The sequence below is a fragment of the Callionymus lyra genome, chromosome 3 (assembly GCF_982586985.1).
Source record: "Callionymus lyra chromosome 3, fCalLyr1.hap1.1, whole genome shotgun sequence".
NCBI classification, from domain to species: domain Eukaryota; kingdom Metazoa; phylum Chordata; class Actinopteri; order Syngnathiformes; family Callionymidae; genus Callionymus; species Callionymus lyra.
In genome coordinates this window covers 3,591,501-3,663,589 of record NC_141820.1, presented here as the reverse complement: position 1 = coordinate 3,663,589, position 72,089 = coordinate 3,591,501, and the positions used below count along the sequence as shown (strand labels likewise).

Sequence of the window (72,089 nt, the reverse complement as noted above, 5' to 3'; positions counted from 1 at the left end):
AAAGTCATGATGGTCAACAACAGTGGAATCAGGGAGAGCATGCTGGAACACAACATCAACAGGTTATCGTGGTGTCCTGCCAAACATGAGGAAAAAGGGTGCGAACCCAGTCGACGGATACCTGCTTAGCTTTTGAGAAATGATCAGTCACAACAAGTACGTCCACGCTTTGATTGACAGATTTCTCAGCAGAACAAAAATCTATGCAAACCAATTCCAAAGCTGCAGATGTTTGAATGCATTCAAGGAGGACACGAAATGCAGGTTCTGGAGTTTTAGCAACAACACAGTGAAAACAGCCCTTTACGTGGTTAATGATGTCACTCTCCAGTCCACTCCAGTGACACAGTGTGTGTCTGACCCTGATGACCTCTGAGTCATGTAAACCACGCAACACCTGACCTTTTAATGAATTTGGGACGATTAACTGGAATATTTTTTGTGTTTAGTTTTCTATGACGTTTGACATAATGAAACGCCATGTTTAGAATGTTGTCCTGTTCTTGCAGTCTGGCTTTTTCACTCTTAGTTAATGAGTCAGACTGAGTGATGTCCACAAGATGAGGAAGAGGAGGTTCTGTGCCTTCTTTCTGGCTCATTCCACCGGACATTTGTGCTTCAAAAACGGCTGATAATTCTTCAGCTGTCATGGAATTTTGTTGGTCTAGTGCAGGGGTGGCCACACAACACAACTAACTAAACAAGAGTCACACAACACAAGTCACAGGACAAAAATCACGACAAGAGTCACACAACATGAGAGCCACATTTTTTTTACTGTGTTACCTCAAAGAGCCACATCATGGGTCACATGAACATCATCCCTTCCTCACACACAGACCTCTGCTTAGCCAGATTTATTGTAAATGTCACACACCAACATGATAATGACAGAATTTGACTTCTACAGTCAGGGCCAGTCATTTTCAAAAATGAACATTGTGTGCACTGTGTGTACTGTACTGTACTGTCTTACACACACAAACTCTCAGTTCAACCAAGTCCACAAACAAAATATAATAATTAAAATATATTTTCTCTCTTACTATGCATGTTGCTTATTAGGACTTCTGTCATTCCTTGCTTTGAACAAACCTCTTCAGATCTGGCTTGTATTATTGCGCGTTGGATGAAAATACCGTATTGAACTCAAGCGAAGCGAACGCGCACATTCAAAAAAACACAAACCCAAACTTCCATATGAACGTAATAGTGTTGGGATCGACAGTTCTTTTGACTGAACTGAATCACTAGAATCAGTTCATTAAAAGGATTTGTTCAGTTCGTTCGTTCACCAAATTACTAACTCAGTGCTTATGAAGCCCAGACTGCAATTTCTTCTACTTCCTGAACGCAGCCAAACAATCCGTTACTAGGTTTAATGATTCAGACCCGAGGTTAACATTCACTGCACTTGAGGGACAATGCAAAAAAAAAAAAGAAAAAAAAGTGCGTTCATGGAAAAGGACCAGTGCACAGACATTCGTGAGAAATTCAGCAAATAGAGAAGATCTTGAGGTGTGTTCACAGCCGAACATGAATCCCTGTTCACTGACCGAATCTGTGCCAACATAAAAACTAAATGTTCTGTAGCAAAGTCTTATCATAGAATCCCTCCTACCGGCACGGTCGCGGCGTTCAACTGAACTGAGAAAGGAATGAATCACTTCATGAAGTGATTTGGTTCAGTACGTTCACTCAAAAGATCGTTCGTTCAAACAAATCGTTCGTGAACGACACAACACTAGAACGTTAGAGCCGCATGAAACCAGGCAAAGAACCGCATGCGGCCCGGGAGCCACGGGTTGGGCAGGCCTGGTCTAGTGCTTCACCCTCATTCAAAGACTGCTCAATGAGCCTTTGACAGTTCGTAGTACACTTGAATGCACCATGCACTTTTTCATCTTCAAGGCCACACATCTTCTCCAACAATGAGACGTAGGTCTCTGTAACAGGTCTATGACCAATGCAAGACTGAACAAATGGTTCTCAAGGGCACCAGTGACCACATTCTTGTTGCCAGGTACATTGTTCGGATCAAAACTATAAGCTGCCAACTTGGACACCGATCTTTGTTCACATGCGTCCAACCAGGGCTTAGTCAAAATGTAGGTTAGGGGATTGTTATCTGTCCAAACTGTAAGATGTCTCACTTTTAGCCAGTGACTGAACTTATCACAAACCGCCAGAAACTCTAGCCGATGAGCAGGTTAATTCAGCTGTGAACGTGAGAGGCTCTTACTGGCAAAAGCCACTGGTCGTGCTACAGTGCCCCCTGGTGGCAACTGTGAGAGGACAGCACCTAACCCATCAAAAGAAGCTCTACAGCAGGAACAAGGGCTCTGTGAAGTCAGGGTGAGCCAGAGTGACACTGTGGACTGAGTCATGTTTAAGTGTTTGAATGCAGCCTTACACTCAGCAGAACAATCAACAGGAGTGAGTCTGATGAAACCTTTTCAATTTAGGTTTGCGTTTTCTGCCTCTGCTGTTACAGGAGACAGGATCAGAAACAAGATCAAAAAGTGGTTTGGCTTCAGCTGAACATCCCTCTATGAAATGGTGATAATACAGGACCATGCCAAGAAATGATCTCATCTTCTTTGCAGAAGAAGTGATTCCATCAGAGTCAAACAGATCAGGTTCTTCCACATCAACCACGGCCTGTATTTTATCAGGGTCTGTCTTTTACACCATTTGCACAAATAATGTGTCCTAAGAACCTTACAGATCTGCAAAGAAAGTTACATTTCCTAGGTGTAGCTTTAAGTTGTTAGCAGCAAGACGCGAAAAAAACATCTCCAACCGTTCAATTGCAACCTCCTCTGATGGAGCAAAAACCAGCAGGTCGTCCAGATAACACAAAAGAAAAGTTCTTATCACCAAATATGGACATCATCATCCGTATAAATGTTGCGGGGCTGTTGGTAAGACCCTGAGCATTCTATTATATTTGTGCAGACCTGTCTGGTGGGGCAGGGGGTCCGCATCTTTCACTGTTCTGGCATCAACCATCTGAAGTCATTGCAAATGCGTAGGTCACCATTAGGTTTAACAACAAGCACAAGAGGAGAAGAAAACTCACTCTGAGATTCACGAATAATCCCCTGTTCCTCCATCTTATTTAGATCCTCAGTTTCTCATATTGACTAGAGGGGTCACGGAGGTACTGCAGTCTGAGAGGCTTGTCGTCCACCAAACAGATTCTATGAACATATTCATTCAACACAATCCATTTTGTGTTTTGAGAAAGTACACTCATAACTTTGGACGAGACATACTACATTTTTTTTAACAATCAAGAGACACTTCACAGGTGAGATCTAAGTCCTCCAGATCCATGTCCTTCAACGTGTGGATGATCATCTCCTCAGACAGCAGTGGATGTTCTGTGTCAACATCACATTAGAATAAACGGGTTCTGGTTGAGGCAAGTCTTGGACTGAGGGGCGAGTGACACATCTGCAACCATAGCATTTATTTTTATAGTGAGTAGCTTCTCAGTAGGATTCAACATCTTCACAGGAACCCAGCCATCCCCCCACAAGGTAGTGACAACTCTTCCTTCCAGGATTTGTGCAGGTCTCACTTTGGACTGTGTTGCTCGATCACAACTGTTTTCCCCACAGTTGACTGAGCAGACGATGACACTTTAGCCCACACTAGATGTTCAGAACCTGGTTGCAGTGTGACACGACTCTTTGTCGTCCTGATCCTGGATTGCAGGTCTTCCTCTTTCCACTCGTCTGAATGTGACAAAATAACTGCATCATCACATGTTGAGGTTAATGATGGAACTATTGAACCCTTCATCTTTGAAATGAGCAATTTCATGATGTTTCCCTGATGTGTGAAGGCAGGTGGCATAAGAACTTGAGGTGAGTTACGTCTTGTGTGTTCTGGAGAGTGACAAAAGAAGCAGAGAAGGTTTTCTCGGCAGTGAGAATATGCAGAGTGTGAACCATCAGCACATACAGAACATGGCACAGCGTCAAGTCCTTCTACTCGGTGTTGTCTCTTGTAGTTGTTACGTGTCCTTCTGTTGTATTGGTTCTGACTCTGGTTCTGCAGCATCTTTTCCAACAACCCCAGCAACCTCTCCATTGTAGAAGAGTCTGGATCAACTGGCTGCTGTCTCTCAGGTGGTTCACAGGCTGCTGTAGGTTAACTTCAACTCTATCCATGTTCACCTCTTCACTATGTCTGGCTGGTGTCTTCAAACTAGTCTATGAAATTCATCCAACACGTCCTGCACTTCACGGCTGACCATTTATCCAAAGTATGGACCGGAATGTGAGCCAGATCTGGGTGATCAAACATTTGTCTTGTTCCCACAAGCAACCTGTGGCGACTGCAGCAGCTTTCTTGAGGCGGAGCCAGTAGTCCTACGGGTCTTCATCACATCTGGGAGAGTTGAATAAAAGTCTGCCAAAGGCACCGATGAATAGCGTTCAGAAGAAAAAAGTTTCCTCAAGAGACCAGACACAGCGTGAGGACGGCGTGCAACATCTATCTCTCCATTTCTATCCCAAACTTCACTCTTTAGCTCGAGCCCTTAAATGTGTGAGAATTTCTTCCACCCGACTCTCCAGTTGAACATCACGTTTCTTGAAATAATCTTCCATCAACTCGAGCCATTCTTCCAACTCAACTTTGTCTGAACATCCCCACGGAAAACAAGAGGAGCCTTGAGTTCTCTTGGTGTTTCGTGTCTAACATGAGAGAATCTAGAAATGTCCGTTGGGAAGTGACTTGAACCATCATGGGCTCCTGAGCTGTTGTGTGGAGCTGATGGAGGGGCTGTCGTCCTTGGATGGGATACCATAGTCTCAGCTCACTGTCCTCCAGATGTTGAACTACATCAGTCATTTGGTCAGTCATGTTGGCATTAGATGAAGGTTGATAGTAGTCCATGTATAGTGGAAGTAGTCGACTCCTTGATTGACAAACACACACACATTGTTTGAGCTTGTATTACCTGCAACACCTTCACACTCACACCTGACACGGTTATGAATAATAACTTTGTAAACCTGTTCATATTGAATTGAATGTTAAAAACACAAATTGAATCAGTGTCTTGATTAAATTGAAGATATTTTTACTCTGGATAAGAATTAAACACAACAATTGAGAGAAAACACACAAAAACACTGAGATAAGTAAGTGAATAGAAAAAGAATCAATGATGTGTTATTATGATCAATATACATGTAACAACCTTTTATTTTCATTTGTCTTTGTTGTTTGTTTTGTGACTTATTTTTCCTTATGTTATCTTGTGTTTGTTTCTCATATAAACACAAATCAATCCTCTTGTTGACGACACTCGTCTCTTTCACAGGCTGAGCTGCTGTCGACTGTCAGAGAGAAGTTGTTCACTTCTGTCCTCAGTCCTCAGCTCTCCGTCCTCTAGTCTGACTCAACTGGACCTGAGTGAGAACCGTGACCTGCAGGATCCAGGAGTGGAGCTGCTGTCTGCTGGACTGAAGAGTCCACACTGTCACCTGGAGACTCTCAGGTCAGAACATCATGTCTTCAGCTTCAGAACATGTGAAAGTCAGAGGTGAGACTCCAGAGAGTCAAAGTTGAGTCTTCAGTGAGTTCTTCAATGAAGCAGATGATTCTAAGTGACCTCAGTCTTCAGCAGGTTCTACTTGAACTTGATTTGTTCTTCTGCTGGGTCGTGCTGTTCAGTATGTTGACACATATTTACTGATCTCAGATCCATTCAAACACATTCGATTCTTAGACTTTTGAACTCTTGTGAGATAAACAGAGAGGAAGTGAACTTTCAAAATAAAACTAAAAACGTTTTAAAGAACATAAATAACATGAACTTAAATCCACTGCAAACTTCACAATAATACAAAGAATATTCAAAGTAGAAACAAGTTACGACAACAGTTAGTCTGAAGCTAAAATGAAAAACACCAGATGATTCAATGAACTCATGACTTGTATGAAAACATTAGATTTTCACTGATTATTATCAAACATTGAACCATCAACATAGTCCTGTCAATCAAGTCTGAAGCCATGTTCGAGTCACTAGATGAACCATCTATAGGAGATTCACTCAATAAAGACTCACAGCATGGATCAGTGACCAGAAGATGATTTGACTTTAGACTCACTAAAATAACTGAGTCGACGCTCGAGTCACAATGACTCGTCTGGGTCGACTCTTGAGTCACGAATCACTTAACCAGGTGCAGTAGTGAGTCACTCTTCACGAGTCCCAGTGTACTGGAGTCACAAATCACGAGTCACGAGTCTGATAGGTGCGACCAGAGTTGGACTCGAGTCCAAGTCGTTGACTCGAGTCCATCTCTGCCAAAAGTATTGTCTTCAAACATGGAAGATTGTTTCAAATATCAATGAAAGCTGACAGTAAATCCTGGTTTGACCCTCCTAGGCCTCCATAGTCAAACCTGCAACTACAGAGAAAACATTTGAAACCTGGAGATTTAAAGGAACGACATGTTTGAACAATGATGGAGGAAAACTTTGAAGACTTTGATGAATGTGAAAAAATATCATTAGAAAATAAGAAAATAAGAAACATCTTCACTTGAAACATGTTTATGAATCATGAATAAAAAGTGTCACCAGATGGAATCAAACTGATCCATATATTGATTGATGTCCAGAAACAACTTCAAAAATAGTCTCCAAACTTGAGAAATGTTTCAAAAGTTGAAACTAATTCAGTTCATGTGAAGCAAACATGGAGAAGAAATGAAGGTGAATGTGACGGAGGATGATTGACACTCCATCTGTGTCACAACATAGATCCACTGGATCCAAAGATGGAGAGAATTCACCTTGAATTTTCTAACTGTAAACATTCAAATGAAGACAACAATGTTGAGAGAGTGCAGGAGTGTGAGTGACAAACACACACACATTGTTTGAGCTTGTATTACCTGCAACACCTTCACACTCACACCTGACACGGTTATGAATAATAACTTTGTAAACCTGTTCATATTGAATTGAATGTTAAAAAACAAATAGAATAAATTGACTGAAGTGAATCTTCACGATTGAATCAGTGTCTTGATTAAATTGAAGATATTTTTACTCTGGAAAAGAATTAAACACAACAATTGAGAGAAAACACACAAAAACACTGAGATAAGTAAGTGAATAGAAAAAGAATCAATGATGTGTTATTATGATCAATATACATGTAACAACCTTTTATTTTCATTTGTCTTTGTTGTTTGTTTTGTGACTTATTTTTCCTTATGTTCTCTTGTGTTTGTTTCTCATATAAACACAAATCAATCCTCTTGTTGACGACACTCGTCTCTTTCACAGGCTGATCAACTGTGGACTGTCAGAGAGAAGTTGTTCACTTCTGTCCTCAGTCCTCAGCTCTCCGTCCTCTAGTCTGACTCAACTGGACCTGAGTCACAACTACGACCTGAAGGATCCAGGAGTGGAGCTGCTGTCTGCTGGACTGAAGAGTCCACACTGTCACCTGGAGACTCTCAGGTCAGAACATCATTTCAAACAAACACAAACACACACATGGATGTAAACAGTGAATGGATTCATGTTTCTTCATGAAACCTTTTTCACTCTGAGAGGATTTGAATGACTTTTCCTCGACTCATGAACTTGGTTCTAGAAGTTGATATTTCATGAACACAACAGGAAGGTGAAGAATATTTCAAGTCATCTTGACATATTTATCAACTCAGTCTGGAGACTAAACTCTAGTATTTCTATCATGACTCGACAGTAAAAGACGTTCAAATCATTGAATGTTGAAGAAAACCATCAACAATTAGAACAAACTCTCTTCTCTGGTTCTTGAAGCTTCCATGAGACGCAGGTTGATCTTTACAAACACACAACACAAGTCACACAACACAAGTCACACAACACAAGTCACACAACACGAGTCACACAACACAAGTCACACAACACAAGTCACACAACACAAGTCACAAAACACGAGTCACACAACACAAGTCACACAACACAAGTCACAAAACACGAGTCACACAACACAAGTCACACAACACAAGTCACACAACACAAGTCACACAACACAAGTCACAAAACACGAGTCACACAACACGAGTCACACAACACAAGTCACACAACACAAGTCACACAACACAAGTCACACAACACAAGTCACACAACACAAGTCACACAACACAAGTCACACAACACAAGTCACACAACACAAGTCACAAAACACGAGTCACACAACACGAGTCACACAACACAAGTCACACAACACAAGTCACACAACACAAGTCACACAACACAAGTCACACAACACAAGTCACACAACACGAGTCACACAACACGAGTCACACAACACAAGTCACACAACACGAGTCACACAACACAAGTCACACAACACAAGTCACACAACAAAAGTCACACAACACGAGTCACACAACACGAGTCACACAACACAAGTCACACAACACAAGTCACACAACACAAGTCACACAACACAAATCACACAACACGAGTCACACAACACGAGTCACACAACACAAGTCACACAACACGAGTCACACAACACGAGTCACACAACACGAGTCACACAACACGACTGACACAACACGAGTCACACAACACGAGTCACACAACACGACTGACACAACACGAGTCACACAACACGACTGACACAACACGAGTCACACAACACGAGTCACACAACACGACTGACACAACACGAGTCACACAACACAAGTCACACGACACGAGTCACACAATACAAGTCACACGACACGAGTCACACAACACGAGTCACACAACACGAGTCACACAACACGAGTCACACAACACAAGTCACACAACACGACTCACACAACATGACTGACACAACACGAGTCACACAACACGAGTCACACAACACGAGTCACACAACACAAGTCACACAACACGAGTCACACAACACGACTCACACAACACGACTCACACAACACGACTGACACAACACGAGTCACACAACACAAGTCACACAACACGAGTCACACAACACAAGTCACACAACACGAGTCACACAACACGACTCACACAACACGACTCACACAACACGAGTCACACAACACGAGTCACACAACACGAGTCAGACAACAAGAGTCACACGACACGACTCACACAACACAAGTCAGACAACACAAGTCACACAACACAAGTCACACAACACGACTCACACAACACGACTCACACAACACGACTCACACAACACGAGTCACACAACACGAGTCACACAACACGAGTCACACAACACAAGTCACACAACACGAGTCACACAACACGAGTCACACAACACGACTCACACAACACGAGTCACACAACACGAGTCACACAACACAAGTCACACAACACGAGTCACACAACACGAGTCACACAACACGAGTCACACAACAAGAGTCACACAACACGAGTCACACAACACGAGTCACACAACACGAGTCACACAACACGACTCACACAACACGAGTCACACAACACGAGTCACACAACACAAGTCACACAACACGAGTCACACAACACGACTGACACAACACGAGTCACACAACAAGAGTCACACAACACGAGTCACACAACACGAGTCACAAAACACAAGTCACACAACACGAGTCACACAACACGAGTCACACAACAAGAGTCACACAACACGAGTCACACAACACGAGTCACACAACACAAGTCACACAACACGAGTCACACAACACGAGTCACACAACACGACTCACACAACAAGAGTCACACGACACAAGTCACACAACACGACTCACACAACACGAGTCACACAACACGAGTCAGACAACACGAGTCACACAACACAAATCACACAACACGACTCACACAACACGAGTCACACAACACGAGTCAGACAACAAGAGTCACACAACACGAGTCACACAACACGAGTCACACAACACGAGTCACACAACACAACTCACACAACACGAGCCAGACAACAAGAGTCACACGACACGAGTTACACGACACGAGTTACACAACACAAGTCACACAACACAAGTCACACAGCACAAGTCACACAACACAAGTCACAAGACACAAGTTACACAACAAAACTCACACAACACAAGTCACACAACACAACTAACACAACAAAAGTCACGCAACAAAAGTCACACAACACGAGTCACAACACAAGTCACACAACAAAAGTCACCCAACAAAAGTCACACAACAAAAGTCACACAACACAACTAACACAACAAAAGTCACCCAACAAAAGTCACACAACATAAGTCACGACACAAGTCACACAACACGACTCACACAACACAAGTCACACAACACAAGTCACACAACACGAGTTACAACACAAGTCACACAACAAAAGTCACGCAACAAAAGTCACGCAACAAAAGTCACAAGTCACACGACACGAGTCACATGACACAAGTTACACAACACAAGTCACACAACACAAATCACACAAGTCACACAACAAAACTCACACAACACAGGTCACACAACACAAGTCACACAACACGGGTCACACAACGTGACTCACACAACACAAGTCACATAACATAACTCACACAACACAAGTCACACAACACAACTAACACAACAAGAGTCACACAACACAAATAACACAACAAGAGTCACACAACACAAGTCACATGACTCACACAACACAAGTCACACTACACAAGTCACACAACATGACTCACATAACACAAATAACACAACACAAGTCACAAAACACAATTAACACAACAAGAGTCAAAGAACACAAGTCACACAACACAACTAACACAACACAACTCACACAACTCACACGACACAAGTCACACAAGTCACGCAACACTACTCACACAACTCAGACAACACGACTCACACAAAACAAGTCAAACAACACGACTCACACAAGTCACAAAACACGAGTCACACAACACGAATCACACAACACAAATCACACAACACAAGTCACACAACACAAGTTACAAAACACGACTCACACAACAAAAGTCACAACACAACTCACATTACATGAGTCACGCAACAAAAGTCACACAACACGAGTTACAACACAAGTCACACAACAAAAGTCACGCAACAAAAGTCACAAGTCACACGACACGAGTCACATGACACAAATCACACAAGTCACACAACAAAACTCACACAACACAGGTCACACAACACAAGTCACACAACACGGGTCACACAACGTGACTCACACAACACAAGTCACATAACACAACGAACACAACACAAGTCACACAACACAACTAACACAACAAGAGTCACACAACACAAATAACACAACAAGAGTCACACAACACAAGTCACATGACTCACACAACACAAGTCACACTACACAAGTCACACAACATGACTCACATAACACAAATAACACAACACAAGTCACAAAACACGAGTCACACAACACGACTGACACAACACGAGTCACACAACACGAGTCACACAACACAAGTCACACAACACGAGTCACACAACACGAGTCACACAACACGACTCACACAACACGAGTCACACAACACGAGTCACACAACACGACTCACACAACACGAGTCACACAACACGAGTCAGACAACAAGAGTCACACGACACGACTCACACAACCATCACTCGCACAACACAAGTCAGACAACACAAGTCACACGACACAAGTCACACAACACGAGTCACACAACACGAGTCACACAACACGAGTCACACAACACGAGTCACACAACACGACTCACACAACACGACTCACACAACACGAGTCACACAACACGACTCACACAACACGAGTCACACAACACAAATCACACAACACAAGTCACACAACACAAGTTACAAAACACGACTCACACAACAAAAGTCACAACACAACTCACATTACATGAGTCACGCAACAAAAGTCACACAACACGAGACAACAAGACACAAGTCACATGACACAACTAACACAACACAAGTGTCACAACGCAAGTCACACGACACAAGTCACACAACACAACTAACACAACACAAGTCACACAACACAACTAACACAACACAAGTCACACCACACAAGTCACACGACACGAGTCACACAAAACAACTCACACAATACAAATCACACAACAAAAGTCACAACACAACTCAGACGACACAAGTTACACAACACAAGTTACACAACACAAGTTACACAACATATGTCATGCAACATGAGTCATGCAACAAAAGTCACACAACACGACTCACACAACATGACTGTCACAATACGAGTCACACAACAAAAGTCACAACACAACTCACATGCCACGACTAACACAACACAAGTTGCAGAACACTAGTTACACAACACGAGTCATACAACACAACTCACAAGACACAAGTAACACAACACAACTAACACAAGTCACACAAGTACACAACACAAGTCACACAACACAAGTCACACTACACAAGTCACACAACACGAGTCACACAACTAAAGTCATATAACACAACTAACACAAAAAGAGTCACACAACACAAGTCGCACAACACGACTCACAACACAAGTCACACGACACGAGTCACACAAGTCACACAACACAAGTCACACAACACGACTCACACAACACGAGTCGTACAACACAACTCACAAGACACAAGTAACACAACACAACTAACACAAGTCACACAAGTACACAACACATGTCACACAACACAAGTCACACTACACAAGTCACACAACACGAGTCACACAACATGACTCACACAACACAAGTCACACATCACAAGTCATATAACACAACTAACACAAAAAGAGTCACACAACACAAGTCACACGACACGAGTCACACAAGTCACACGACACGAGTCACACAACACAAGTCACACAACAGGACTCACACAACACAAGTCAAACAATATGAGTCACACAACGAGTCAAAGTCGAGTTACACAACACAAGTGTGAGTGGAGTTACACAACACCAGTGTGAGTGGAGTCACACAACACCAGTGTGAGTGGAGTCACACAACACCAGTGTGAGTGGAGTCACACAACACCTTACACAACACCAGTGTGAGTGGAGTTACACAACACCAGTGTGAGTGGAGTTACACAACACCAGTATTAGTGGAGTTACACACCAGTGTGAGTGGAGTTACACAACAACAGTGTGAGTCGAGTTACACAACACCAGTGTGAGTGGAGTTACACAACAGTGTGAGTGGAGTTACACACCAGTGTGAGTGGAGTTACACAACACCAGTGTGAGTGGAGTTACACAACATCAGTGTGAGTGGAGTTACACAACACCAGTGTGAGTGGAGTTACACAACACCAGTGTGAGTGGAGTTACACAACAGTGTGAGTGGAGTTACACAACATCAGTGTGAGTGGAGTTACACAACACCAGTGTGAGTGGAGTTACACAACAACAGTATGAGTGGAGTTACACAACAGTGTGAGTGGAGTTACACAACATCAGTGTGAGTGGAGTTACACAACACCAGTGTGAGTGGAGTTACACAACACCAGTGTGAGTGGAGTTACACAACAACAGTGTGAGTGGAGTTACACAACAGTGTGAGTGGAGTTACACAACAGTGTGAGTGGAGTTACACAACACCAGTGTGAGTGGAGTTACACAACACCAGTGTGAGTGGAGTTAAACAACAACAGTATGAGTGGAGTTACACAACAGTGTGAGTGGAGTTACACAACAGTGTGAGTGGAGTTACACAACAGTGTGAGTGGAGTTACACAACAGTGTGAGTGGAGTTACACACCAGTGTGAGTGGAGTTACACACCAGTATTAGTGGAGTTACACAACAGTGTGAGTGGAGTTACACAACAGTGTGAGTGGAGTTACACAACAGTGTGAGTGGAGTTACACAACACTAACACTAACACTGACATTAAACACAAACACACATCAATCCTCTCACAACAGTGAGTCATGTGATCATTTATACATCAAGTGTTGAACTGATGAAAACTTCATTATTTCATGTGTTGATCAAGTTGATCTTGATTGAAATCAAAGTCTTCAAATGTTCACACAATCATGTGATGATCTTATGAACGTCAAGAGTTCAGTGTTTCCTCCAATCAAGGCTTTCAAGGCAAAATAGAGAAAAAGTCTCTTGTTGACGTTTCCGTCTCTTTCACAGACTGAGCTTCTGTCGACTGTCAGAGAGAAGTTGTTCACTTCTGTCCTCAGTCCTCAGCTCTCCGTCCTCTAGTCTGACTCAACTGGACCTGAGTCACAACCGGAACCTGCAGGATCCAGGAGTGGAGCTGCTGTCTGCTGGACTGAAGAGTCCACACTGTCACCTGGAGACTCTCAGGTCAGAACATCATGTCTTCAGTTCTTCTGATTTAATGAAACTGTTTCTCCTTCATTACAGTCTGTCAGCGTGTAAGATCTCAGCAGGAGGTTGTTCTTCTCTGGCCTCAGCTCTGACATCTAACCCGTCCCATCTGAGAGAGCTGGACCTGAGCTTCAATCATCCAGGAGGACCAGGACTGGAGCTGCTGTCTGCTGGACTGGAGAGTCCAGACTGGAGGCTGGAGACTCTCAGGTATGGACGGAGCAGCAGAACTCACTGACTGAGCTCCAAAGATCTTCTGAACATGTGATCAGAAGCAGAGAGATGTGAGTGTGTGACGCTGCTCAGACTCTTCATCTGAACTGAGCACATGAATCCAACTCTCAGAGCTTCTCCATGTTCTCCTGCTGGACACCAGTGGAAGAACAAGGAGACAGTGGAGACTGAGCGAGTGTTTCTAGATCCATCTTTGTTGTGGTCCACACAGTCATGAAAGAACGTCCACTTAGCAGCATCTGAAGTCAAATGAATCTGATCTTCTCAATGTTTCTTCCTCCAGGCTGGATCACTGTGGACCACAGAGGTTAACATCTGGACTGAAGATGTGTAAGTTTGATTTGATTGATGGATGAGAACTCCTTGACTCTGTCAGCTTCTAGTGGAGCAGTTGTGATGTTGAGATGTTGTTACACTTGAATCTGCTGATGGAGCTTCATCAAGTCCAGGATGATGGTGGAGATGAACACAGAGATGTTTCAAGAACATGAAGAAACATCATGTTAGCTTCATGCTAGTTTAGCTGCTGACTTGATATGGACACACTGGTGTCAATCAAATGATGATTCTGGGATGTTCCTCCTGGTTCTTCTCTGGAGGTGGTCCCAGTCTCAGAAGACTGTTGACTTCACTTTGATGATGATCTCCACTAGATGTCAACAAACAGAGCAGCCCTCCCTGGCTTGCTGGGACACGGAGTCCATGATTGTCTTGAAGTGAAAGTTCTTCCACCATCATCACCTCTCGTGTCTTCTTCTCTCAGACTTCCGTCCACTCTCACTGGACCCGGACACAGCACACCGGCGCCTCCTACTGTCCAAGGACAACAGGACGGTGGAACTTGTGCCGCAGGATCAGGATTATCTGGACCATCCCGACAGATTCCACCGGTGTCTTCAGGTGATGACCAGAGAAGCTGTGACTGGACCATGTTCCTGGGAGCTGGAGTGGAGAGGAGGAGCTTCTATCGCACTGACTCTCAGAAGAGACGGAGGGAAAGAAGACGAGTCTGAGTTTGGACAGAACCGTTATTCCTGGAGTCTGAGCTGCTCTGATGATGAAGGATATAAATTCTATCACGATAAGAAAGAAACTGTCATCAAGAGTCAAGAAGTTTCTCACAGAGTAGGAATGATGATGAACTTTAGTGAACCTGGATATTTGCAGTTTTACAGTGTCTCCTCTGATGGAAAGAAACATCTCGACACCTTCTTCACCTCCACTGAACCTTTGTACCTGGGATTTGGACTCACAGAGGTTCCTGGTTCTGGTTCCTCAGTGTGTGTGTGTGACCTGAGTGTGTGAGTGTGTTCCTCCAACACACTTGTGTCGCTGCTGTCAATCATCATTAAAGTGCTGACAGTGATGATGGAAGAAATCTGCTCCTGAAACAAACGTGTTGATCTGAATGTTGTTGAAGAAACTCTTTCATCACTTGTTGAGTCGACTGAAGACTTGAAGTTCAGTGGAGCACGAGTCACTCATGATGTTCATCATGTTTAATAAAACATTTGCTTTAAAACTTTCAAGAGACTCAAGGTCACTTCACAATAAAAGGTTAGAAAGAAGGTCAGACAGGTAGATGTGAGGTCAGACGGGTAGATGTGAGGTCAGACGGGTAGATGTGAGGTCAGACAGGTAGATGTGAGGTCAGACAGGTAGATGTGAGGTCAGACAGGTAGATGTGAGGTCAGACGGGTAGATGTGAGGTCAGACGGGTAGATGTGAGGTCAGACAGGTAGATGTGATCATCAGAACCGTCAGAGAAAGTTCTAGAAGTTCTTTTTCATCTGGACTCGTGGCTCCAGAGACAGTCCTCCAGGGTCTGTCGTCTGGTCCAGCCTCCAGTCCTGTCTCCCATGTTCACGCTCTCTCCAGGTCCTTGTACTTCTTGCGGAACACGGACACCTGGTCCTTGAAGAGCACCGGGTCCAGGCGCAGCTGCGAGTGCACCAGAGGCATGTAGCCAAACCAGCTGAAGGTGTTGATGCACTCCTGCCGCTGACTGAAGTGCTCGGGGTCGACCCAAGGAACCGTCCTGGTGCCCTGGTGAGCCAAGAGAAGGTGGTGAGACTAAGAGCATCGGCAGGATCTCAGGAAGAGGAGCGCCCACCTGTGGACCCGGGAGCTCCTTGGACTGCTTCCTCTGGGCCACTTTGATTGGCGGCAGGTGCGTCGCAGCAGAGACCAGGAAGTTCATGAGGATGTCCTCGCAGTTGCACGAGCGGTCCACCAGAGTTCTCAGGGACTGGGGCAGGTAATGAGTGAACAGGTAGTGGTAGTACCTGCGAACATATGCAGAGTTTGAAACATGTTACCACAGTCCTATGAAACTGCTGTTCTCAGAGCGAACACTAGAGGTCGCTTCAGACTCACAGACTTCTTGTCCATCAGATCAGAAGTTCAACCTTTAACGTCTGAACATTTGTTTCTTTATTATTCAGTAAACCATAAAAACAATCGATACAAAACTACTTCCAAGCTTTTCAACTTAAAAATATATATTTTTATTATAGAAACTTTAGGATTAAAGAATTAATGTTTTACGATATTAAGGCTTAAACTTAAAATTCAATAGAAGAAAACGCTTCAAATAAAGGAAAAATGTTAAAATTCATTTTTTCTTGAACTAAATGTTTCGTTTTGAAAAAACTTTTGATGATATTGTTTTTCATCAAAATCCACTTTCTTTTATTCATTTATTTTATTGTGCAACTGATGTGTTTGATTGACTTTTTAATGTTAGTAAATCGTTTGTGTCATTCTTTTATTTTATTGGACAGACTTGTTGAGGCTCATGTTCTTCTGTTGAATTATCTGTGAAATCATGGTTTATTCTTGAGATTCTTCTCTTAATGATGACGTTTAAGTGTTTGAACAGTTTATAAAACGCTTGATGTGTCAGTCGTGGATCTTATTCCTGCCGTGATGAGCTTCATTCATGTCGCAGTATGACGTGATGATGGAACCCTGGATTCAGGAGATGTTCACCCTCGACATGGTGAAGAGAGAACCACACGTTGAGCTGGAGCGACTTTACTTTCAGCCTGTTTTGAACTCTGTGGCTCTGATGGAGGTCCAGCTGACAGCAGCACATGCCGAGCGTCTGTAACGGAGACTATTGAGACTTGTCTGGACGAACAACAGCTCCACGTCGGCCTCAGATGGAAGAAGTCCTTCAGGTGGTCACCTGTGGTAGAAAGCAGCTCCAGTCAGCACGATGGAGTAGTCGTTGGTCCACTTGGACGTGTAGCCCCAGGCGTGTTTCAGGGGGTCCCAGAAGTGGCTCCTGGGCGGGTAACCCACGATCCTCTCGGGGAAGCTCCTCCACACCAGGAAGGCGAAGTTGACCTGAATGACAAGACTCAATCCTGAAGCTCCTCCTTCTCACCATCGTGTCCACAAACCTCACTGGTCAGCAGAACCGTGTCCTCGTCCAGGCTCAGCACAGATTCTGTTTCTCCTCAGAAAGTACAGTCTACTCTGAACTTTCTTATACACATGGTCTGTGTCAGTTTACTGTCCAGCAACACACCGAGGTACAACTTGTCGCCTTTCATTGACACTGGACATGGCTTTGTCCTGGACCTCCCAAAGTCCAGCTCCTTGGTCTTTGAGGAGTTCAGCTGCAAGTGGTTCCTCTCACTCCAGTCCACAAAGTCATGTATCAGACTTCTGTACTCGTCTTCGCTGTTGTCCCTGATGCATCCAACAATGGCAGTGTCGTCAGCAACCTCTGGACGAGACTCAGCTCGGAGTTGTAGCAAATGTCTGAAGTGTAGATGGTAAAGAGGAGAGGGGCCAGTACTATCCCCTGAGGTGCTCATGTACTGGTCACCACAGTGAGTCTTCCAGCCTGACATACTGCAGTCCATCAGTGAGATAGTCTGAGATCCAGGTGACCAGACCAGGGTCCACATGCATCTTTGTCAGTTTGTCCTGCAGCAGAGTGGGCTGGGTGGTGATAAAGGCACTAGAAAAGTCCAGGAACAGGATCCTTACTGAGCCACTTCCTTTATCCATGTGGGAGTACGTCCGATGCAGGAGGTGAAGTATGGCCTCTTCTACACCAACTGGCCCGATAGGACAATTGCAGGGGGGCTTGTACGTGCTGGACATGTGGCCTGAGATGTTTGAAGACCAGCCACTCCATTGTCTTCATCAGCTGTGAAGTCAGTGCCACCGGTCTGTAATCATTCAGCTCGCTCGGCCGGATCTTTTTCAGGACTGGAACTATACAGGAAGTCTTCTACAGGGTTGGTACTTTCCCCAGCATCGCTTCACCTCCTGCTTTGCTGACCTCATGGCGTCTCTGTCCCAGCTCCTGAAAGCTGCCTTCTCTCTGTTAAGGACATCCTTGACCTCCTTTGTTACCCACGGTTTATTATTGGGGAAACAGCGGACAGTCTCAGCAGGGGCGACAACGTCTGAGCAGAAATTCAAATATATAATCTGTTATACACTGTTATACTACTCCCTAGATGTCCTCTAGGGACTTCAGCAGCACATCCCAGTCTGTGGTGTCAAAGCAGTCTCTGGTGGCGTCCTCCACAGCTGGTGTCCACTTTCTGATTGTCTTGGGTTACAGTCTCTGCACCAGAGGAGTGTATTGTGTCGAGGTGGACCACGTTATGATCGGACCTTCCAAGTGGAGGAAGAGGTTTGGTTCTGTACGCCTCCTTCAAGTTGGAATAAAGTAGGTACATTGTCCTGTCATTCCTGGTGGGAGAATCCACCGACTGGTGAAAAGTAGGCAGTGTAGAGTCCAGGTTAGCATGATTATAATCTCCAGAGATGATGGTAAAAGCGTCACAAAGTAACAGTATAAGTAGAATTAGCAGTAGTAGAAGCAGTAGTATGATTAGTAGTAATAGAACAAGTAGAATTAGTAGTAAAAGTACAAGTAGAATTATTAGTAAAAGTACAAGTAGAATTAGTAGCAAAAAAACAAGTGCTCAAGGGACAGTGCTGTCACCTTTCCTTTTTTCCCTCTACACGGCGGACTTTACCTATGACTCCAGCAGCTGTCACCTCCAGAAGTTTTCTGACGACTCGGCCATTGTGGGCTGCGTGTCTGGGGGGGGCGAGCTGGAGTACAGGTCAGTCATCAAGGACTTTGTTGACTGGTGTGAGAGCAACTACCTTTGCTTAAACACTGGTAAGAGAGATGGTGATTGACTTCAGGAAAAAGTCCACACCACATCAACCGGTGAGCATCCAGGACATTGAGCTGGTGGACAGCTTCAAATAGCTGGGTGTTCACCTCAACAATAAACTGAACTGGTCCACACATATCAACGCCGTGTATAAGAAGGGCTGAAGTCGCCTCCACCTCCTGGGGAGACTGAGTTCCTTCGGAGTGTGCAGACCACTATAAAGGACTTTCTATGACTCTGTGGTAGCCTCTGCTATCCACTACGCTGTGGTCTGCTGGGGAGCAGGCAGCACGGACCGGGACAGGAAGAGACTGAACAGGCTGGTCACGAGGGCCGGCTCTGTCCTGGGCCGCTCGCTGGACTCGGTGGAGGAGGTGGGAGAGAGGAGGACACTCTCCAGACTCTCCTCCATCAGGGACAACACTCTTCACCCACTGCACCTGACCGTGGAGGAGCAGCTCCTTCAGTGGCTCAGGCAACCCCAGTGTAGGACGGAGCGTTATAGAAGGTCCTTCATCCCAACTGGTGTCAGGATATTTAACTCTTTACTTTAAATATCCTGATGTTAATCCGTAGTGTGTTTTTCTTCTCGTGTGTTTTCAGTTTCTGTTTTTATTTTATTTTATTTTATTTTATTTTGTTAATAGTGTTAATTTTCTAATATTGTAAATAATTTGTATATTTTTAAGATCGTTTTATTTTATTATCTTTTTTATTAATTATTTTTTTCCTTGCACTTTATTTTCATTGTGCTGTTGTAAAAGTGTGTTTCCCCTCTGGGGATGAATAAACGTATTCTATTCTATTCTAGTAGTAGAAGTAGTAGAAGCAATAGTATAATTAGTAGTTAAAGTACAAGTATAATTAGTAGTAGTAGAAGTAGTAGAATCAATAGTATAATTATTAGTAAAATAACAAGTAGAATTAGTTGGAGTAGAAGTAGTAGAAGCAATAGTAGAATTATTAGTAAAAGAAAAAGTGGAATTAGTAGTAGTCAAAACGGTAATATAATAGGTAGTAAAAGTAGAAGTAGAAATATAGTAAAACTACAAGTAGAATTACTAGTAAAAGTACAAGTATAATTATTAGTAAAAGTACAAGTATAATTAGTAGTAAAAGTAGAAGAAGTATGATTATAACTAGTAAATTCAGTAGTTGAATTAGTTGTAAAAGTATAAATAGTATAAGTAAGTAGTAACAGCAGTAGTGTTATTATTAGTAGAAGTAGTATAAATTATAAGTAGTATGTATAAGTAGTAAAACCAATAGTAGAATGAGTAGTTAAAATACAAGTATTAAAATCAGTAGTATATGTATAAGTAGTATACATTGTAAGGAAATGACAACTTTACTGTAATCAATCATCTAGATTTAACACACATTTCAAATAGTCACTTCATTAACTGATAATCTTTTATATTTAATTCATATTAAATTATCATTGTCTTGCATTGCATTCACTTAAACTAAACTCAAACTACTCAGGTTCACATCCACGGTCAGGTCACACACACAGAAAGATTAAACAATCCCAGATTCCCAGCAAGTCTGTGTGAACCTGTTTGAGAACTCACACTGAAAGACACAACAGGCCAGCAAGTCGCTGGGAACAGACTCTCTCTAGAAGACAACAACCTTTGGTAAATTTCCACAATGACCACGTGCGGCGGCCATCTTAGAATCAAGTGTTTACATCTACTGACCAATCCTACATTCACAATTGACTAGAGGCGTTAACCTGAATATTCTACTATAAAGATCCACCATTTTGTGAGATCTTTGCGTTCTGGCATTCGAAGACGTCTGCGATAAATCTCTCTGCTTGCTAGCGCCGTGTTCACGTAAGTTTGTCTCTGACTTATGTGCAAAATTCACTAAATGAGCATTTTTCTTAAACTCATCCATGTGTCTGTCCTTCATTTTCCACCACCACTTACGAGGCTGGGGAGGGGTCGGTTCACCGGAACACAAAATCCCCACGAAATATAAGTAATAAAAGCAGTAGTAGAACTAGTATTCAGCATATTTCAACAACAGTTACCATAATAAAGTAGTAACAGAGATTCAAAGTACTTCACTGATACTAAAATAAAAACTCTGAATCGTCCACATGAAGAACTTTGTTCTCTAGAAAACAAGCTCTGCTAACTTGACTTGAGGAGCTTCTTTTGTCTGGTCCTGGTAGAACGAGGAACCTTCGTCCTCACAATCCTCCTCAGACACACTTGTCTCATCACCTTCACCCGGATGTGTTTAGAAATATGGATGTAAACAGTTCAGATGCTTCATCTTTGCTGTTCTTCAAGGTCAGAAAAGCAAACCAATAACTTTCGCCAAGGCTAAGAAATTAGTAACAAAAGCAGTGAAACGGTTTCCGCTTCCGTCTTCCGTGGCACAGAATTATGTCACAGAGGGACAACTGTGACAACAGTTATGGACAACTGTTAGCCACACTGTGAGAGTCTTATGAAATTTCTGTTCCTGCTCTACACACAACAATTAAAATAGGTAAAATAAACGTATACCACATCCAACGCAAGTAACGTCACTTGATCACTATTGTTCCTGTGGGCAGATTATCCGTACACCAGGCTATTATACAATAACTCCAAATCGTGGTTGGAGGCGATCCTTTAAAAATAATTGGGTAGCTAAGCCAAAATTTAAGGTTGGAGTTTTGAATGTTTAAATCCTCGTTGGGTAGAAGCTCGTACCACAGTCGTGATTTTCCATTTGTTTAGGCCTAAAAAATAAAGTTTGCAGTGGTGTGAACACTGAAACTAACAAACATGTATTGGAAGACGGTTAGTCTTTAATTAAAGTTTAGGTACCACAGTTTAAGTTTTAACACTTTTGATAATTACGCAGCTGTCAGCTGGGCTCACACAAGAGAAAGAAGGGGGCTTTAGCTTGACTCAGATAAGGTGAAATAGAGAAAGGAGGGGCTGTGGGTTGTGGGTTGATCATACACACACACATGCAGAATGGATCCCTAGGTCATTGGGGGGTCAGAGGTGCAGAGAGAGAGAGACAAAGATAGGAGCTTTGGGGAATATTCACTTTAGGAATCTCTGTTTAAAAGTTTTGGTCAGAGCCAATACACAAATATTTTAGGTTATAACCAAAATTTAGCAATTTATCAGCACCAATTATGTAGTAATGTTATATATGTTCTTTATAAAAAGCTTTATTTCCGAACATCCAAGTTCTGGTCGATTTAACTTTAAAATTGCCTCTAGGTAAAATTTAGCTGAAGTTGGAGCACCACCCTATGATTTTATAGTACAAGGGAAACTATTAAATGTTCTTGGATACTAATTCATTAATTGGCCTTATTAATTAATTATGAAACACTTGTTTTAATAAATCTCATTTACTGAAGATACTACTTGTTGTCATGATTATCTGTTCTTTACTGAGTAAGAGGCTCTTAAATTGATTATACAAAAATTGTAAAGGCAACTGATGTACTTATTCATAAGATTTATTGAAAGATACAAAGAGAAAAGAGAACAGTTAAGAACAATTTATTGGAATGATGATGCTTTGATATCATGGAAGGAACAATATTACTCCTCTCGTGCTCCTGATTGGTGGATGACATCTGATTCCTCAACCCCACATTGGCTGGAGATGGTCCACCCCTCTGTCCTTTGGATTTCTCTCCTCCTTCGAATTGACTTTGAAACTTCTTTTATTTGACGTTATAGAACGATCTAAGGCTCACATTAAATATTAACTTATCATACCTTCCCAGCTCTTTCTAAGGATCACAATGATATCAGACATTACATGTTAGGAAAGCACAGTATTGATATGTATGTTCAAACACCATATACACATCAAAGCACTTTTATATTGTGTGGAAACACACACTCACAAATACACATATACTCACATGCGTGTGGATATATAATAATCAAAATGTGGGAACCATTATTGAATCATTAGGTGTGTATGACATTTGATTAATGGTGACCTGTCATTGTGACCTGCTATGTAACTTGATGTTCTGATTCTGAGAGGGAATTCACTGGGGGGCAGATAGCGAGACAGACAAAACACATCTTGCTGACACACTGGAACACATCGTCCCAGGATCCTGTTTTATCAGCTAACTGACGTTTGTACCGCGATTGACACATGTAACCAACATCCTGGACAACGTGAGCCGTCAGACGAAGAACCACACCTCTATAATTAACTGTCTTGAATTTTATTGGCTTGTTTGAATATGTAATCACACATTGTTTTCTTTCAATAAAACGAAGCCGCACTGTGGGGCTTGTCAGAACTTTCCTCGGATCCGGCTGGGCAGTAGCAAGTGCAGTTTGCGGAAACTGTAGTACTGGAGTTCTCCCCTTTTGCAAAACGTTGATTCGAAAAGACAATTCTGTCTCTTCTAAGTTCTTCCTCCATCCATTTCATCTTTTACGTGAAGGCAGCGATTCGTGTTCCGGGACGGTTTATTGAAAGATACAAAAGAGAGTGTGTGTGTGATCAGCGACCCCCCGGAAATTGTTTCATAACAATATACCATGGGGGCTCGAGCTTTCAGCCGCTCCGCCCCACGCCTCTGGAACAGCCTTCCCCCGGACATCAGAAATATGGACTCACTTCTCACCTTCAAATCCCACCTTAAAACTCATTTATTTAGGCAGACATACTCACCAATGGACTGAAAATCTGCTGCAAGCTCTGTGCTTTTTAACTTGTTTTTCATTGTGTTTTTGCATTGTTTTCTGATTGTTAGGCGACCTTGAGTGCCCTGAAAGAAAATATATAAATAAATATAAATAAATATAAAATAAATGTATTATTATTATTATTATATATATATATATATATATAGTTCATGTGACTTCCTTCTGTGGCGTCTCTTTACCAGAACAGATTTTATTGAACAAGAAAAAGACATTTAATATTCTGAAAAGTCATCTGGTCATTCTGCTCTTCTGGTCATGATGTCTTTTGACCATGTGTAAAATGGCCTTTTCAGAGTAAACTGTCGGGTCCACCAGAATATTTAGGAGCCGAGTTATGTGCTTTACTCGCGGAACCAGAGGGCGAGAAAATCGCATCAAGTCATGTTATTTTGATGAACAATGTTTGGCTAAAACATGAATGTTTCTTATGATAAACAAGAGGGAAATGTTAAAGAATTGATGTTGCTTTTATAGTCGTATCACAATATACATGTAGTCATGCTTGCTGCTGCTCACACTGAGCATGAAGGAATGTGGCCAATTAGAGTTGAGTTTCTAGAGAAATGAGTTATGCCACGCTCACTGACTCATAGAGAAAACAGTTTTTTGCTGGCTGCGTCCAGAAAATCCCTGACACAGACCACACTTCAGAACCTCTGAGCTGTGTTGCCACATGGACACCTACCACTCTGTGTCGTCGGACCACCTCCTGCTCCGTCAGGTCCGACCTGTGGACCATCAGTTCAAGGAACCTCTGAGATGATCTGGTGTCCATCAACTCACCCGGTGAACTTCAGACAGTGAGCCTCGTCGTCCCAGACCCAGCTGTTGGCAGCTTGTTCGTTCTTCTTCTTCGCCTTCTTCTTCTTGCTGGACAAACTGCTGATCTGGGACGACCACGGACTGTTGGGTGAAGACGTGAACGATTGTTGAGCCATTAGAACCTCAGACTGACCAGTGAAAGAACTCTCAAAGGTCTGTTTGATTATAGTTGAAAATGGTTTGATTATAGTTGATAATTGTTTGATTATAGTTGAAAATTGTTTGATTATAGTTGAAAATAGTTGATTACAGTTGAAAATTGTTTTGATTATAGTTGATAATTGTTTGATTATAGTTGAAAATAGTTGATTACAGTTGAAAATTGTTTTGATTATAGTTGATAATTGTTTGATTATAGTTGAAAATAGTTGATTACAGTTGAAAATTGTTTTGATTATAGTTGAAAATTGTTTGATTATAGTTGAAAATAGTTTGATTAAAGTTGAAAATAGTTGATTACAGTTGAAAATTGTTTGATTATAGTTTAAATTGTTTGATTATAGTTGAAAATTGTTTGATTACAGTTGAAAATTGTTTGATTATAGTTTAAATTGTTTGATTATAGTTGAAAATTGTTTGATTATAGTTTAAATTGTTTGATTATAGTTGAAAATTGTTTGATTACAGTTGAAAATTGTTTGATTACTAAAGCGGATAAAACCGGAGTCCGTTTCCGTCGCTCCAACACGACGTCACGTCCGGGTCTTAATACTTTGCTTTATGGAGAAAAAAGGATCAATTCAGAGTGTACGGTCTTTTATTCACCGCTTCAAAACAAACAAACATACAAACTTTTACGATCGAAAGGACTCGCTCTTTGCCGGCAGCTCTACAGGTCAATAGCTCCGGGAAAGACGGTCCTGGGTTATGGGTCGTCTCTACATTTAAGGGAAAGTTTCCTGTCCAGGGGGTCGCCTATTCCGGGGCAGTGGTTCTTTTATGTTAACTCCTGTTTCGAGTCACCTGGAGAGTAACTTCCTTCCTTGCCTGTTGTGTGTTCAAGTTCCTTTGTCTTCCAGCCCCCCTCTTTTGGGTGTGTTCCGTGTTGCCCTTTTGTTTCACGTCCACAGGTGTGAACAGAGCAGACAGACAGTCCTTCATTAAATCGCTGAATAATCTCTAGTCTGTTTCAAGCTACCCTTGACACAGTGTATATCAGTATGAAAGTGAAATGTTGGTTGTGAATGTGTATTTAAACGTTTCAGCTCTTAGATGAGGCTAGTATTTTATACTCTATATTTTGATCATCTTTTTAGCATTAATTTAACTTATGGCGTATACGTATAGTGTAGAATAATTTCCAATCTAACAACTCCCCCTGTTGACGTGGCCTTTACAGGTCACGTCATAAACAAAAAGGTCCAATTTTCTAAGTAAATGGTTGTTCGGCAGCAATATTTTATCATTACTTTATTATTATATTATCTAATATTATCATTTTCCCAATAACATATTATTATCATGTACCTGCACACGCTATATGTATAACCGAAAATATAATCATCTGTCTGTTATGTTAAAACATTTTAAAACGGTGACACAAGGTTTGGCCTTATTTAGAAGTGGTCTTTCATCATTCTTTCATGTTTCTCAGCAGTCCAGTCCATCAGCACTATCGTTATCATCATCCTCTGCAGTTGGTCTGTTCGTTCTTCATCTTCCATAGTCGGTGTGACTGTTCTTCTTCGTCATCTAGTCCTCTTCGTCCATGTTCCGATTCCAGGCGTGCAGAGGAAAAACTGATCCCAGAAATCCGTCTTCTTCGATCTTCTCCGAGTCCATCTTCTTGAACCTACACACAAACAACCTTCATTCAGGAGTAGCTCTGACCAAAAAAAAGTTTTTTATTAATGTAATAGAATTGGGTAATTTCCCCATGTACTTATCCGCTTGTTTCTTCTGATGGGGAATGTGGTTGATGCTTCTGAGTGCGTTTACTCATCCAGGTCAGAAAATCCTGCGTCCACTGATTTTGACCCTGGTTGGAGAGAGTAATATACACGTCCGCTGACCTCTGCCTGTTATCTGGCAGTATGAGCGACCACAATGCATGTTCTTTTACCCCATTTGTTTTGTTGTTCGTGTTTATTTTGTATTTTTATTATTTCCATGTTGGTTCTTATTAACATTTTTTATATATATTTTTTTTATTTCTACTTTTAATATATATTTTATTTCTTCTTTAGTTTATTTTAAATCTAGATCAGTTTTAGTTTTAATCTAAATGAGCTAATTTTTTATTGTTAGTGTAGTTTAAGTTTTTAGGTTCATTCTTAGTTTTTGTTTGCTTATTTTTTCATTTTTCTTTTCTTTTTCGCTTTGATTTACCCGGGGCGTCCCCCATTTAGGACATAAAACCAGTAATCCCCAAATTAGGAACATCACTGTCATCAATACTGTTCACTGTTCATTCATTCCATTCATGCCATTCATACATCAACCTCCCCTAGAGGACACATAACATCTTTTTATGTTACCTGTCCTTTGGGCTACTGTTGTCTGATCATCTCAAAGATCACCTTGATCCAACTCCCCCTGTTTAACTACGCCGTCTCTGCTGTAGTCCTTCTTGTGGAACCTGTGAGAGTCTTAAGATGTTATTTTACCAGGTTTTCTTCAAATGGTGGTGTGACTGTTCTGCACTGGTGTTGGTGCCACCCCCTGCTGTGTCACATTCCAGGTATCTCCACCTGAATGCTAATTTAAACCTGGATCCTCCATGACCTTTGTTAGGTCATTTTTAAGGCTTCCTTTGTCTCCTTCAACTGTAAAAGGAGAACTAGACATATTCGTTAAATACAAGAAAAACATATAACTTTTCTTTCTGCAAAATTGAAACTGGGGTGTTATGTTGTCTGACCTCACCTGTGCTGAACTTTGGAAATCATTCCTTTACCATTGAATTAAAACCTACATCTATTTTATATGAAACCTTTTAAATCATTTTTCAAATGAATGTCACCACTATTTATTTATGTTGCTAAGACTTCCCTGTCAGAACCATGTCTTCTAAATGAGATTGTAAAGCATTGTACAGTAAGGATGCAATAGTAACCATTTTCACTTTCATTGATAAATTCAACTTCTGTAATTAACAAATTCCTGATAAAAACATATCTCATGGGCTTTGTAATGCAATGTTTTTTCAAAGCCAACTAGAATCCTCTGTGCATCACCGTCTTGCCCAAAAAAACATCTTTCCTTTTGACCAATTGTTTTTATCATTAATTACATTAGAGACCTTTCTTAACTGACCATTTCAGCAACTGATTCACACCTCCACTTCTACAACCTGATTCACACCTTCATTACTACTCAAAATTATTCTCCTTACCTACAACCTACAACTGGACACAGAAGTCACTTTCTCCATGAGCCTGACATCATCTCCTCTGTTGCACCACGGCTCATGTTGAATTGTTTACAACCTGTGGAATGTCGGCAGGGGTCCGTGTCCTTTGTTTTAACTGTCCTCACAACACAACTCGCTCCAGCCTCTGTGCAGCTGATTTAAAACATCTCCTGTCCTGTAATTACACAACTTAACACATTCAGTTAGTAATAGCCATGAAATTGAATTCCTTCGTCTTGATGATTATTTATCTGTTGTTTTTAGCTTTTCTTTGTGCTATCACTAGTTTGATGAGGGCTGAGGACTCATATCAGGTAGGGGCAGTAGATGCCGGCCCCTTCTACTCGGCTTGCGGAACTGTTGTCTTGCATGACTACTGAAAAATCTACATCCCCTTTTTATTTTAAGAGATTTGTAATGTGCTGGGATCTGTGGGTAGAAAGGACATTCATTTCTCCAGTGACCTGGTTGTCCACATGAAAAGCAGCAGTCGTTGCCTGGTGTGAAATACTGTTGGGCTGCAGCCATTTGCTGCCGCTGTTCAGCTTCCAAATCTTTGTGCATGCATGACATCAGTTCATTCACATCCACCTTTGTAGGGAACACCTTTCTCATGGCCTTAAATATTCGTTTTGCATGAGGAGAAAAAAGTGCCTGATATGGCTCCCTACAAGTTCCTGCTTTTTCCTCTATTTTTAACAAATTATCAAAACCCACACATGCCATAACAATTTGTCTCCAATCTCCAATAGCCAATACAATTCCTGTCATATTGTTGCAAAAAACATTAATCCACGGACCTGCTCCCCTTTCCAAAGGAGGAAGTTTTTCTTTCAGACATTGTACATCCATCATAGTTGCTGAGACGTAATCAGTATAATCCCTCTTTCTTCTACTCTTCATCACTAGAGGAAACTGTCCATGAGGTCCTGTTCCCAATCCATCTAGTCTCCCTTTCGCACCTTTTCTAGTTTTAACTTTATGTTTAGAGGGTGTCAGTGGCGTGCCTGGGTCAAGTCTATAATTACAATGATTGTCTTGTTCCTCATTCTTACTGCTGCTTCTTTCCTCACTGTCATTTTTCTTTTTCAATTTTTCTGATTTGTCATCTACCTCCTCACACAGCTGCTCTATAGTTCCAAGTGTACTTGTCATGGCTGCGCTCACATCTTTATCTACTTTTTCTTGTCTTATTGCTATTTCAAACATGTTAAGTGTTTTTTCTGCTGTGTCTAACAGATCTCTTGTGAGAATGTCTTGCCTATGTGTTATTATTGCTACATTATCGATTATCTCTTTTAAATGTATCATTTTTGTTTTATCTATTTCATTACCATCTTGATCCATCATCAGCTGCCCTCCTGTAACATTGAACACTGGAGCCTGGGTGTTCACTTTCTCTTTCATTACCATTTTTTGCAATCTATCAGACAACATTTGTGAGTTTACATTTTGGTTTCCACCTTCTAGGTAAGGTGGTGGTGAATCAGTTTTTTCAGTTACATTATTTTCATCAACAACTTCCTTTTTAACAGCTTTCACTGGTGCCATCACTTCAGTATTTAACTTTATCATTTTTACCATTTCCATAATCACAAAAAATCTGTCTCCATCAGTTTTAGTTTTTTCTAACAAAGCCAGTCTGAGTTTTTCACTAAACAACATGCTTGTTTTTCTCCTCCTAATGACTTCAAGTTCTAGATTAATATTTTTCACATTTTCACCAAGAATATCTTCTTCAGGCATACGCATGCCCCAATCAGGCAGATTTCCAACCTTTCTTTGCTTTTTAGCCCATTTATACCAGTTTTTTACAACATTTTTCCGATCCAACGGAGCAATTTTTTCCATATACCAACTTACAGAGCGAAACAATACAGCACCACATGATCCTATTCCACAAGACTGCCATTTTACCCGCAGTTCAGATAAATCCATTTCTTATTTTTATTTATTTTATTTTTTCCTTATTTTCTTTTTCTTTTATTTGTTTTTACACTGTTGTTTACACAATTGTTCGTCTCCCTCTCTATAAGAGAACTGTCACGCTTGAATACCTATATTATAATCGCAAACTTTATTATGACATGACAATCAAATAAAGTTAATTTTACCATTTTAAAAAAAACTGATGGAACTTACAAGAAAAAACTCTTTTTTAAACCAATAGAAACTGAAGAATTTCTTTCCACAAAACTTGAAAAACACGTATTAGCATTAACGTCGCATTTAGTCAAGAAAGTCGTTATTTTTTTTATCACAATATAGGTTCTCACTATGCAACCAACGTAACATAAGAAACAACAAGAGTATTTGAATTCGTAAAACTTGCGGCGCAAGAAATGATTTTTTCCCAAAAATATTATATACTATATATATATATATATATATATATATATATATATAATATATATAACACGCTTGAATACTTATTTTATAATTACCAAAAATTTGTATAAAAAAAACTTGAACAACATGAAATTCACAAGCAAAAAACGCTTTTTTCAACCAATAGAAGTCCACGGCAGTTGACCGTGAAACTTCTTTTATAAATATAGTAAGCCGTTTTTTCTTTCTTTTTTCTTTTTTTAGCCAATAGAAATTTAAGAAAGCTATAAATTTCTTTATTTAAAACTTGAAAAACACACATTAGCGTTAACGTTGCATTAATCAAGAAAGTTGTTTTTTGTTTTTTATCATAACATAAGTATTCATAAGGCAGCGTAACCTATAAAAAGCACTATTTTTTCCCATTCACACACCATTCGTACTCAAGGGGGTTAAGCATCTCTAAAAGGGTGAATTAAATGCCTTTAAAGCGTGCTAATAGAGACATATTTGTCACTCGATAGAACCCCCGGCCAATTATGTTCAATCTGTGATTACTTTAGGTGCCAAGAGTCGTAACGGAAAATAAAACCAAAACCACAACAACAAGTTATATGTTTGCTTGCCTTACAAGCGGAATCAACGCACAACCCATCCACTCATACGGCTTCTAAATCGATTAACTCAGCCAGACGAAACTAAATGCAGAAATTAAATAAAAGGTTTTCTGCTTACCATATTTTGGGCCCGTTCGTCTGACTGGCCTCAGTCGCCGTCTTTTCGTCCAAGAATCTCCAAACAAATCCGGGTCACTCGCACCAATTAAAACGATTAAAACTAGTCTGTTTCTGTTGCTCCAACACGACGTCACATCCGGTCTTAATACTTTGCTTTATGGAGAGAAAAGGTCAAAATGCAGAGTGTACGGGTCGTTTATTCGCATCTTCAAGTCAAACAAAGATACAAACTTTACGATCGAAAGGACTCGCTCTTTGCCGGCAGCTCTACAGGTCAATAGCTCCGGGAAAGACGGTCTCGTGTTATGGGGTTTCACTGTATTTAAGGGAAAGTTTCCTGTCGAGGGGGTCGTCTATTCCGGGGCAGTGGTTCTTTCAAGTTTCTTCAGTCTCGGGTCACCTGGAGAGTAACTTCCTTGCTTCCCTGTTGTGTGGGCGGATTCCTTTGTCTTCCAGCCCCCCTCTTTTGGGTGTGTTCCATTTTGCTCTTTTGTTTCACGCCCACAGGTGTGAACTGAGCAGACAGACAGATGCTTCATTAAGTCGCTGATTTATCTCTACCTGTTTCAAGCTAGCCTTGAGACAGTGTATATCAGTATGAAGTGAAATGTTGGTTGTGAATGTGTATTCAAACGTTTAAGCTCTTAGATGAGGCTAGTAATTTATACTCTATATTTTTATTATCTTTTTAGCATTCATTTAACTTATGGCGTATACGTATAGTGTATAATAATTTCCAATTTAACAATAACATACTCATTTTTGTCATTCATTATTCATTCCTTTTTAAATAAATCTATAAAACGTCACGTCGTGGTACGCCTCTCTATTCTGGTGTAATAACGGTCAATTTAAGAGCCTCTTACTCAGTAAAGAACAGATTATCACGACAAAAGTAGTAAACTTCAGTTAAATGAGATTGATTAAAACTAGTGTTTCATAGTTAATTAATTAGGCCAATTAATTAATTATTATTCACGTAAATGTAATAGTTTCCCTTGAACTATAACCAAGGGTGGTGCCCCCTTTCTTCAGGTAAATCTTACCTAGAGGCAATTTTAAAGTTAAATTTACCAGAACTTAGATGTTCTGAAAATAAACCTTTTTATAAGGCCTATAAATCACTACATTGAGCACCACCTCTGGATGAAGCCGCCACTCCCCCGACGGAGGCTTGCCCCGAGAGAGCAGGTCTGCGACCTGATTCCGGTCCCCGGGCAAATACATTGCTCTCAGGCTTGCCAGGCGTGGAGCCGCCCACAGCAGGATGTCCCGGGATGCTTGCAACAGCTGTGCAGACCTGGTGTCCCCCTGGTGGTTTATATGCAATACAGTCGACACATTGTCTGACCGCACAAGCACATGTCGCCCTCTCAGGAAGGGAAGAAAGTACTGCAGGGCCATATACACAGCTCGTAGCTCTAGAACATTGTCAAGTCAAGACTCAATTACACTCCAAACCAGCAGAGGGTGAACATGTGCAAAAGACTCTGGTGGGACCAACATCCTGGCCTGTGTTGCCAGTAGGACCGAATTCACCTGCGCACCCACCAGAACAGCATGGCCTAAATGTTTGGACTGAGCCAAGTCAGTCTCTCTCACCTGCTCCTGAAAACAGGACATGACCACAGCTCCTGATCACCAAGAAGATGCAACTGGTAGGAAAGAAACTACTTTTAGTGAGAATTATGTTTGCTCCTGATTGCTAATAATTGATTAAGATACTTTTGTTTAAGCTAATTTAAGCTTGCATTTTGTCTTTTGGTTTGCACTTAAAACACGTACTTAAATAATTTTGTAAACTTGGTTGGAAAAGCAAGTTATATGAACATTTTATTTAACAAAAAGTTGACCTTTATTGAAATGTATTAAAACTAATTCATGTTTCTGTTTTAAAGGTTTTCAACCTATTCTTTATTGACAATTATATTCCGAACTGGAATCTTCGAGTGAAATCATCAGAAGAAAATAAAAAACCAAAGAAAGAGAATTGAGTTGTCCTTTGCATCCTTCGACAAGGGGTCAAGCCCTTTTCAAGTTTAGGCATAGTTGTGGTCCGAACACACACAGAACTTGACAAACATTGATGTGTTCCGAGCAGTCTCGAGCAGACCACAGCCCCTGGGCTGTACGGTTTTGCCACACTGCACCCCACCCTGAGAGGGAGGCGTCTGTTGTGATGGCCTCTCGACGGAATGCAACCGAACCCATCTGCATGCCTTGGAGGAGAAAACGTCTCTCTCTCCACGGAGCCAGAGTAAGGAGGCAACGGTGTGACACCTAGAGTCTCCTGTGCCGGTGCCACCTGGCATCCAAATGAAAGTTGTTCAGCCACCTCTGAAGGGGACGTAGCGACAACAGCCCCCAAAGAGACCACGGTGGCGGCAGCCGTCAGTTTGCCTAGGAGTCGCAGAAACTCCACGTAATGCAACCACATGCCCCTGCAAAAGAGGGGAAGGAGGCGGAGGATGTCGTCCACCCGCTGTGGTGAAGGCCAGGCCTTCATTGAGACTGTATCGGGTGTCATCCCGAGGAAAATTGTGCTCTGCGAGGGAACTAGGCAACTCTTTGTAGAGTTGACCCTGAGACCTAGTCGAGACACATGGGAAAGAAGGTTTGTGGTGTCCAGGGTCACCAGAGACCGGGACGGAGCACAGATGAGCCAATCGTCTAGGTAGTAAGTAAGTAAGCACGTAATTTTTATTTATATAGCGCTTTTCCAGACCAGGGTCACAAAGCGCTTAAACAATCAAAACAATATTCAATAAAGTATATACTTTAAAGGTCAAGATAAAACTGATAACACAGGTAGGGCAGGATCTTTATGACCTGCGACTGCAGGGGCGAGAGGGCTGCCATCACAACCCTGGTAAATACCCACGGCGAAAGGGAGAGGCCGAACGGGAGCACCCTGAACTGAAAATGACGTCCCTGAAAGGCGAACCTCAGGAACTGTCTGTGGTGTTTTGCCATGGGCACATGAAAGTAAGCATCCTTTAGGTCTGTTGAAGTAAACCACTCCTACGGAAACAGTGCGCAGAACCTCTGCAGGGCTGAGCATGTGGAATTTCAAGACCTTCAGGAACTTGTTGAGTCCCCTCAAGTCGAGGATAGGGCGGAGTCCGCCATATTTCTTTGTTACGAGACAGTAAGTCGAGTAGACCCCTCCTGGTTGTAACAGGGGATCTATCTGCTCGATTGCACCCTTGTTCAGGAGGACGGACAACTCCCGGTTGAGGGTTTGGGCTTTTGCCGGGTCGTGTATGATCCTGACCCAGCCAACTGTTGGGGGCCGGCGTCGGAACTGAAGTTTGTACCCGTTGGTCAAGGTGGAGAGCACCCAAGGGTCCCTAGTGGAAGTAGCCCAGTAGCTGAGCTGCTGCTGGGAAAAACAGCCGACGGCCGACCCCAATGCCTCAGTGCCGGGTCCCCCGGCCTCGAAAGGCTCTGGTGGTACGACGGACAGTATGTGAGGCCTGAGGTTGCCCAGAGGGCAGCCGCTCAGGGGCTCGAAAAATCTGTTCCGCCTGCTGAGCAGGCTGTGGACGTGGGCGCTGAGACCTGAGGTAGCCTCTGGGGTAAGCCTGTGGATGAGAGCGGCGCTGGGGGGGAGCTGAAGAACTCCTAGGTCTGCCCGGAGGAGGCACACTCCTGCGAAGCCCGGACAGCTGCTGTTGAGTTTGTCTGGCTTGGTCAGTTCGCTCAAGTGCCTCTAGCGCTGCAGGTCCAAAAGTTCCCCCGGTTCCACTGGAACACTGCGGAGGTTTCTCCTGCATGCCTCTGTCAGAGGTCATTGTGCCAGCCAAACCTGGCGGCGAGCCTGGACGAGAGTGGACATCAACCGCCCCAGCTTTCTAGACATCAGCGCGAATGCCTGCAGGGAAGCGTCACTGAAATTATGGACAGAAGCATCCAGCAGAGTGTCCTGTAGGGATGCTGATAAAGCAAGCATCAGGTGGGACATAGAATTACCTATGCGTCCCATGCGTGCCGCTGAGTCATAGGCTTTGGAGAGCAGGTCATCCGTCACCCGACACTGGGGACGAGGACACCTCGCATCCGTACTCAGAGCCTCATCAGGTGAGACAATTAACACAGCTATTGTCGGCTCAACCGCTGGTATGCGGCCCAAGCCAAACTTGGGTGCATCCTGCATGGCTGCCAGGGTCCAGCCGTCTGAAGTTGCACGAGGGAAGGCTCTAGAGTCCCTCCAGCATGCATGCAACTCCCTCAAATATTCATCAGATGGAGGCACAGTAAAGTTGGCGGGAGCTGATCCGCGCCTGAAAAAAGCACTGGCCGGAGCTGGCTAAGCCTGCGGTATATCCAACTGCAGGCGAGCCAGGGCCGTACGAATGATGGCCCCCATTGAGCCGTCTTCAGAACCAACAGTAGAGCTGTGCGCCGCGGAGGCGTGGGAGGCTACATGCTCACCCAACTCTCTTTCATCAGTCCCAGACTTGAAGGCCAGGAAGAAGGATCTCATTTGATTAACCTCCTCCGTTAATTGGTCCACCTCGGAAGCAAGTCCGGACTCTTTAACCTTCTTCCTAGAAGTGGGGCCTCTAGTCTCAGCAGCCTGCCGTTTAGATCGGCGGGATTGAGCTGGAGTCTGCCGCAGGGCTGAGGTCAACTGCTCAGGCAACGAAACGAGGCCCAACAGTTGTTCCACCTCAGCAAGTCTGGCAGCCCTTACTCCCCGGGGCATGAAGCTGCAGTTCATACAGGGATCTTCTGAAAGACCTTCCCTCAGATGCTCGAGACCAAGGCATGAGGGACACATATCATGGCCATCTTCAGGCTGCAGAGAAGCCATACAGACTGAGCAAGAGTGGCCGCCAAGCATGTTAGTAATGAGCGGAAGGCCACACAGAGAAAAAACAACAAACGCTGGGAGCGGGAGCGAAAACAAAGCCTTCACCAACGAGTGTTACACATATGAGATATAGTAGCTCAAACGCTGGCAGCGGGAGCGAAAACACAGCCTTCACCAACGAGTGTTACAAATATGAGATAGAAGTAGCACAAATGCAGGGAGAGGGAGCGAATACGCTGTCGTCACCAACAAATATAAAAAATAATCCACTTTAGTAGCTGAAAATCAGCAGTACAAATGTCAAGAGAGGGAGCGAAAACACTGCCGGCACCAAAAGAAATCAAAATACAACCAAAAGCGAGTACAACAGGTTGTACTGATGTATAAATATTTAGTGTACAATGTTGAGAGAGGGAGCGAATACATTGCCGTCACCAAAGAAAATCAAAATACAACCAAAGCGAGTACAAAAGGTTGTACTGATATTCACAATAGATACGGTATATAAATATTTAGTGTACAAAGCCGGGAGAGGGAGCGAATACACTTCGGTCACCAAAATAAATCAAAATACAAACAGCGAGTACAACAGGTTGTACTGATATTCAATGATATATAAATATAGAATACAATGTCGGGAGAGGGAGCGAATACACTTCCGTCACCAAAATAAATCAAAATACAAACAGCGAGTACAACAGGTTGTACTGATATTCAATGATATATAAATATCGAGTACAATGACGGGAGAGGGAGCAAATACACTTCCGTCACCAAAATAAATCAAAATACAACCAAAAGCGAGTACAACACGTTGTACTGATATTCAATGATATATAAATATAGAGTACAATGTCGGGAGAGGGAGCGAACACACTCCCGTCACCGAAAGAAATCAAAATACAACCAAAAGCGAGTACAACAGGTTATACTGATATTCAGTGATATAAGAAAGTTGCTACTTAGCCAAACGATGACGATCCCCGGAAGTGTCCACGGCTCACCGCTACAACTTATCCGCGTCAAAGTTCGTTGCAGTCTCTGGAGGGTGAAAGTTTCGCAGCTCCGACAGAAGTCGGGAGGTTACCAGCAACGAAAGTACTAGCCCTTGAGCTAGCTCGGTGACATGCTACCTGCGCAGCGAGAAGATGAAAAGGAACAGATCCTCGGATGTCACCGGAAGATATACCCTATCCGGGGTCATCAGGTGACTTTGTTGGTATTGAACTCGAACAGCGCATGCGCGAGATGGATACATTCAGTGCTTGAAGCACCGGCTCTGGCGGTCAGTAGGGACGAAATAGAACACTGGCCACCACAGACTGGTAGAACATGCAGAGCAGTTTCCTGCAGATTTTAAATGAACGGAGCCTCCTCAGAAAGTACAGTCTACTCTGAACTTTCTTATACACATGGTCTGTGTCAGTTTACTGTCCAGCAACACACCGAGGTACAACTTGTCGCCTTTTATGGACACTGGACATGGCTTTGTCCTGGACCTCCCAAAGTCCAGCTCCTTGGTCTTTGAGGTGTTCAGCTGCAAGTGGTTCCTCTCACTCCAGTCCACAAAGTCCAACACGCCCTCACACCCAAGGCGCCATACCGTCCTACGCCGTGCAATTTCCCCCTGGCGTCCCTAAGGTGATGTTACAGGGGGGACAAAAACGTCGGTTTTAGCCTACCCGGGTCACCCAGTAATATACAGAGCACTCCCCGACGTCGGATTCAAACGACCTGGGTTACATTTCAGGCGTCGCCTAACTCATCGTTGCCATGGTAACGTGACGTGACGTGTCGCTGTTGTCATTTGGCTACCGTAATTCTAAAACTATGAAGCGCACTTGAAATGTTTAATGTCAACAGTGCGATTCTACCCCCGATTGTGCTTAACGACCTCGATCCACTTTGAGGTCATACAAGATGGCTATAATTTGGTAAAAAATGCTTAATTTTAATTTTTTGAAGCTTGGATTGTTCACGCATCGCGGAAGTCAAGAGGCTCTCACGGAATAATACATGCTTTTTTGTTTAAAAGCGCCATGGAATACAATTGTAGATGTGTGCTTGTATAAAGACCGAGTTAAGTTTTGTATTTTGCTAAAATATAGCTAAAAAGTTTTCAAACTTCCGCACACGCAACTTCCGCCAAACCCCCGGATGATGACGTCAGACTTGTTGTTACTCGTCCCAGAGCATGCGTCTTTGCCCTCACGTTTGTGCAGTAACTTGACGGAACCAGGTGCGCGTCACTCGTCTATTAAGGTAAGATATAATTATTGCTTTAAGTCGACTCAGAAATAAGGTTTCATTGCGTGTAATGTAACTTTCTGTGGTGCGTTCACACGAGAGCTAGTTCGCTAAAACTTAGCTTTTTAAATTATAATGTAACTCACACACGTATTTTGTTTGTTATTTTGAAAGGACGAAAATATATTTATAACCCAATAAAAAGTTTGCTATATTGGTAGGTCATGATAGGCGATTTATTTTATTAATATTCAAGATATTGATTTCATTTATCACTTCCGCATATTAATACAGATAACATATTTATCGTATTTAATTATATAAGTATACGTTTATTTGAACCCTTTTGGATGAGGGATTTGATCTGTTGTAGTTTTCTTTAAATTAATAAATATATTAAATAATAATGAAAAGTATTTTAAATTCCAGCATAAAGAGGTAAACCAGATGGAAACACCATCAAACAATGGATGAAGGAACATGGAGAGCTTATCTCTGAATGATCAAGTATACTTGCTTGTATTTATTGATTTATTATATTTAAAAGGGAGCACTAGTATGTTTTAGTTTTGTTTTTCCATGGAAGTGATCTGCAAGAACTGCCCAGAACTCCAGACCTGCTTGACATGAAACCTTTCTCTCTGTGGTTCCTGCCAAATGATTTCAAATGTGAGGTAAGTCAGTAAGTAATATTTGTAACATAGTGAACACAAACTTGTAAACCTACAGCACATCCCATCATGGAAATAATCTAAAATGCAATTCTATGTTCTTTTCTAGGTGAGATGGAGTGCTGCATATCAGGTGCTGGACTAACCATCGGAGGTGGAAGGGGTCATGGACATGTCAAAAGCAGGTGAGATGGTTACATCATACACACTTTGGTCATTAAAATAGTCATGTTTGGTAATAATGATAAATACATTTATGTGGCAGGACGCACTGACATGCTGACGCTTATGGCCAAGGTTTTCTGTCTTCTGTTGTTGGAAACACTTGGTCGTGCCTGTCAAGGTGGTAGGTACCAGACTGAAGAGTCTTTTTCAATAGATTTTACACTTCAAATGATCAGAATCATACGACTTCATTAATACAATGTTTTCCAGGTTCTGTTGACTTTCGGACAAAGAGGATTCGACGTTGTTATGGCAGTAAGGAGACGGCAGGAAGTGAAAGATTCTTGAGAAGGAGATGAACCACCTCTGGAAGTCTCTGTCAAGTCGTTGTGATTCCCTGAAAGAGTTGTCTCGCATGGCAGCGTCACAGCAAGGTAAGAGTTTATTTAGCAAGTGAAGAACAGAAATAGTCCAACTACAGCTGATCATTCTTATTGTCTTATTCTTTTAAGATGCACCATGGGCTTGACTGGTGAGGCTTTGAAGGATCTTCAGAGCATTTTAGGAACAGGAGCAAGTCAGCATGACGTCACTCGAACCATGACTCAGACCAGAACCTACTACACACAAGTCTTCGCTGAGGACGAGACCATCAACGTCGTGCAGATTGACTCTGATGGTTACTCGTGACATTTGTGACGATCTGTGAACAATTGTTTGATATGAAACCTGTAATAAAGCACAATTTGATATCATTTTGAATAACGTCCCATAGTAGTCATCATCAGTGCAGGTAATGTGTTGTGAAAATGACTATTGGTGATTTAAAAGTTGTAAAAAGCTCTCTGTTTAGCCTAGTTTGAGATCGACATAGAGTTCAACATGAACAATATTCAGGCAAAGCAGACATCATATGTTAATGAATCATAAATGAATGAATGCTTTATTTCAAACATGTTACATAAGAAACTAAACTTAAGACAAACAAACAAAACCAATGACATTAGTCAAACAATAATTATAGTCAAAACAATAATATTAACCCAATATGTCCAAAGTAAGAAGGATAAAGCATAAGCTCGTCTATACCTACCCCTTCACTACTCAATTATTAACCATCAACACCCAAAGTACATCAACAAAATACAAACATAAACAAACAAACATGCAGCAAAACACAGTGGCGATATTTAAGATAAATAGAGATAAACCACTGCTTTCTTGAAATCACCACACTTGCAATAACTTTCATAATTTTGTCATTCCATGTGAAATGGGTAAGCAGTAAAAATTGATGTAATTCATCAATAATCATCATTGTTTAAAATAGCAACTGAAGAGCTATTTGTAAATTAGACTCAAACTATGAAATAGAAGACAGCACGTCTAAAAGCTTTGTGAGACCCACAGTACATGTTTGAACTTTAAAATATGCATATTTATGTTATTGATAGGTGACTCAGGACTGCTGTTATACTATCAGAAAACTACACACACCAACATGATTCATTTGTTTGTTGTTTGTTGTTTGTTTGCTACATCAAAGGGTTAATTCTCTAACTTCAAGAGGCATGAAGGCCGTTGTAAAGCGGATATTTATATGACACATTCAGATGGTCTCCTACTATCATGTGAGAAGTTTGGTGTCAATGAGTCCAAAAATGAGGGAGATGTTGTCATTCTTCTGTCAAGATGGTCTCTGAGTGTAACAGAATGACCAGACCTGATCCTTCAGAAATGGACTCAGGCAACTTTTTTCTACTCAGACCTCAGAGCTGATATTTGGATATGTTATTCTAGACTCCATTCTGAGTTGAGCTGTGGTGGTTTGATGTTGCTATGAACTGTGAATTCCTGTGCCCCATGGTATCATGGGAAACTTGGAGAAATCTGGACTTTGATTGACCATTGTTAATTTAAATGATCTGAAACTTTTAGAGGTTCTTCATGTTCCATTTGTACACATATATTTTCAAGGGTGTTTCTCTAGGTGCTTCCTGAAGCTACTTCCGGTTTGGGAGGGGTTATCATTATGGTTCTACCAGCATATGATTTTACAGGTGTCAGAGGTCACGCAGACCAAGTTTCATATGACTGAGGGTCACAGAGGTCACATAAGAGCAAAAGAGCGACAGTCTTTTGGCCCCGGTTCATTCCCAGCGGCCCCTGGGGGTCTGAAAATGAGCATGATAGTTCACACTAGCCTCAATATAAACCCTCTGTTAATTAATGTACATGTTATTGATTACTAATGTATGATTATGTTTGTACTTATGCAATACATATTATTGATTACGTGTGATTATAGATGTAATTATTCCAATAGTATTAAAATTGTAACTTTTGACACTGGATAAGCTATTAACTCCAATATGAATATTGTACATGAGTTGCTTTTTATCAACCTGTCATAATAAAAGATATGAACTGTTATCATAAAAACTTTTTTTTTTTTTTTTAAGCATTCATTGGTATCAATTATAGGCATCTCTGAAGTTACAACTGCATTGATCATGTTGGGATGAATACTATGGGAGCATTATTCAAAAAGATATCAAATTGTGCTTTATTACAGGTTTCATATCAAACAAATGTTCACAGATCGTCACAAATGTCACGAGTAACCATCAGAGTGAATCTGCACGACGTTGATGGTCTCGTCCTCAGTGAAGACTTGTGTGTAGTAGGTTCTGGTCCGAGTCATGGTTCGAGTGACATCACGCTGACTTGCTGCTGCTCCTCAAATGCTCTGAAGATCCTTCAAAGCCTCACCAGTCAAGCCCATGGTGCATCTTAAAAGAATAAGACAATAAGAATGAGCAGCTGTACTTCTGTTCTTCACTTGCTAAATAAACTCTTACCTTGCTGTGACGCTGCCATGCCAGACAACTCTTTCAGGGAATCACAACGACTTGACAGAGACTTCAAGAGGTGGTTCATCTCCTTCTCAAGAATCTTTCACTTCCTGCCGTCTCCTTATTGCCATAACAACGTCGAATCCTCTTTGTCTGAAAGTCAACAGAATCGGAAAACATTGTGTATGAAGTTGTATGATTCTGATCATTTGAAGTGTAAAATCTATTGAAAAAGACTCTTCAGTTGGTACCTACCACCTTGACGGGCACGACCAAGTGTTTCCAACAACAGAAGCCAGAAAACCTTGACCATAAGCGTTAGCATGTCAGTGCGTCCTGCCACAGAAATGTATTGATCATTATTACCAAACACGACTATTTTAAAGACCAAAGTGTGTATGATGTAACCATCTCACCTGCTTTTGACATGTGTTGACCCCTTCCACCTCCGATGGTTAGTCCAGCACCTGATATGCACTCCATCTCACCTAGAAAAGAGAGAGAACTCGGGATTTGATGACGTGGTGAAAATCCTGGATCAGCAGCAGCTCTAGAGGTGGAGCCCTGGGGCTCCGGGAGAGAAATAAAAAGGTGTGGGTTTGGGACAAATGTATACAATACACAGGTATACAGACTCCGGTGACGGGTGAAGATATAGAGGGGAGAGGGGGGGGGGGAGGGGTTGAAATGTTAGAGTGTGGTTTTGTGTGTGTGTGTGTGGTTTTGTGTGTGTGTGTGTGTGTGTGTGTGTGGTTGTGTGTGTGTGGTTGTGTGGGTGAGTGTGGTTGTGTGTATGAAAAGAGTGCAAGTAGAGACCCAGGGGCACCAACCACCCAACCCTGCATGGTGGGCAGGCAGAACCCAGTGACACCAAGAAGCCACCACACCACCAGCCAGGCCAGAGGGCACATACCTAGCACAGCAGGATCCAGACATGGGGGCCCAAGCCGCGGCAGGAACCCGCGGGAGACCAGGACCCGGCAGGCGAGATAACCACCAGAGCCAAGCCCGACCCCAAACACCAGCGAGAAAGCGGACCACCACCGTGGGGGCCCCGGCGGCGCGAGAGGGCAAGCACAGGCGAGGACGACCGAGGAAGCAAAGAGGGGGAGGCACCAGGCGCAGGCACGGAGGCAGAGGGGCCAAGGGCCCGCCCTCCAAGGGACAGCCAGGAAAACCAGTCAGGGGATAGAGCTCCGGGGCCAGGCCGGGCCACGGAAGACCCCCAGATCGTCAGGCCACCACCAAGTCCATAGCAGGGGACCGCGAGAAGACAAGCCAAAGAGATAGGGATCCACCACAGCAGCGGCAGCGGAGCCCCCCCCAATACCCTGTGAACACGGCCAGGAGCCGGGTCGAGCGCCACCGCATGAGCCCAGGGGAACAATGGCCAAGCACCGGCTCAGGTCCTCCGGTGAGAGTCCCCCGGGTCACAGGGGGGCCACGGTTGTGTGGGCAGGGATCCCATTAAATTTTATTAGTTTGTTGGCAGGGCGGGGGTAATGGGGCTGCAGCCGTCCGGGAACGGCCCCCAATCTTCAAACTGTAGAACGTCCCCAACAGCCACAGCCCACCTCCTCCATGTCATGAGGGAAGTTGGGGGGCCAGCAGTATTACATGGGCGGTCAACGGTCTCTAAGGTGCAAAGGCCCCGCCCATCACACGTACTGACCCCCAGCCCCCGCCCCCACCCACCATGCAGCACCCAGAGGGACAGCATTACTTGCATGGGCGGTACATGGTCTCTACGGTAACATGGGTCCGCCCAATGCCTCCGCCGTCCCCCTAACATGTCCCTGCCCAGTGTGGCCCCCCCCACCCGGGAAGCCCCCGAAAGACCGACCAACCCGGCCACGCACCCCCAGGACCAAGGGCGACAGACTCCCCCACCACAGCACATGCCACACAGGGCAAGTAGAGGACCACAGCCACCGCTGCAGCAGACACCCACCCCAAGACAGGCCCCCACAGCCCCCCACCACAGACCAGGTGAAGCCATTGGGGCCGGAGGGCCATCCAGAACACCCGGCCAGCTCCAGCCCCACCCCTAACGGTTCACCCGCCAACCCCGTCAGCCGGACCAGCAACCCCCCCGCCCCAGCACCGCCCCCAACGCAACCCCCCCCCGCACACCACCAAAGACCCCCCGGAAGCGGGCCACCCCCACGCCGGCACACGGGGCCATCGCGGCACCAGCGGTCACCACCACCAGGCCCAAGGCCCCACAGGTCCACCCTCACACCCGAATCGGCCAAGCCAGAACGGCCCCGGCGAGGCCAGAGGCAAGCATGACCCCCAGCGCCACCGACGGTCCTAAGAGTTTGTGTTCACTATGTTACAAATATTACTCACTTACTTCACATTTGAAATCATTTGTCAGGAACCACAGAGAGAAAGGTTTCATGTCAAGCAGTCTGGAGTTCTGGGCAGTTCTTGCATGTCACTTCCATGCAAAAACAAAACAAAAACATACTAGTGCTCCCTTTTAAATATAATAAATCAATAAATACAAGTAAGTATACTTGATCATTCAGAGATAAGCTCTCAATGTTTCCTTCATCCATTGTTTGATGGTGTTTCCATCTGGTTTACCTCCTTATGCTGGAATTTAAAATACTTTTCATTAATATTATATATATATTCTTTCATTTAAAGAAAACAACAGATCAAATCCCTCATCCAAAAGTGTTAAAATAAACGTATACTTATATACTTAAATACGATAAATATGTTATCTGTATTAATATGCGGAAGTGATAAATGAAATCAATATCTTGAATATTAATAAAATAAATCGCCTACCATGAGCTGCCAATATAGCAAACTTTTTATTGGAATATAAATATATTTTCCTCCTTTCAAACAAAATACGTGTGTGAGTTACATTATAATTTAAAAAGCTAAGTTTTAGCGAACTAGCTCTCGTGTGAACGCACCACAGAAAGTTACATGAAACGCAATGAGTCTTAAAGCAATAATTATATCTTACCTCAATAGACGAGTGACGCGCACCTGGTTCCGTCAAGTTACTGCACAAACGTGAGCACAAAATGCTATCGATCTTTGTCAACAAGTGTGACGTCAATATCCGGAGGTTTGGCGGAAGTGGCGTGTGCGGCAGTTTGAAAACTTTTTAGCTGACGCTAAATTTAAACTAAACTTAACTCGGTCTTTATACCAGCACATCTACAATTGTATTCCATGGCGCTTTTAAACAAACAAGCACAATATCTCATTTTATTCCTGTGGTGTGACGGCTCTACATTCCTGCACGATCAGTTTATTAACGTGCGTGACGTCACCTCTGCAGGATCGCGATTACTGTTGACAAACGTCACGTAGACGCTCATAATCGCAGCTAAATAAGCATATGTCCATAAACGCAATCTCAATGAAAGGTTCTATTTTCATAGAAAAGCGCACCGGATTATAAATAGGATCAAGCGAAATAGCACATCCAGACTTTATTTTACTCATTCATAAAACAATGTCAAAATTATGGAGTTGAAACACCTAAAAATATACAATATAGTCACTTTTACAGGACCTTTTAAGCATGTATTAATCCATGAGAGCCTCTTGACTTCACGCGATGCGTGAACAATCCAAGCTTCAAAAAATTAAAATTAAGCATTTTTTACCGATTTATGTTCATCTCTTGAAGTGGTTTGAGGTCGTTAAGCACAATCGGGGGTAGAATCGCACTGTTGACATTAAACATTTCAAGTGCGCTTCATAGTTCTAGAATTACGGTAGCCAAATGACAACAGCGACACGTCACGTCACGTTACCATGGCAACAACGAGTTAAGCGACGCCTCAAATGTAACCCGGGTCGTTTGAATCCGACGTCGGGGAATGCTCTGTATATTACTGGGTGACCCGGGTAGACGAAAACCGACGTTTTTGTCCCCCCTGTAACGTTACCTTAGGGACGCCAGGGGGACATTGCACGGCGTAGGACGGTATGACGCCTTGGGTATGAGGACGTGTTGGCGGGGCACCACTCCGACAACCAGCGATTAAATGATGAATAGCGAGTAAACATATCATCATTGGCCATATTGGGAAGGGGTCCAGAGAACACTACGGAGTCCGACATTGTTCGTGCGAATGCACACACCGACTGAACGTTAACCTTGGTGACCTCCGAGCGACGTAATCGGATGTCGTTGCTGCCGACATTAATAATCATCTTACTGTATTTATGTTTAGCTTTAGCCAGCAGCTTCAAGTTTGATTCAATGTCGCCCGCTCTGGCCCCAGGACTACTCTTGCTGGCTTCGCTAGTTTAACGTTCCGAAGTATGGAATCGCCTATGAACAGAGCAGGTTCCTCGACTGGTGACTTGTCGAGTGGAGAAAATCTGTTGGAAACGCTAAGGGGTTGGTGGTGCTCCGTTGACTTTGGCCGGGAACTATTCCTCCCACGAACAGTCACCCACCAACCCTGGTTTCCCGGCTGCTCGGGAATTGCTGGAGGACTACCTGCTAGGCTATGTGGCTGTGCACTGTCTACCTGACACTGGCTAGCTAGCGGTTTAGCATCGACAGCGCACAACCGGCTCTCTAGTTCAACGAGCTTCACCTCCAATCTAGCTAACAGGCTACACTTCACACAACTACTGCTATCTCTAAAGGAGGTCGAAGCGTAACTAAACATCTGACACACCGAGCAGGAAAGAACAAAGGAGGGAGAGGGAGAAGGAGGAGACATACTGAGAGGAAAGTTTGACGAATGCGCTCACCGGGAAGTTTTTCAAACTTGTCCTCGGCCCGATTCGACTCCGGAGGATGTTGGTCCAAAAATAAATGTAGATGTTCACGGATGCTCCAGTAATAAGGCGATCAAAAAGAGAAACGATTGTTCTGCTTCGAGCGAGAGAGACGCTGCACGGTGCTCCACTACGATACGACAGGTGATACCCGTGTTCATGTGAGGTCAGACGGGTAGATGTTAGGTCAGACAGGTACATATGAGGTCAGACTTGTACAGGTGAGGTCAGACAGGTAGATATGAGGTCAGAAGGGTAGAGGTGAGGTCAGACGGGTAGATGTGAGGTCAGAAAGGTAGAAATGAGGTCACACTGGTACAGGTGAGGTCAGATAGGTAGATATGAGGTCAGAAGGGTAGATGTGAGGTCAGACGGGTAGATGTGAGGTCGGACGGGTAGATGTGAGGTCAGACAGGTAGATGTGAGCTCAGACAGGTAGATGTGAGCTCAGACAGGTAGATATGTGTGCGTGGAACCATAAGTAGATTCTGATCCACAGACCTCAGAGCCCGAGCTGGGGTGTAAGGCTGGATCAGATCAGTGATGTAAGGAGGAGCCTGACCATGAATAGCTCTGAAAGTAAGAACCAGAATTTTAAAGTTGATCCTGAAAGAAACTGGAAGCCAGTGAAGAGTTTTAAGGATCGGAGAAATGTGAGTTATCCTACTTGAGCGGCTCAGAATTCTCGCTGCAGAGTTCTGAATCAACTGCAGACGAGACGATCCTTCTTGTTAAGACATGAAAACAAACTGTTACAATAGTCCAGACGAGAAGAAACAAACGCATGGATTATAAGATCCAGATCATGTTGTGACAACATTTTCCTAAGTTTAGAGATTTTTCTCAGTTGAAGGAAACCGTTCCTGGTCAGTTTTCTGCAGTGTTGAACAAGAGACATGTCTTTATCAAATACAACACCCAGGTTTCTCAGGCTCAGTTTGACAGACTGACCTAAGTCACCCAAGTACTGACTCAACCCTGGAATCTTATCATCAGGAGCAATCACCAGAGTTTCAGTTTTGTCCACATTTAGCTGTAAAGTGTTTTCACTCAGCCATTGTTTGATTTCTAGCAAACAATTGACTAAGCTGTTCAGCCTTTGGGGCTCAGTTGGGTCAAAAGAGCAGTAGAGCTGGATGTCATCAGCAAAAATGTGATAAGAAACATCTGGAAATCTCTGAATGATTTTACCAAGGGGAATCAAGTACAGCAAAAACAATAAAGGACCCAGAACAGAACCTTGAGGGACTCCACACAACAGATCTGCCGATTCAGACCTCATTTGATTGGCAGATACACTAAAACTGCGCCCAGAAAGGTAAGATGAGAACCATTCTAACACAGACCCAGACAGTCCCACTTCATCCCTTAGTCTTCTCAGCAGGATCTGGTGATCAACTGTGTCAAAGGCTGACGACAGATCTAAGAGAACCAGAACAGTGAATTTACCAGAGTCAGCCGACACCATGATGTCACTGGACACTTTCAATAAAGCTGTCTCCTTAGAATGATGTTTACGGAAGCCCGACTGAAACTTCTCATGGATGTCGCTCTGATCCAGGAACAAAGACAGCTGCTCAGACACCACCTTCTCCAAGATCTTGGACAAGAAAGGGAGCTTAGAAATAGGCCTGAAATTACTGAGGTCAGTTGGGTCTAAGCCTGGTTTTTTGAGCAGAGGCTCCACAATGGCATGTTTAAATGCATTGGGAAAAACCCCTGTGGAAAGGGAGAGGTTTACCATATTGGTAACCCAGGGGCCAATTACATCAAATACTTTGATAAAAAGCCTACAAGGAAGGACGTCATCTGAGCAAGAGGAGGGTTTCATCTTGTTCACTAGTGCCGAAATATCACCCAAAGATACAGCAGTGAAGGATGACCAAGAGGAGGAGATGGGCTCAGAGACAGTAGGGGTTCCCAACAAAGGGGGAGAGATTTTCTCTTTGATCAATTTAATTTTGTCAATGAAAAATCTCAACAATGCATTGCTGTCAGCTTCACAGAAGACCGGCGTGATTTGAGGAGCAGGAGACACGAGAGAATTAATCGTGTCAAACAAAACTTTGGGGTTTTTCCTATTTGCTGCTACCAGTTTTCTGATGTAATCAGATCTAGCAGTTTCTACCATCTCATTGTAAGAAGTCAACAGATCCCTGAGGTGAAGTCTGTGCACCTCAAGTTTAGTGGACTTCCAGAGACGCTCAGTCTTTCGACAAAGTCTTTCAGACTCAGGAGATCTTCATTTGTCCAAGGGCACCGTTTTTTCTGAATTTTCAAGTTCGATTTAACAGGTGCCACTTGATCCAGTATTTCAACACAATGATCAGTGTAACAGTTAATCAAACTGTCCACATCTGGACAGTCATCAAAGGAAAGATGGTCAAACATAGCAGAAAAACTGTCTGCAGTATCGGCTGAGATGACACGCCTCTGAGACCTAACTTTCAAAGGCTTAGGTTCAGGGATGAAGTCCAGGTTGAACAAGACAAGAGAATGATCACTCAGATGGACATCATGTACAGATACATTAGAAATGTTCAGGCCAAGAGTAAAAACTAAGTCTAAAATGTGGCCTTTTTGATGAGTGGGTTCAGAAACATGTTGCTCAAAATTAAAGGCTTCGGTTAAAGTTAAAAGTTCTTTAGCAGAACAAGATGTGACGTCATCAACATGAAGATTAAAGTCTCCAAGAATAAGAACAGATTCCATCTGAATAATGGAAGATAAGAAGTCACTAAAGTCTTTCAAGAACACCGCCGCCAGAGTTGTTCCGAGCGATCGCAATTGCGCGTCTCATCCTGACCTGTACTCCAGCCCGACTCGATCCCTTGTGGAAATCGCCCGGTACTCGAGAGATCAAACGATATTCCACAGAGTCCGAGTCGATGAGAAGCGGAGCCGGAAACACGTTCACCGGACGTTGGTAGCTGTCGCGAGTGAAGTCCTCCATCGACTCTCTGATGTTGAGAAGAGCATCACGATCATAGATCCGAGATGCTTGAGACATATCTTAAGTGATATGAGCATAAAATCCGGACAAGTAGTCGTTAAAACGACTGTTTTTGGCAATTATTGCAGGAGCTTACGTTTCAAGCAGCCGATCAAAGGCTCACCGGAAGCGGAAGTGTGAGGTCAGACAGGTAGATGTGAGGTCAGAGAGGTAGATGTGAGGTCAGACGGGTAGATGTGAGGTCAGAGAGGTAGATGTGAGGTCAGACAGGTAGATGTGAGGTCAGACGGGTAGATGTGAGGTCAGACAGGTAGATGTGAGGTCAGACAGGTAGATGTCAGGTCAGACAGGTAGATGTGAGGTCAGACGGGTAGATATGAGGTCAGACAGGTAGATGTGAGGTCAGACGGGTAGATGTGAGGTCAGACGGGTAGATATGAGGTCAGACAGGTAGATGTGAGGTCAGACAGGGAGATATGAGGTCAGACAGGTAGATGTGAGGTCAGAGAGGTGGATGTGAGGTCAGACAGGTAGATGTGAGGTCAGACGGGTAGATGTGAGGTCAGAGAGGTAGATGTGAGGTCAGACAGGTAGATGTGAGGTCAGACGGGTAGATGTGAGGTCAGACAGGTAGATGTGAGGTCAGACAGGTAGATGTCAGGTCAGACAGGTAGATGTGAGGTCAGACGGCTAGATATGAGGTCAGACAGGTAGATGTGAGGTCAGACGGGTAGATGTGAGGTCAGACGGGTAGATATGAGGTCAGACAGGTAGATGTGAGGTCAGACAGGGAGATATGAGGTCAGACAGGTAGATGTGAGGTCAGAGAGGTGGATGTGAGGTCAGACAGGTAGATGTGAGGTATATATCAGATACCGTCACGAGGCTTCAGAGAAAGTTCTAGAAGTTCTTCTTCATCTGGACTCGTGGCTCCAGAGACAGTCCTCCAGGGTCTGTCGTCTGGTCCAGCCTCCAGTCCTGTCTCCCATGTTCACGCTCTCTCCAGGTCCTTGTACTTCTTGCGGAACACGGACACCTGGTCCTTGAAGAGCACCGGGTCCAGGCGCAGCTGCGAGTGCACCAGAGGCATGTAGCCAAACCAGCTGAAGGTGTTGATGCACTCCTGCCGCTGACTGAAGTGCTCGGGGTCGACCCAAGGAACCGTCCTGGTGCCCTGGTGAGCCAAGAGAAGGTGGTGAGACTAAGAGCATCGGCAGGATCTCAGGAAGAGGAGCGCCCACCTGTGGACCCGGGAGCTCCTTGGACTGCTTCCTCTGGGCCACTTTGATTGGCGGCAGGTGCGTCGCAGCAGAGACCAGGAAGTTCATGAGGATGTCCTCGCAGTTGCACGAGCGGTCCACCAGAGTTCTCAGGGACTGGGGCAGGTAATGAGTGAACAGGTAGTGGTAGTACCTGCGAACATATGCAGAGTTTGAAACATGTTACCACAGTCCTATGAAACTGCTGTTCTCAGAGCGAACACTAGAGGTCGCTTCAGACTCACAGACTTCTTGTCCATCACATTAGAAGTTCAACCTTTAACGTCTGAACATTTGTTTCTTTATTATTCAGTAAACCATAAAAACAATCGATACAAAACTACTTCCAAGCTTTTCAACTTAAAAAAATATATTTTTATTATAGAAACGTTAGGATTAAAGAATTAATGTTTTACGATATTAAGGCTTAAACTCAAAAAGATGATTCAATAGAAGAAAACGGTTCAAATAAAGGAAAAATGTTTAAATTAATTTTTTATTGAAATAAATGTTTTGTTTTGAAAAAACTTTTGATGATATTGTTTTTGATCAAAATCCACTTTCTTTTATTCATTTATTTTATTGTGCAACTGATGTGTTTGATTGACTTTTTAATGTTAGTAAATCGTTTGTGTCATTCTTTTATTTTATTGGACAGACTTGTAGAGGCTCATGTTCTTCTGTTGAATTATCTGTGAAATCATGGTTTATTCTTGAGATTCTTCTCTTAATGATGACATTTAAGTGTTTGAACAGTTTATAAAACGCTTGATGTGTCAGTCGTGGATCTTATTCCTGCCGTGATGAGCTTCATTCATGTCGCAGTATGACGTGATGATGGACTAGAGCTCAGATGATGGAACCCTGGATTCAGGAGATGTTCACCCTCGACATGGTGAAGAGAGAACCACACGTTGAGCTGGAGCGACTTTACTTTCAGCCTGTTTTGAACTCTGTGGCTCTGATGGAGGTCCAGCTGACAGCAGCACATGCCGAGCGTCTGTAACGGAGACTATTGAGACTTGTCTGGACGAACAACAGCTCCACGTCGGCCTCAGATGGAAGAAGTTCTTCAGGTGGTCACCTGTGGTAGAAGGCAGCTCCAGTCAGCACGATGGAGTAGTCGTTGGTCCACTTGGACGTGTAGCCCCAGGCGTGTTTCAGGGGGTCCCAGAAGTGGCTCCTGGGCGGGTAACCCACGATCCTCTCGGGGAAGCTCCTCCACACCAGGAAGGCGAAGTTGACCTGAACGACAAGAGTCAATCCTGAAGCTCCTCCTTCTCGCCATCGTGTCCACAAACCTCACTGGTCAGCAGAACCGTGTCCTCGTCCAGGCTCAGCACAGCTTCCGTTTCTATGGCAACGTGAGGTAGAAACCGACTGGAGGCCTGCGACACAAACATGAGCCATCGGGGAAAGTCAGGACATGAGCGACACACCTGTCACAGAGAGGACGAGATTCTTACCTTCCGTCTGCCGTCCGTCACCGTGAGAGGAACCGACATGGGCGGAGCTTTCTCACTGTTCCAGATGATGATGATCTGCAGGAATGATGTCGACGTTCAATGACATCCCAGAAAACTCAGGTTATTATTTATTACTCAAGGTTATGTTGGTGTCTCAACCAGAAGGATGTGTCTCGCCTGCAGTTCATACAAAACAGCCAGAATTCTGATTCGCTCTCGTAGAAGAACTCACATTTCTCCGATTCTTAAATCTCTGCATTAGTTTGTTTCAGGATCATTTTAAAATTCTGGTTCTGACTTTCAGATCTTTTCATGGTAAGATTTCATTAATTAATTAATAAAACAAGTTTTAAAAAGTTTTTTTGATTTTGTCAAGAGTTAAATAACATTTGTACATTTTTTAACAATTTTTGGTTAAAAAGAATATTTTGTATGCAACAATAAATAATTTATATGGTATATATTCATCATCCACGTATATATATATATATATATATATATATATATATATATATATATATATATATATATATATATATATAAGATGATTCAATAGAAGAAAACGGTTCAAATAAAGGAGGGGTTAATATATATATATATATATATATATATATTTCTATTTCGTCCCTACTGACCGCCAGAGGCGGTGCTTCAAGCACTGAATGTATCCATCTTGCGCATGCGCAGTTCGAGTTTAATACCAACAAAGTCACCTGTGACCCCTGATGACCCGGAAGGGTTTATCTTCCGGTGACATCAGAGGATCTGTTCCTTTTCATCTTCTCGCTGCGCAAGTAGCATGTCACCGAGCTAGCTCAAGGACTAGCTCTTTCGTTGCCGGTAGTCACGCGACTTCTGTCGGAGCTGCGAAACTTTCGCCCTCCAGAGACTGCAACGAACTTTTGACGCGGAGAAGTTCTAGCGGCTTGCGGTGGACACTTCCGGAGATCGTCATCGTTTGGCTGAGTACCAATTTTCTTATCGTTGAATATCAGTACAACCTGTTGTACTCGCTTTGGTTGTATTTGATTTATTTCGGTGAAAGGAAGCGTACTCGCTCCCTCTCCCGACATTGTACTCTATACTTATATATCATTGAATATAAGTACAACCTGTTGTGCTCGCTTTTGGTTGTATTTTGATTTATTTCGGTGAACGGAAGTGTATTCGCTCCCTCTCCCGACATTGTACTCTATATTTATATATCATTGAATATCAGTACAACCTGTTGTACTCGCTTTGGTTGTATTTTGATTTATTTCGGTGAACGGAGGCGTACTCGCTCCCTCTCCCGACATTGTACTCTATATTTATATATCATTGAATATAAGTACAACCTGTTGTACTCGCTTTTGGTTGTATTCTGATTATTTCGGTGAACGGAAGTGTACTCGCTCCCTCTCCCGACATCGTACTCTATATTTATATTCAATGAATACCAGTACAACCTGTTGTACTCACTTTGGTTGTACTTTTGATTTCTTGGTGACGGCAGTGTTTTCGCTCCCTCTCCCAACATTGTACACTAAATATTTATATATCGGTACAACCTGTTGTAATCGCTTTTGGTTGTATTTCGATTTCTCTTGGTGACGGCAGTGTTTTCGCTCCCTCTCCCGACATTTATATTGCTGTTTTTTCAGCTACTGAAGTAGATTCTTTTATATTTGTTGGTGACGACTGCGTATTTGCTTCCTCTCCCAGCATCTGTGATACTTCCATCTCATATGTCTAACACTCGTTGGTGACGACTGCGTATTCGCTTCCTCTCCCAGCATCTGTGATACTTCCATCTCATATGTCTAACACTCGTTGGTGAAGGCTGTGTTTTCGCTCCCTCTCCCAGCGTTTGTGATAATTCTATCTCATATGTGTAACACTTGTTGGTGACGGCTGCGTGTTCGCTTCCTCTCCCAGCATCTGTGATACTTTTATCTCATATGTGTAACACTTGTTGGTGACGACTGCGTATTCGCTTCCTCTCCCAGCATCTGTGATACTTCTATCTCATATGTGTAACACTTGTTGGTGAAGACTGCGTGTTCGCTTCCTCTCCCAGCATCTGTGATACTTCTATCTCATATGTGTAACACTTGTTGGTGACGGCTGCGTGTTCGCTTCCTCTCCCAGCATCTGTGATACTTCTATCTCATATGTGTAACACTTGTTGGTGACGACTGCGTGTTCGCTTCCTCTCCCAGCATCTGTGATACTTCTATCTCATATGTGTGACACTTGTTGGTGACGACTGCGTGTTCGCTTCCTCTCCCAGCATCTGTGATACTTCTATCTCATATGTGTGACACTTGTTGGTGACGACTGCGTGTTCGCTTCCTCTCCCAGCATCTGTGATACTTCTATCTCATATGTGTGACACTTGTTGGTGACGACTGCGTGTTCGCTTCCTCTCCCAGCATCTGTGATACTTCTATCTCATATGTGTAACACTTGTTGGTGACGACTGCGTGTTCGCTTCCTCTCCCAGCATCTGTGATACTTCTATCTCATATGTGTGACACTTGTTGGTGACGACTGTGTATTCGCTTCCTCTCCCAGCATCTGTGATACTTCTATCTCATATGTGTAACACTTGTTGGTGACGACTGCGTGTTCGCTTCCTCTCCCAGCATCTGTGATACTTCTATCTCATATGTGTAACACTTGTTGGTGACGACTGCGTGTTCGCTTCCTCTCCCAGCATCTGTGATACTTCTATCTCATATGTGTAACACTTGTTGGTGAAGACTGCGTATTCGCTTCCTCTCCCGGAATCCGTGATACTTCTATCTCATATGTGTAACACTCGTTGGTGAAGGCTGTGTTTTCGCTCCCGCTCCCAGCGTTTGTGATAATTCTATCTCATGTGTGTAACACTTGTTGGTGACGACTGCGTGTTCGCTTCCTCTCCCAGCATCTGTGATACTTCTATCTCATATGTGTGACACTCGTTGGTGAAGGCTGTTTTCGCTCCCGCTCCCAGCGTTTGTGATAATTCTATCTCATATGTGTAACACTCGTGGTGAAGGCTGTGTTTTCGCTCCCGCTCCCAGCGTTTGTTGTTTTTTCTCTGTGTGGCCTTTTGCTCGTTGCTAACATGCTTGGCGGCCACTCCTGCTCAGTCTGTATGGCTTCTCTGCAGCCCGAAGATGGCCATGATATGTGTCCCTCATGCCTTGGTCTCGAGCATCTGAGGGAAGGTCTTTCAGAAGATCCCTGCATGAACTGCAGCTTCATGCCCCGGGGAATAAGGGCTGCCAGACTTGCTGAGGTAGAGCAACTGTTGGGCCTCGTTTCGTTGCCTGAGCAGTTAACCTCAGCCCAGCGGCAGACTCCAGCTCAATCCCGCCGATCTAAACGGCGGGCTGCTGAGACTAGAGGCCCCACTTCTAGGAAGAAGGTTAGAGAGTCCGGACTTGCTTCCAAGGTGGACCAATTAACGGAGGAGGTTAATCAAATGAGATCCTTCTTCCTGGCCTTCAAGTCTGGGACTGGTGAAAGAGAGTTGGGTGATCCTGCTCCTCCTCCAGCCATCTTGGAACCGGAGGAAGATATAATCTCCATGGCAGCTTCAGCCACTGAGTTCGCCGAATATGGAGAGGAGGTGGTACCACAGCGTGTAGCCTCCCACGCCTCTGCGGCGGCCTCCCGTTCTTCAGCCCACAGCTCTACTGTCGGTTTTGGAGACGGCTCTATGGGGGCCATCATTCGTACGGCCCTGGCTCGCCTGCAGTTGGATATCCCGCAGGCTCAGCCAGCTTCGGCCAGTGCCTTTTTCAGACGCGGATCAGCTCCCGTCAACTTTACTGTGCCTCCATCTAACGAATATTTGAGGGAGTTGCATGCATGATGGAGGGACTCTAGAGCCCTCTCTCGTGCAAACTCAGACGCCCGGACCCTGGCAGCCATGCAGGATGCACCCAATTTTGGGTTGGGCCGCATACCAGCGGTTGAGCCGGCAATAGCTGCGTTATTTGTCTCACCTGAGGAGGCGCTGAGACCGGATGTGAGGTGTCCTCGTTCCCAGTGTCGGGTGACCGATGACCTGCTCTCCAAAACCTATGACGCAGCGGCACGCATGGGACGCATAGGTAATTCTATGTCCCACCTGATGCTTGCTTTATCAGCATCTATACAGGAGACCCCACTGGATGCTTCCGTCCATAATTTCAGCGACGCTTCCCTGCAGGCATTCGCGCTGATGTCTAGAGAGCTGGGGCGGTTGATGTCTACTCTTGTCCAGGCTCGCCGCCAGGTTTGGCTGGCACAATCACCTCTGACAGAGGCATGCAGGAGAACCCTCCGCAGTGTTCCAGTGGAACCGGGGGAACTGTTTGGACCTGCAGCGCTAGAGGCACTTGAACGAACTGTCCAAGCCAGACAAACTCAACAGCAGCTGTCCGGGCTTCGCAGGAGTGGGCCTCCTCCGGGCAGACCTAGGGGATCACCAGCTCCCCCCCAGCGCCGTTCTCAGCCACAGGCTTACCCCAGAGGCTACCTCAGGTCTCAGCGCCCAAGCCCACAGCCTGCTCAGCAGGCGGCACAGACTTTTCGAGCCCCTGAGCGGCTGCCCTCTAGGCAACCTCGGGCCCCACATACTGTCCGTCGTACCCCCAGAGCCTTTCGAGGCCGGGGACCCAGCGCTGAGGCATTGGGGTCGGCCGTCGGCTGTTTTTCCCAACAGCAGCTCATCTATTGGGCTGCTTCCACCCGGGACCCTTGGGTGCTCTCCACCTTGACCAATGGGTACAAGCTTCAGTTCCGACGCCGGCCCCCAACCATTGGCCGGGTCAAGATGACCATCATATGCGACCCGGCAAAAGCCCAAACCCTCACCCAGAAGTTGTCCGTCCTCCTGGACAAGGGTGCAATCGAGCAGATAGATCCCCTGTTACAACCAGGAGGGGTCTACTCGACTTATTTTCTGGTTACAAAGAGAGATGGCGGACTCCGCCCTATCCTCGACTTAAGGGGAATCAACAAGTTCCTGAAAGTCTTGAGATTCCACATGCTCAGCCCTGCAGAGGTTCTGCGCACTGTCTCCAGGCAGGAGTGGTTTACTTCAATAGACCTTAAGGATGCTTACTTTCATGTGGCCATAGCACAACACCACAGACGGTTCCTGAGGTTCGCCTTTCAGGGACGTCATTTTCAGTTCAGGGTGCTCCCGTTCGGCCTCTCCCTTTCGCCACGGGTATTTACCAGGGTTGTAATGGCAGCCCTTTCGCCCCTGCAGTCGCAGGGCATGAAGATCCTGCCCTACCTAGACGATTGGCTCATCTGTGCTTCGTCCCGGTCTCGGGCGACCCTGGACACCACAAGCCTCCTTTCCCATGTGTCTCGACTAGGTCTCAGGGTGAACTCTACAAAGAGTTGCCTAGTTCCCTCACAGAGGAAAATTTTTCTCGGGATAACTCTCGATACAGTTTCAATGAAGGCCTGGCCTTCACCACAGCGGGTGGACGACATCCTCCGCCTCCTTCCCCTCACAACAGATGCCTCCCTCTCAGGGTGGGGTGCAGTGTGGCAAAACCGTACAGCCCAGGGGCTGTGGTCTGCTCGAGACTGCTCGGAGCACATCAATGTTCTAGAGCTACGAGCTGTGTATATGGCCCTGCAATACTTTCTTCCCTTCCTGAGAGGGCGACATGTGCTTGTGGGGTCAGACAATGTGTCGACCGTATCGCATATAAACCACCAGGGGGGCACCCGGTCTGCACAGCTGTTGCAAGCATCCCGGGACCTCCTGCTGTGGGCAGCTCCACGCCTGGCCAGCCTAAGAGCAATGTATTTGCCCGGGGACCGGAATCAGGTCGCAGACCTGCTCTCTCGGGGCAAGCCCCCATCGGGGGAGTGGCGGCTTCACCCAGAGGTGGTGCTCAATATCTGGGACACATTCGGCAGAGCAGAGGTAGATCTGTTTGCCACAAGGGAGTCGACCCATTGTCCCCTCTGGTTCTCCCTGAAGGAGGAAAGCAGTCCTCTGGGCCAGGATGCTCTTGCGCATGGCTGACCAGAAGGTCTCCTCTACGCTTTTCCCCCAATACCTCTGATATTCTCAACACTGCAGAGGGTCCTCCAGCAGGGTCACAGGCTGCTGTTGGTAGCCCCCATCTGGCCAGGGAGAACATGGTTTCCACTGCTGCGCAGGCTCTGCCGCAGCTCACCATGGCGCCTCCCCGACAGGAACGATCTCCTGTCTCAGCTAGAGGGCCAGATTTGGCATCCCGACCCTCTTCGCCTGCAACTATGGGTCTGGCCGCTGCAGGGCCCAACCCGCTTCTGACGCAGTGTTCAGATGCTGTCTGCGACACTATACTAAACGCCAGGGCGCCTTCTACACGGCTGCAGTATGCAAATAGGTGGCAACTGTTTACTGCATGGTGTTCAGACAGGGGTGAGGACCCTGTGCACTGTTCAGTCCCAAAGATTCTGGAGTTCCTCCAGTCACTATTGGACAGTGGCTGGTCTCCTGCCACACTGAGGGTATACACAGCAGCCATTTCCTCTCAACATGCTCGGGTAGATGATAACACAGTGGGGTCCCACAGACTGGTGTCCCTCTTTCTAAAGGGCGCGTGGCGATTACGCCCCCCACGCACACAGCGTGCCCCAGCATGGGATTTGCACCTGGTGCTCGACGCTTTGTGTCTGCCTCCCTTTGAACCCCTGGCTCAGGCAGAGCTGAAGTGGGTTTCTGCTAAGACTGCTTTTCGCCTTGCCATCGCTTCAGCGAAGCGTGTTGGGGAACTACATGCCCTGTCTGTGAGTGAGTCATGTCTGCGGTGGAGCTCAGACGGCTCAGGGGTTACCCTCTGGCCAAATATGGCTTTTGTCCCAAAGGTTCTGTCATTATCGAGCCTCAACCGTCCCATTCAAGTGGCACAATTCATTCCCCCGGAAGGGGAAGACAGGTTGAGACTGCTGTGCCCTGTGCGGGCTCTAAGAACCTATGTAGCTGCAACCGCAAGTATAAGACGGTCGGACCAGCTCTTCATTTGCTATGGTGGCCCTAGGAAAGGTTGTGCTCTTTCCAAACAGCGACTGTCTCACTGGATCGTGGATGTTATTACCCACGCATATAAAGGAAGTGGTCACCCCCTTCCATTCGAGGTGAGGTGCCACTCTACCAGAGCGATGTCTAAGTCATGGGCGGCCCTACGCGGGGTACCCCTGGAGGACATCTGTGAGGCAGCATCATGGTGCTCACCAAGCACTTTTTTCAGGTTCTATCGAGTGAATGTCGCCACTCCTTATCAATTAGGTGTGGTCCTGTTTCCCGACTCTGTTGCTTCCCCTCAATGAGGTATGTACTGGGATTCCTCATGACCTTGTTGTTATGGCTCATCCAGTGCTTGAAGCACCGCCTCTGGCGGTCAGTAGGGAAGAAATAGAACAAAAGTTACGTATGTAACTACGGTTCTATGAGTCCTGGATGACCGCCAGAGCGTTCTGTCACTCAGAATCCTTGTGGCTTCGCGAGAAGATTCTGCAGGAACAGATCCTCTGATGTCACCGGAAGTTATACCCCTTTATCAGGGGTCACAGGTGACTTTGTTGGTATTAAACTCGAACCGCGCATGCGCGAGATGGATACATTCAGTGCTTGAAGCACCACCTCTGGCGGTCATCCGGGACTCATAGAACCGTAGTTACATACGTAACTTTCGTTTTCTCTCAATGTTGTTTCAAGTGGTATGTTTTTTACTGGAAAACTGTCAGGTTAATTCTAGAAATAACTTGAGCGAGAACTGTGTAGTATTGATAGTATTGATAGTATTGAATTGTAGTGAATATAGGGTTAAATTTGATCAGAACGACCAGCACTCTGGTTATAACAAATATTAAAATGTAATATTTTAAGAATATACCTGGAATAATGGAGCACCACCTTTGAGTCTTAGTCCAAAGGAAACTATTAAAATTACATGGATAATATTATAATTATTATAATTTACTGGTTTTTTAGTGGAAGCAAAATCAAACATGAAGGAAAAGCGCTATACAAATATTACTTACTAACTTACTTACATACAAATCCCCCTTTGGTCATTGTTGGGAAACCGTCGCTGTTTGTCCATCAAGGCCAAGGTTGTTGTACGGCGTCGAATGTCATCCAACTCATCCAAGATCGTCCCAGAGTGTCCATAGGGTTCCTGGCAATAGTGTCAGTGATACACAGATTGATGTGTTTCACCCTTATCACCCCCTTTCCTACCATTAACCAAACATTTGGTAAAGACCATATGGATGGGGGAATGGAGTTCAGAACATTATGTTTGTCAATTCTCTACATCCGGGCCAATGACATGGGTGTGTCTAAAACCAGATAAAAAAAGAATAAAAATATTTGCATCACGACTGAAAGTACACAATGAGAGGGATGAAAGAGCTGACAGAGAAGAAAAAAATCACACAAAGGGAAGATTAATTTTTTCTTTGTCGTCCTATTAATGTGATTTTGGATCTTTTGTGGTTCTTGTACCATTGACAGACATTTCCAAACATCTCTTTATTTAATTTTTCATTATAACATTATATTATTTATTTATTATTTATTTAAAGTAGGGTAAGTATAAGTAGTAAAAACAGTGTTATAATTAGTAGCAAAAGTACAAGTAGAATTTGTAGTAAAGCTAAAGTAGAACATGATGGACAGGAGTTTACTAGTGAGTCTAGCTTCATTCCACAGAGCCCTCCTGATCAACCTGTCCGACCTGTTGACACTTCTGTTCCCAACCCAACACACCTCAGCATAAAACGAAAGTTACGTATGTAACTACGAGTCCAGGATGACCGGCAGAGGCGGTGTTTCAAGCACTGAATGTATCCATCTCGCGCATGCGCTGTTCGAGTTTTAATACCAACAAAGTCGGTGACCCCTGATGACCCCGGATAGGGTATATCTTCTGGTGACATCAGAGGATCTGTTCCTGCAGAATCTTCTCGCGAAGTCACAAGGATTCTGAGTGACAGAACGCTCTGGCGGTCATCCAGGACTCATAGAACCGTAGTTACATACGTAACTTTTGTTCTATTTCTTCCCTACTGACCGCCAGAGGCGGTGCTTCAAGCACTGGATGAGCCATAACAACAAGGTCATGAGGAATCCCAGTACATACCTCATTGAGGGGAAGCAACAGAGTCGGGAAACAGGACCACACCTAATAGATAAGGAGTGGCGACATTCACTCGATAGAACCTGAAAAAAGTGCTTGGTGAGCACCATGATGCTGCCTCACAGATGTCCTCCGGGGATACCCCGCGTAGGGCCGCCCATGACTTAGACATCGCTCTGGTAGAGTGGCACCTCACCTCGAATGGCAGGGGGTGACCACTTCCTTTATATGAGTGGGTAATAACATCCACGATCCAGTGAGACAGTCGCTGTTTGGAAAGAGCACAGCCTTTCCTAGGGCCACCATAGCAAAGCAAGAGCTGGTCCGACCGTCTTATACTTGCGGTTGCAGCTACATAGGTCCTCAGAGCCCGCACAGGGCACAGCAGTCCCAACCTGTCTTCCCCTTCCGGGGGAATGAATTGTGCCACTTGAATGGGACGGTTGAGGTTCGATAAAGACAGAACCTTTGGTAGAAAAGCCATATTTGCCCAGAGGCTAACCCCTGAGCCGTCTGAGTTCCAACGCAGACATGACTCACTCACAGACAGGGCATGTAGTTCCCCAACACGCTTCGCTGAAGCAATGGCAAGGAGAAAAGCAGTCTTTGCAGAAACCCACTTCAGCTCTGCCTGAGCCAGGGGTTCAAAGGGAGGCAGACACAAAGCGTCAAGCACCAGGTGCAAATCCCATGCTGGGGCACGCTGTGTGAGTGGGGGGGCGCAATCTCCAAGCGCCCTTTAGAAAGAGCGACACCAGTCTGTGGGACCCCACTGTGTTATTATCCACCCGAACATGTCGAGAGGAAATGGCTGCCGCGTATACCCTCAGTGTAGCAGGAGACCGGCCACTGTCCAATAGTGACTGGAGGAAGTCCAGAATCTTTGGGACTGAACAGTGCACAGGGTCCTCACCCCTGTCTGAACACCATGCAGTAAACAGTTGCCACCTGTTTGCATACTGCAGCCGGGTAGAAGGCGCCCTGGCGTTTAGTATAGTATCGCAGACAGCATCTGAACACTCCGTCAGAAGCGGGGTGGGTCCTGCAGCGGCCAGACCCATAGTTGCAGGCGAAGAGGGTCGGGATGCCAAATCTGGCCCTCTAGCTGAGACAGGAGATCCTTCCTGTCGGGCAGGCACCATGGTGAGCTGCAGCAGAGCCTGCGCAGCAGTGGAAACCATGTTCTCCCTGGACAGAAGGGGGCTACCAACAGCAGCCTGTGACCCTGCTGGAGGACCCTCTGTAGTGTTAAAAATATCAGAGGGATTGTGGGAAAAGCATAGAGGAGACCTTCTGGCCAGTCGTGTGCAAGAGCATCCTGGCCCAGAGGACTGCTTTCCTCTTTCAGGGAGAACCAGAGGGGGCAATGGGTCGAATCCTCTGTGGCAAACAGATCTACCTCTGCTCTGCCGAAGATATCCCAGATATTGATGTAATGAACTTATCTTCATTGGAAAACATCTGTGAAAGCTCACCCACTCCTCAGGATCTGAGTCAACATTCTTCCGTTGATAAGAAAACCCCACACCAGGTGAAATTGGCATTTCACAAACTTCGAGTGAGTAATCACAGCAGAGGAGGGATATTTCAGGGCAATAAGGTCCATTAGCCCGACTTCCCGAAGCAAGGAGGATTAGAAGTTTGACAAACGGTCAAGCTAAACCTTCAATGACCAAAAAGTTCAACACTTCATGGTGAGATTCTGACCAACCAAGATCAGATAAGAACTTTTATGGCTTCCTGCAGACGCAGAGTTTAAGAAGATGCGAACCAACATTGAAAGTGCTAACAGATGTTTTCACAGGCAGAATGTGTGTATGTGTGTGTGTGTCTTGGATAATATTCATCGAAATGTGTATGATCTGCTTAAAGAAATATACTTGTAAGTGAATGTATCTACGCGCAAGGTGTTGGAAGTTATCAAAATGAAGAAAGTAATCACAGATGAAATATAAGAATTGAATTAATCATTATCTGAACCTTCATTTTGTAATACATGTTCTATATTTGTCATGTTTGGTGTTATTTGAATTTTCACGCTCCGGGGGAAAAGAATCTAGAAAGAACAAATCGTTTTAAAGCATTTTTAATGTACATATGATCTTTCTTGTGTGATGAGAAAAGACAATTGGAGAGGTGAGGAGGTGAAGGAGGAGGGGGTGTTGGACTGGAAGGACCCTTTTCCCGCCGAAGAAACGTCAACCAATCATAAGGGTTTGCCCCTTTTTACGATCACTAAGTTTCAACATAAGAACTGTGTTCAACTTAGAGAATTCGTGTTGTTTCCTCCAAATGATCAGAGCGTACCTCTTAACATCAGAGCGTACCTCGTAACATCAGAGTTTATCACAACCCGCGTGATAAACTGGTTCATCACCAACTGCCTTCAAGACGATCTCCGGCCTCCTGACGAACTCCTGCAAGTCCAAACTGAGGACCGCACTGAAGGACCCGCTTCCAGCATCCTTCCAGACTCCGTGAGTTTCTTAATAATCTTGACCAGACCGGTCCGATTATTCCAATATTCGCAGCACGTCTCCCAGACTGCGAATCTCCATCAAGTAGCAACAGCCCGTGAATCATCCTTACCTCCCGTGAGAAGAAAGTGTTCCTGACCTAAAGACTTTCCCTCAGCGAAGTGAACATTCCAGGCGTTCAGCGCGTTCACGTGAGGTGTCTACAACCAGGAAGCCGACACTGTGATTCATCGGACCGCTTGGCCCCCCTCGTCGAAAGAACTTTGATTCCCTCGTTCCGGACTGTCTTCCTCATCATCCTCTCCTTCATCCTCATCCTCCAACTCCGTCATCCACCCGCTTGCCACCTTCATCTGGTCTCCAGCTGCTGCCTAAACCTCCATTCAACATCTACCGTCAAGTAAGAAGCTGATCACTTCATCTTGAACGAATTGATTTGTGTCTGGGTTGTTTAATATGCGGGTAGTCTATTAAGATTTCGTCCACGATTCTTTTCCCGTTTCCGTTTTATTCTCGGTTCCGAAACTTACCATAATAAAACGATTAAAACTAGTCCGTTTCTGTCGCTCCAACACGACGTCATGTCCGGGTCTTAATACTTTGCTTTATGGAGAGAAAAGGTCAAAATGCAGAGTGTACGGGTCGTTTATTCGCCGCTTCAAGTCAAACAAAGATACAAATTTTACTATCGAAAGGACTCGCTCTTTGCCGGCAGCTCTACAGGTCAATAGCTCCGGGAAAGACGGTCTCGTGTTATGGGGTTTCACTGTATTTAAGGGAAAGTTTCCTGTCCAGGGGGTCGTCTATTCCGGGGCAGTGGTTCTTTCAAGTTTCTTCAGTCTCAGGTCACCTGGAGAGTAACTTCCTTACTTCCCTGTTGTGTGGGCGGATTCCTTTGTCTTCCAGCCCCCCTCTTTTGGGTGTGTTCCATTTTGCTCTTTTGTTTTACGCCCACAGGTGTGAACTGAGCAGACAGACAGATTTCCCTTTCCACAGGGGTTTTTCCCAATGCATTTAAACATGCCATTGTGGAGCCTCTGCTCAAAAAACCAGGCTTAGACCCAACTGACCTCAGTCATTTCAGGCGTATTTTTAAGCTCCCTTTCTTGTCCAAGATCTTGGAGAAGGTGGTGTCTGAGCAGCTGTCTTTGTTCCTGGATCAGAGCGACATCCATGAGAAGTTTCAGTCTGGCTTCCGTAAACATCACTCTACGGAGACAGCTTTATTGAAAGTCTCCAGTGACATCATGATGTCGGTTGACTCTGGTAAATTCACTGTTCTGGTTCTTTTGGATCTGTCCTCAGCCTTTGACACAGTTGATCACCAGATCCTGCTGAGAAGACTGAGGGATGAAGTGGGACTGTCTGGGTCTGTGTTAGAATGGTTCTCATCTTACCTTTCTGGGCGCAGTTTTAGTGTTTCTGCCAATCAAATGAGGTCTGAATCGGCAGATCTGTTGTGTGGAGTCCCTCTAGGTTCTGTTCTGGGTCCTTTATTGTTTTTGCTGTACTTGATTCCCCTTGGTAAAATCATTCAGAGATTTCCAGATGTTTCTTATCACATTTTTGCTGATGACATCCAGCTCTACTGCTCTTTTGATCCAACTGAGCCCCAAAGGCTGAACAGCTTAGTCAATTGTTTGATAGAAATCAAACAATGGCTGAGTGAAAACACTTTACAGCTTAATGTGGACAAAACTGAAACTCTGGTGATTGCTCCTGATGATACGATTCCAGGGTTGAGTCAGTACTTGGGTGACTTAGGTCAGTCTGTCAAACTGAGCCTGAGAAACCTGGGTGTTGTATTTGATAAAGACATGTCTCTTGTTCAACACTGTAGAAAACTGACCAGAAACTGTTTCCTTCAACTGAGAAAAATCTCTAAACTTAGGAAAATGCTGTCACAACATGATCTGGAGCTTGTAATCCATGCGTTTGTTTCTTCTCGTCTGGACTATTGTAACAGTTTGTTTTCATGTCTTAACAAGAAGGAGCTGTCTCGCCTGCAGTTGATTCAGAACTCTGCAGCGAGAATTCTGACCCGCTCTAGTAGAAGAACTCACATTTCTCCGGTCCTTAAAACTCTTCACTGGCTTCCAGTTTCTTTCAGGATCAACTTTAAAATTCTGGTTCTTACTTTCAGAGCTATTCATGGTCAGGCTCCTCCTTACATCACTGATCTGATCCAGCCTTACACCCCAGCTCGGGCTCTGAGGTCTGTGGATCAGAATCTACTTATGGTTCCACGCACACGGCTCAGGACCAGAGGAGAGAAATCTTTTCAGGCTGTTGCTCCTAAGCTTTGGAACAATCTTCCTCTCTCTTTGCGCTTGATGGAGTCTACTGACTCCTTTAAGAAACATCTTAAGACGTTTCTATTTGTGCAGACTTTTCCTTGAATTTCTCGAACTCCTGTGTTGTTCTCGGTGTTGTCTTGATCTTTGAAGTATGTACTGTTTTGAGTATTGTTTTGATTGTTAAAGCGCTTTGTGACCCTGGTCTCGAAAAGCGCTATATAAATATATATTACTTACTTACTTACTTACTTAGGTCAGTCTGTCAAACTGAGCCTGAGAAACCTGGGTGTTGTATTTGATAAAGACATGTCTCTTGTTCGACACTGTAGAAAACTGACCAGAAACTGTTTCCTTCAACTGAGAAAAATCTCTAAACTTAGGAAAATGTTGTCGGAACATGATCTGGATCTTGTAATCCATGCGTTTGTTTCTTCTCGTTTAGACTATTGTAACAGTTTGTTTTCATGTCTTTACAAGAAGGATGTGTCTCGCCTGCAGTTGATTCAGAACTCTGCAGCGAGAATTCTAACCTGCTCTAGTAGAAGAACTCACAATTCTCCGATCCTTAAAACTCTTCACTGGCTTCCAGTTTCTTTCAGGATCAACTTTAAAATTCTGGTTCTTACTTTCAGAGCTATTCATTGTCAGGCTCCTCCTTACATCACTGATCTGATCCAGCCTTACACCCCAGCTCGGGCTCTGAGGTCTGTGGATCAGAATCTACTTATGGTTCCACGCACACGGCTCAGGGCCAGAGGAGAGAAATCTTTTCAGGCTGTTGCTCCTAAGCTTTGGAACGATCTTCCTCTCTCTTTGCTCTTTATGGATCTACTGACTCCTTTAAGAAACATCTTAAGATGTTTCTATTTGTTCAGGCTTTTCCTTGATTTTCTGGAACTCCTGTGTTGTTCTCAGTATTATCTTGTTCTTTAAAGTGTATATACTTTTTTGAGTATTGTTTTGTTTGTTTAAGCGCTTCGTGACCCTGGTCTAGAAAAGCGCTATATAAATAAATATTACTTACTTACTTACTTACTTACAGATGCTTCATTAAGTCGCTGATTTATCTCTACCTGTTTCAAGCTATCCTTGAGACAGTGTATATCAGTATGAAGTGAAATGTTGGTTGTGAATGTGTATTCAAACGTTTAAGCTCTTAGATGAGGCTAGTAATTTATACTCTATATTTTTATCATCTTTTTAGCATTCATTTAACTTATGGCGTATACGTATAGTGTAGAATAATTTCCAATCTAACAACTCCCCCTGTTGACGTGGCCTTTACAGGTCATGTCATAAACAAAAAAGAAATCAATTTTCTAAATCAATGGTTGTTCCGCAGCAATATTTTATCATTACTTTATTATAATATTATCTAATATTATCATTTTCCCAATAACATATTATTATCATGTACCTGCACACGCTATATGTATAACCGAAAGTATAATCATCTGTCTGTTATATTAAAACATTTTGAAACGGTGACACAAAGTTTGGCCTTATTCAGAAGTGGTCTTTCATCATTCTTTCATGTTTCTCAGCAGTCCAGTCCATCAGCATTATCGTTATCATCATCCTCTGCAGTTGGTCTGTTCGTTCTTCATCTTCCATAGTCGGTGTGACTGTTCTTCTTCGTCATCTAGTCCTCTTCGTCCATGTTCCGATTCCAGGCGTGCAGAGGAAAAACTGATCCCAGAAATCAGTCTTCTTCGATCTTCTCCGAGTCCATCTTCTTGAACCTACACACAAACAACCTTCATTCAGGAGTAGCTCTGACCAAAAAAAAGTTTTTTATTAATGTAATAGAATTGGGTAATTTCCCCATGAACTTATCCGCTTGTTTCTTCTGATGGGGAATGTGGTTGATGCTTCTGAGTGCGTTTACTCATCCAGGTCAGAAAATCCTGCGTCCACTGATTTTGACCCTGGTTGGAGAGAGTAATATACACGTCCGCTGACCTCTGCCTGTTATCTGGCAGTATGAGCGACCACAATGCATGTTCTTTTACCCCATTTGTTTTGTTGTTCGTGTTTATTTTGTATTTTTATTATTTCCATGTTGGTTCTTATTAACATTTTTTATATATTTTTTTTTTATTTCTACTTTTAATATATATTTGATTTCTTCTTTAGTTTATTTTAAATCTAGATCAGTTTTAGTTTTAATCTAAATGAGCTAATTTTTATTGTTAGTGTAGTTTAAGTTTTTAGGTTCATTCTTAGTTTTTGTTTGCTTATTTTTTCATTTTTCTTTTCTTTTTCGCTTTGATTTACCCGGGGCGTCCCCCATTTAGGACATAAAACCAGGAATCCCCAAATTAGGAACATCACTGTCATCAATACTGTTCACTGTTCATTCATTCCATTCATGCCATCCATACATCAACCTCCCCTAGAGGACACATAACATCTTTTTATGTTACCTGTCCTTTGGGCTACTGTTGTCTGATCATCTCAAAGATCACCTTGATCCAACTCCCCCTGTTTAACTACGCCGTCTCTGCTGTAGTCCTTCTTGTGGAACCTGTGAGAGTCTTAAGATGTTATTTTACCAGGTTTTCTTCAAATGGTGGTGTGACTGTTCTGCACTGGTGTTGGTGCCACCCCCTGCTGTGTCACATTCCAGGTATCTCCACCTAAATGCAAATTTAAACCTGGATCCTCCATGACCTTTGTTAGGTCATTTTTAAGGCTTCCTTTGTCTCCTTCAACTGTAAAAGGAGAACTAGACATATTCGTTAAATACAAGAAAAACATATAACTTTTCTTTCTGCAAAATTTAAACTGGGGTGTTATGTTGTCTGACCTCACCTGTGCTGAACTTTGGAAATCATTCCTTTACCATTGAATTAAAACCTACATCTATTTTATATGAAACCTTTTAAAAAAAATTCAAATGAATTTCACCACTATTTATTTATGTTGCGAAGACTTCCCTGTCAGAACCATGTCTTCTAAATGAGATTGTAAAGCATTGTACAGTAAGGATGCAAAAGTAACCATTTTCACTTTCATTGATAAATTCAACTTCTGTAATTAACAAATTCCTGATAAAAACATATCTCATGGGCTTTGTAATGCAATGTTTTTTCAAAGCCAACTAGAATCCTCTGTGCATCACCGTCTTGCCCAAAAAAACATCTTTCCTTATGACCAATTGTTTTTATCATTAATTACATTAGAGACCTTTCTTAACTGACCATTTCAGCCACTGATTCACACCTCCACTTCTACAACCTGATTCACACCTTCATTACTACTCAAAATTCTTCTCCTTACCTACAACCTACAACTGGACACAGAAGTCACTTTCTCCATGAGCCTGACATCATCTCCTCTGTTGCACCACGGCTCATGTTGAATTGTTTACAACCTGTGGAATGTCGGCAGGGGTCCGTGTCCTTTGTTTTAACTGTCCTCACAACACAACTCGCTCCAGCCTCTGTGCAGCTGATTTAAAACATCTCCTGTCCTGTAATTACACAACTTAACACATTCAGTTAGTAATAGCCATGAAATTGAATTCCTTCGTCTTGATGATTATTTATCTGTTGTTTTTAGCTTTTCTTTGTGCTATCACTAGTTTGATGAGGGCTGAGGACTCATATCAGGTAGGGGCAGTAGATGCCGGCCCCTTCTACTCGGCTTGCGGAACTGTTGTCCTGCATGACTACTGAAAAATCGACATCCCCTTTTTATTTTAAGAGATTTGTAATGTGCTGGGATCTGTGGGTAGAAAGGACATTCATTTCTCCAGTGACCTGGTTGTCCACATGAAAAGCAGCAGTCGTTGCCTGGTGTGAAATACTGTTGGGCTGCAGCCATTTGCTGCCGCTGTTCAGCTTCCAAATCTTTGTGCATGCATGACATCAGTTCATTCACATCCACCTTTGTAGGGAACACCTTTCTCATGGCCTTAAATATTCGTTTTGCATGAGGAGAAAAAAGTGCCTGATATGGCTCCCTACAAGTTCCTGCTTTTTCCTCTATTTTTAACAAATTATCAAAACCCACACATGCCATAACAATTTGTCTCCAATCTCCAATAGCCAATACAATTCCTGTCATATTGTTGCAAAAAACATTAATCCACGGACCTGCTCCCCTTTCCAAAGGAGGAAGTTTTTCTTTCAGACATTGTACATCCATCATAGTTGCTGAGACGTAATCAGTATAATCCCTCTTTCTTCTACTCTTCATCACTAGAGGAAACTGTCCATGAGGTCCTGTTCCCAATCCATCTAGTCTCCCTTTCTCACCTTTTCTAGTTTTAACTTTATGTTTAGAGGGTGTCAGTGGCGTGCCTGGGTCAAGTCTATAATTACAATGATTGTCTTGTTCCTCATTCTTACTGCTGCTTCTTTCCTCACTGTCATTTTTCTTTTACAATTTTTCTGATTTGTCATCTACCTCCTCACACAGCTGCTCTATAGTTCCAAGTGTACTTGTCATGGCTGCGCTCACATCTTTATCTACTTTTTCTTGTCTTATTGCTATTTCAAACATGTTAAGTGTGGCTAACAGATCTCTTGTGAGAATGTCTTGCCTATGTGTTATTATTGCTACATTATCGATTATCTCTTTTAAATGTATCATTTTTGTTTTATCTATTTCATTACCATCTTGATCCATCATCAGCTGCCCTCCTGTAACATTGAACACTGGAGCCTGGGTGTTCACTTTCTCTTTCATTACCATTTTTTGCAATCTATCAGACAACATTTGTGAGTTTACATTTTGGTTTCCACCTTCTAGGTAAGGTGGTGGTGAATCAGTTTTTTCAGTTACATTATTTTCATCAACAACTTCCTTTTTAACAGCTTTCACTGGTGCCATCACTTCAGTATTTAACTTTATCATTTTTACCATTTCCATAATCACAAAAAATCTGTCTCCATCAGTTTTAGTTTTTTCTAACAAAGCCAGTCTGAGTTTTTCACTAAACAACATGCTTGTTTTTCTCCTCCTAATGACTTCAAGTTCTAGATTAATATTTTTCACATTTTCACCAAGAATATCTTCTTCAGGCATACGCATGCCCCAATCAGGCAGATTTCCAACCTTTCTTTGCTTTTTAGCCCATTTATACCAGTTTTTTACAACATTTTTCCGATCCAACGGAGCAATTTTTTCCATATACCAACTTACAGAGCGAAACAATACAGCACCACATGATCCTATTCCACAAGACTGCCATTTTACCCGCAGTTCAGATAAATCCATTTCTTATTTTTATTTATTTTATTTTTTCCTTATTTTCTTTTTCTTTTATTTGTTTTTACACTGTTGTTTACACAATTGTTCGTCTCCCTCTCTATAAGAGAACTGTCA

The 72,089-nt window shown here is 43.7% G+C and overlaps 2 protein-coding genes and 1 pseudogene across 6 annotated transcripts in view; 2 read left to right on the top strand and 1 right to left on the bottom strand.

Moving 5' to 3' along the window:
- LOC148083044 (NACHT, LRR and PYD domains-containing protein 3-like) overlaps positions 1-16,088 on the top strand; it is a 214,352-nt gene extending 198,264 nt beyond the window's left edge. For all 5 annotated transcript variants that reach the window (XM_087786166.1, XM_087786169.1, XM_087786170.1 and 2 more), the window contains 6 exons: positions 5,342-5,518; positions 7,324-7,500; positions 14,125-14,301; positions 14,362-14,535; positions 14,843-14,889; positions 15,323-16,088. In XM_087786166.1, the coding sequence (XP_087642292.1) occupies positions 5,342-5,518; positions 7,324-7,500; positions 14,125-14,301; positions 14,362-14,535; positions 14,843-14,889; positions 15,323-15,864 (1,294 nt within the window). In that variant the 3' untranslated portion in view covers positions 15,865-16,088. The remainder of the gene's footprint in view (positions 1-5,341; positions 5,519-7,323; positions 7,501-14,124; positions 14,302-14,361; positions 14,536-14,842; positions 14,890-15,322) is intronic.
- Positions 16,089-51,131: 35,043 nt separating this feature from the next.
- Positions 51,132-53,820, bottom strand: LOC148083043 (exostosin-1c-like). The gene is made up of 6 exons (XM_087785693.1): positions 53,719-53,820; positions 52,866-52,940; positions 52,701-52,787; positions 52,484-52,644; positions 51,382-51,553; positions 51,132-51,314 (listed from the first exon to the last, which is right to left on the bottom strand). The coding sequence occupies exons 1-6, from the start codon at positions 53,818-53,820 to the stop codon at positions 51,132-51,134; spliced, it is 780 nt and encodes a 259-aa protein (XP_087641819.1).
- Positions 53,821-56,769: 2,949 nt separating this feature from the next.
- Positions 56,770-59,148, top strand: LOC148083042 (uncharacterized; annotated as a pseudogene).
- The last annotated feature ends 12,941 nt before the right edge of the window (positions 59,149-72,089 follow it).

Coding starts and splice junctions, on each gene's coding strand:
- LOC148083043 (XM_087785693.1), bottom strand. CDS start 53,820: ATGACGATCTCCGGAAGTGTCCACCGCAAGCCGCTAGAACTTCTCCGC. Junction 52,788..52,865: donor TGACGGACGGCAGACGGAAG/GTAAGAATCTCG, acceptor TTTGTGTCGCAG/GCCTCCAGTCGGTTTCTACC. Junction 52,645..52,700: donor CGGTTCTGCTGACCAGTGAG/GTTTGTGGACAC, acceptor CTTGTCGTTCAG/GTCAACTTCGCCTTCCTGGT.